At 43.6% G+C, this 72089-nt stretch overlaps 3 protein-coding genes and 2 pseudogenes across 3 annotated transcripts; 3 read left to right on the top strand and 2 right to left on the bottom strand.

Annotated features, from left to right (window-relative positions):
- The first annotated feature begins 14983 nt into the window (after window positions 1-14983).
- LOC120268468 lies at window positions 14984-15670 on the top strand. Its single transcript, XM_039275866.1, has one exon. The coding sequence runs from the start codon at window positions 14984-14986 to the stop codon at window positions 15668-15670; it is 687 nt and encodes a 228-aa protein (XP_039131800.1).
- Window positions 15671-21127: 5457 nt separating this feature from the next.
- On the bottom strand, window positions 21128-22417 carry LOC120268776 (NADH-ubiquinone oxidoreductase chain 1-like). Its single transcript, XM_039276050.1, has one exon. It carries the CDS (start codon window positions 21564-21566, stop codon window positions 21267-21269), a length of 300 nt encoding a protein of 99 aa, XP_039131984.1. The 5' UTR covers window positions 21567-22417; the 3' UTR covers window positions 21128-21266.
- A 7620-nt stretch (window positions 22418-30037) lies between these two features.
- Window positions 30038-33618, top strand: LOC120268467 (annotated as a pseudogene).
- A 2637-nt stretch (window positions 33619-36255) lies between these two features.
- On the top strand, window positions 36256-37344 carry LOC120268466 (annotated as a pseudogene).
- Window positions 37345-43278: 5934 nt separating this feature from the next.
- LOC120268360 (cytochrome c biogenesis CcmF C-terminal-like mitochondrial protein) lies at window positions 43279-47338 on the bottom strand. Its single transcript, XM_039275791.1, is given in 7 exon segments — window positions 43279-44275; window positions 44277-44325; window positions 44494-44544; window positions 44546-44610; window positions 44612-44656; window positions 44738-44882; window positions 44982-47338. Coding segments are annotated over 7 exon segments (1959 nt in total). The 5' UTR covers window positions 45851-47338; the 3' UTR covers window positions 43279-43540.
- Window positions 47339-72089: the final 24751 nt, after the last annotated feature.

The following is a 72089-nucleotide window of genomic DNA, read 5'->3' as shown; positions in this document are numbered from 1 at the left end:
AATAAAGCAAGAAAGGGAAGGGTAAAGAGACTGCCCCATTTGTTTAATGAAGATTGTGCAATGCATGCATGAACAAGGGGTAGAATGAATTCTTGAAGGGTGGTGAGAATGAAGCTCATATCCTGATAGTCCTGCACATGTCAAAAAAAAGAATAGTTCATCTCACCAAGGAATATGTAGGGAGCACACACAAACAAAAACTCTAAAAAGCTATGAAAACAAAAGTCCATGCAAGTTCTTTGTTCAATTAAGATCATGATGTCTAAATCTCTCTAGTGCAAGTGTTTCTAGGGGGTTTCAAGGATGCTACAAGTGTCAAACAAATTCAAGATAAGCAACATTCAAAAGTTACTGTAGCACAGATTGAAATTTGGCAAGAATTTCCCCAGATTTTGAAGCCCAAAAATTTACAAACCATGGATAAAAATTTAAATAAATTAAGGATCAAACAACCATACAACATTCCTCATGGTTTAAAGTAAGATATGCATGCACAATCAAGAAGAAGAGGCAAGGTTGCTCCACAACAAAAACTTGGGCTTCAAAGCTTGAATCGATGAAGATCGGTGAAATAGATGGTAAAACTTCAATTAATCAACAAGATCTAAGTTGGAAGAGGTAGGAGAGGAGTGAAGAGGAAGAAAAATGAAGAAAAATGGTGAAAGAATGAAAGAAAAACGGATGAAAAAGCGAGTGAGAACAAGGGAGAGAAAAGGTGGCTACATAAAGGCTGGAAATTTCAGCCCAGCAAAGCCATACGGGCTCCATGCGGGCGCATGGAGCCCGTGAGGATTTCGTCCTTCTCTAGCCCATGAGGCAGTAAGCCCCTCACAGGGCGCATGGCACCCGTGAGGCCCCTGGGGAGCAGAAAAATGGTCCATACGGGCCGTATACAGCCCGTATGGACCTGTAAAAATAAAATTTTGGCATGACTCCCATGTAACTTAGAACAAAACTAGTTTACAACATCTACAACACGAAAACATGCATTGAAACACAATCAAACAACGCTCATCCACTAGATAAGACTCACAAATATAAGATAAGCACGGACCATTCAAACCAACAAACATACGAACATAACACAACAATAAACACAACTAATTAAACTCAACAAGAAACTAGAATACGAAAAATGGAAAAAACAAAGGATTTGAAACTTGGGTTGCCTCCCAAGAAGCGCTTGTTTAACGTCATTAGCTCGACGTACCTTTTATCTTACCTTAGGGAGGCTTGAAGACGGTGTATTCATCCCGGCTAGAATTGGCATAGGAACTACCAAGAAAAAAATAAATTGTACCTTACGGGATGGTGTCAAGTTGAAGGCCAAGCACAAGTTACCTTTTGGCCTCCAAGGAAAAAAGCTTGGGCCGGAGTTGTGCAATTTAAGCTTAGGGCGGATCCTTAGATGGTTTGAACCTCCTCCCGCTTCTTCTTTGGTCCCGACAAAAAAATTCCTTTTCGAGTATGCCACCACAAAGTTGCTTGGGCTTCCATGGAAAAAGGTTCGGTCGAGAATTGTTCAAGCTTGGCATGGGCGGGTCCTTGGATGGCTTCAACCTCCTACCCGAATTTTCTTCCTCGACCATTGTCAAATTGCCTTGAACTACCCATAACCATTGTTTGGGTCTCCAAGGGAACAAGTTTGGTTGAGAAATTGTCAAGCCTTGCATAGGTGGATTAATTGAGGGCTTCAACATCCTATCCACAATTTTTTTCTCAACCATGGTTTGATAAACTTCAATGGCCCATAAAGTTTGCTTGGGCCGCCAAGGAAAAATCTTTGGTTGGGAATTGTCCAAGCCTGGCATTGGTGGGTTCAACGATGATCTTAGCTTAGTACCCACATCTTCGAATACAATTCCCGGAATTTTGTTTTTGCACTTGACTAAAATTGATGGGTAGATGGAAAAATCAATGTTGAGGCAAGTAGTATCTTCAAATGTGGTCGATGGAGTTTCTTCTACTTCCTCACATGTTTCTATGGCCATGATGTCATCCTCCCCCTTTTCTTCTTCAATTCCCCATTGAGGTGGAACTTCTATCATTTGCTCAAAAGGTATTAATGATACATCATTTGCTTCTTCAACCTCCAACACCTCAATATTGGTTTCCCCCTCAATTTTACTATTATCCTCTTTATTCCTTGTGCCATTCTCAGATAGGGCTTCAATAGATGGTGGCAATTTGCTCAATTCTTTGGAAGACTCTCCTATCTTGTTCACCAAATCTTCAAAAGATAGTCCGACATTAGAAATTGTAGTATTCATGGCTTTAAATTCAGCATCAGTTTGCATCATGAATCTTGCGAACACATCTTGCGTATTGAATCCCCATTCATTAAGTGGCTTAGTATGAACGATCGGAGGATGATAATGCCACGAATCTTGAGGGAGGGTTCTTGTAGCAATCCCCGGTGAGGATACTCCCATTGTTGAGTATGATGATGTGTCGAAGAATGCGGGTGTCCTCCCCAATATGGATTATAAACATCGATTGTACTTGATTGCTATGGCTTGCTCTCTTGGCATCCAATTCTTCCATTTGCTTTTCAAGTGCATACATTTTTAGCGGCCAATAATCTTTCTTGAAAAATCCATGGCCGGATCGCTTGATGTGCTCTCATGGCACTTAATTCTTCCATCTCATTTTCAAGCGCATACATTTTGGCCGCCAATAATTTTTCTTCGAAGTCCATGGCCCTGTGTAATAAAAAGAATAAAACTAACAATAGTAAGCTATCAAAGAAAAGATAAAAGAAACAAAATAAATATTTACAAAGATAGATATTTACAACAACAAAGATAAATGACTAGAGCAATAGACTACAGGTTTTCCTAGTATTCCTTGTGTCCCCGGCAACGGCGCCAAAAACTTGGTGAGAGATCCGCAAGTGCACGGAGTCGTCAAGTAATACCTCTCGTGCGAGCACGAGAGGGTCGTATTCCCTGGGCCCAAGGAGCTACTATTACTTCCCTTTCGTCTATTTCCTAGCCTAACACTCCGAAAGATGAATAGTAATTATAAAAAGAGAAAGAATTAACTACAATGAAATCCGGGGTACTACTACACACAGTACGAACTCAAGGGAGAATCAAAGCAGTTAAGGGAGTGATTTGGACAACGAATCCCCCTAGGGTTGTCATTAGGTCCTGAATTTAGGGATGAAATGCGAGATGGTAGTTGGGCCAAGAGAATCCTAAATTAGCTCAACCCGATGGTCACGGCAATTGAACCCCTAATCCCATACAAGTATTGGGTCAGAATCGCCTCGCCCAAATCCTCGTATGATTGCATTACACTCGGGAAATCTCTAATCGGAGTCGATACTCAAACTAGGTCCAACCCTAATTCTTTGGAGGGGTACAAAATACCCGATGGTCACGGTGTATTTGTACATGGATCCCTTCCAAGCCAAGTGTGTCTAGTACAAGGGCGATGGTCACGCAACCAAGTACAACCTAGAAGTTGAAATCTGAGTTCTCATGCAAATCAACACATCAAAGTACACAAGACTTGAACCACAAACTACAAGTTTCCATAAAAGAAATACAACATCCAACAATACATCAATAAAGATGATCATCCAAATTACAAACAAGTTAGTGCCTCATGAAAGAGGACCACTCATACAAATCCAAGGAACAAATAAAGATGAAAAGAAGTAAGAACTACTCCCTCTAGCTTTAGATCCCCTTAGATGGTGAAGATCTTGAAGATTTGAAGAGATCTCCCCTCAAATGATACTTTTTGATACCTAGGATCTTCTCCCTATCTTCTCCTTCAAAGTTTGTCTCCCTCTTGGTGAAGCCTTGCACGATGATCGCCCGGTGGGAAGAGTGGGGGCGGCCCCTAGAGGCCCAAGAGAAAAACTCCCCCAAAAAGCTCTCCCATTGCCCTAGAAAATCATGTTCTATTTAAATCCCGTCAGTCCATGCGGGCGCATGGAGCCCGTGAAGCTCACAGCCAAATGCCCAGAAAACATGTCGGTGCTACAGTACTCAGCTCATGATTTTTATGCTACGAGTGTTTTTTTGCAGTCCCGAGCCTTGAGAATTTCCGACAGAACCTCACGGGCATCCATGCGGGCGCATGGAGCCCGTGAAACTCCCAGCCAAATGCCGCAGCAAGAACAATGACCTGCTACAGTGTTGCTCATTTAAGAGCCAAGTGCCGGGACCCCAAAAATGCCGTTTTTGATTTCGACTTCATCCGATTTACATTTTTGAGCATCGTTTGACTCATTTAAGACCTGCAACACCGAAATAACCAATTTAGACATAAAACGGGCATCAATTCATTAACATGTTCACAAATAATACACGATTAATACATATAAAATACATACATTTAGGCGTTTATCAACACCCAAACCATCATTCCTTGTTTTCCAAGTTATGATGAAAGACCCGTAGCTTCCAATGTGCAATGGAGTTGTAATACAATTGTTCGAATTTCCATCAAAGGATGAGTCGAAAGTTAAAGTAGCAGCTATAATGGTTGAAAATAGGGGGCTAACCGACGAACCCCTAATCAAGCTTTGTTCCATAAAGCAAACAAATGATTCATTCTGAAAACTTCGAACCATCTCAACCCCTATCGCTGATCAACCGATGATTGATCGGGGGGGTGGTTGGGAAGGGGTGATTAACGGAGATAGGAATCGCTGAGAGATAGATTCTACTCTTTGGTCATGACGAATGAGTGGCTATGAAGCATGCTCTAGAGGAGTTCAAATTGAGCCTTCCCCGAGTTAGTCCAGTCAAAAAGGGGAGAACCCGCAGTCTAGACTGCATCTCGGCAGTTTGAAGACCATGCCATTTCAAAAAAAATACAAGCAGGTATATAACCTTTCTTCCGAAAATCCAATCCCGTTTTGTCTTTTTTGCATCAATTTTCACGAATTTCAACTTTTTTTCATTTTTTCCGACCATTATATTTTTTAAAAGCGCATTGTTTTCATGCAAAAAAGAACCTCTCCAATCGGGGAAGGCATGAGATATTTACCTAAACCAGTAGGTCCTTGAGTAGATCCCACGTTAGCCCCAAGACGTTGGTTTCTAACTAGAAAAGTCAATGCTTGAGCATGAGAAGCGTCTGGCCCAGTGGGCCCATCAAACTCAGCGGTATGATTTAACCAGATGAAACAACAAGCGATGAAACCGAAGACAGATGAAGCACCTAAACTATAAGACAAGTAAGCCTCTCCAGACCATACAAATGCACGGCGAGCCCATGCAAAGGGTTTGGTTAAGATATGCCAAATTCCGCCAAGTATACAAATGGAACCTAACCATACATGCCCTCCAATTAGATATTCTAAATCGTCCACACTAACAATCCAACCTTCTCTCCCAAAAGGGGATTTTAGTAAATAACCAAATATAACGCTTGGGCTAAATGTCAAGTTGAGAATTTCTGAAAAATATCTTCCGTCCTGTCGATCAATCGCTTCCCCTGACTCAACCTTTGGGATGGGGTTGTTGATAGATCCTCTAAGCTAAGGTGACCCAACCTTTGTAGATCGGTAAGCACCAGTGGTTGTTTCAGGCTCACCAAGAAAAAGACGAGTGTGGAACAAGCAAAGAGTGGAAGAATAAATTAAAGAGAATTAGAACTTAAGCTCTTTTCTGCTCTTAGATACAAGCAACTCGAACTGAATCTCCAATGCGGTGGATAAAAAGACAAGTAGTCTGTCTTCGGTCAGCACGCGCATCCTTGCTTGAGCCCACAACTTCATTTTGAGCATGGCTTGGTAGATGAAAGACTTTGAAAATGCATGCTACTGCAGCAGTAGGTAGAGGCATAAAGAAGGGCAAAAAACCCTCCCTAATTACGACTCCCAGTTTACTTCGAGTTTCCTCAGTCCATCTGCTGATTGGATGCTTTTCTGAATGCTCTCCCTTTACAAGTGTATTACTCCTTGAATGAGGAACCACCAAAGGAGGATCCCTCCCAATGGGTTTTGGTGGCCAGTGCTCATAAAATCATAGAAGCAATGTTGCAGAAAAAGAAGATTTGTTGCCATGTACCTCCATAGGAACCAACAATAGAAACACGTGACATATTTACAGAAATAGAGATTTTAGGTGCAATAGAAAGGAATGTTGTCACCGCGGTGGGTGAATCCTCATAGATATCAGGGGCCCACATATATAGAGTCAAAAGAGAGATGGAGTCCGAGGTGAGGGAGAGGACGATTTTCTTCGGGGCTCAAGAGATTGAATAGATAGGGCCCCACAAGTCTTTAATTCACCACTGGGGAATTCACACAAAAGGGAACGAGGAATTCTCAACGAAAAAAGTGCTCTCTGAACCGAACGTGAAAGTTGTTTTCCATCAGACGGCTGTTAACGTAACTCCACTCTCGACTTGGATTATATATCCAAAAGGGTCCGCTCTTGGCCATTCCACACGCTGTCTAGCAGAGGCGTGGTTATCTGAAGTGGATTCTCTCTTTTGTAGTAGATGCCGAACCTGCTGCTCAGTGGGCGGGCGCAGTAGCTACATGGACCCCTTCCCTTATGTTGTTGCCAGCGCTTTCCCGGGTCGAGCCGGAATTCTTTCTTGCATCATAGGGCAGGCAAAGCCCGAAGGAAGGCTGCTATCCCCTCGGCCTTCTTCGTTTTCAATGAAAAAAAGAAATCGACATCTCGATCTCCGAAAGCCTTTTTCCTTACCCCGCCGCATCTCCCTCCCTTCGTAGAGCCTTTCCTTTAGTGGTGGTTTGGGAAGCATTCCCTTATCTGAACGTCGGCAGGCATTCAGGAATTCCCCTTTTTGAGGGTTGTTTTTGGTTTGAACATAGGCTCAAACATGATTGATTGGAAGGGTCCTAGCTACGCCATGCGTTCAATACAAAAAAACCTCTGGGAAGCTGCAGGGATGACAAAAAGAGGGCGCTTTCCTGTGTTGCACTGAAAAAAGGAAGAAACCTTCAGGAAGACGCTCTGAATTAAGTAAGGTTTCTTCCTCCCGCGCCCGCCGCGTTAGAGGGGAAGATTAGCAAAGCGGGAAAAGACAGAGGGAGGGGGAGCAGCATCTTATTCTCTTCGCGAGAACTTCAGGATCGGAGAAGCATTCGGAACGGGCGACGCCTTCATTTCGTTGGCAGAAACAGAAAGGATCCAATCCATTCGGGGAACCAAAGCACTCTTTTTACTTGATTCATAGATAGACAAGAGATAGATGAACTCTTTTTCTGTCTATCTATTATTTGATCATCTCCCGATTTTCTTCTTTTATATATGCTTATGCTCTTTCTCTCTAAATTTGGAGTTTCAATGAAGAGAGAAAGAGAAGAGCAGATGGATCCTATCCCCTATATCGAAGACTCATTCCTCTCTAAGATCTTCGTCAAATACCGGACTTTGCCTTTGTTAGATTTTTTTCTATTTTTTTTTTATAGGAATTCCTCATATCCAAGGCAGCTTCCCACAACCCACCCATACGACTATGGGGGGGCTGTTCGCCTTTGGAATCGACAGTAGTAGGGGCTTAATAGCTACTTTCTTTCATTCTAAAGGAAACCGAATAACCTTTAGTCAGTCAATAGGAGCCCTACTTCCTTCAGTAGTTCTTAGTAAGCGGGCGGAGCGCACCTTTGGTACTTCAGTAGGGCAAGCAGTTTGATAGTGACTTCTTTCTTAGGGTAGGGCGACGAAAGGCTACTTCAATGACGGAAACGTCATAGGGTCGCCTTTGGAAGCTCAAGCGTTAAAGCAGGGGGAAAAAGCTCAAACTTGCCCGAAACAGCCCTTGACCCTAACTCTCGTAAGCGAAGACGCAAAGCGTCATTAATTTAAAAGGAAGGGATTGAATCCATCCATAAACCCGGAAATGAAAGGAAGCCTCTCGTTCCCTTTCGTCAATTGGGTAAGGTAGGTGAACCACTTTATTTGCCTTAGACTGACTGATGAAATCCGCAAGTGCACGGGTCATCAAGTAATACCCTGTGCGTGACACAAGGGTCGTATTCCCTAGGTTCCAAGATCTGCTATTACTCCCTCCTAGATGACACTGTCTAGTCTACCAAATATAGGACTAAAACAAGATAAGGAAAATAACAAAGAGAAAAACTATAAACACAAGGACTAAGGCTCACCACATAAACATACTAAGGAAGAAAGTAACAATGGAAGTCGCGAGGTCCCCAGGGCGAGGATCCCTCGGGACTACTAAAGCTAGATGGATGCTAGAATTACAAAAGGCAACGGTGGTTGGACCAAGAGACATCCAAAAAAATAGATCACCCCGATGGTCACGGGCGGTAATCCCTAATCCAATAAGTGTATTGGCTTGGAATCTCATCCGACCAAATCCTCCTACGATCGCATAACAATTAGGGGGATCTCAAATTAGGGCCAAAACTCAACCTAGGTACAGCCCTAATAGTTGGAGGGGTATGAAATACCCAATGGTCATGGTGTATTCATACATATATCCCTTCCAAGCTTGGTGAGTCTAACACTAGGGCAATGGTCATGCAACCTAGTATTGTCTAAGTACGGATATACAGAGTTCTCATGTATACCCAAGCATTCAAAAGCACCAAACAAGGATCACAAACCACACAAATACCATAAATGTAAATCAAAGCATCTATACAAGCAAGTTCATCCCAAGGTTCACCTGATGCCCGGTGACCATGGGAGTCTAGTTCGTCATCAACAAAGGAGCAAGTGTAGAAGATAAGAGATACAAAGAAAAGCTCATAACAAATTCCCCTAAGATGAAGACTAGAAGGTGGTGATGAGAACTCGTCGGATCCGCGCCGGCAAGCTCCTAGATCGTTTTCCTTGAGTGTCACCTTCTTCTCTCTTTGATTTTCCCCTTAGATCTGCCTTCTCCCGCAGCCTTGAAGTTCTAGAGGATGATGGTGGAGAGTGGTGGCCAAAAGTCCCTTAATTGATGCCCTAACAAGCCTTTTTATATGCCCGGATCCCGAAGCGGTAAACGGAAAGTATACCGGCCGTATGCCGACCCCTCGGGAATTTCAGTTTTCTGCTGAGAAGGCCGCGATCAACTACAGTGAGTGCTGCAATGAAACTACAACAGTAACAAATGCTATAGTGTTGTGCTTTAGTGATCCCGGACCGGAAACGCCGCTTTGTTGCTGAATTCAACTCTAATCTCGTCGCCGAGGCCCCAAGGCTTCAAATGGGCCTGAAATGTAAAAATAACACAATTTAAACCAAAAGGGCATCGATTCAACAAATAAATATAAAGAATCATACAAAACAAATACATGCAGAATACGTACTTTTAGACGTTTATCACTGACGGAACAAAGCTAAGAAGTAGGCTGAATGGAAAAAGGAAAGGACAAGGGTAGTCGTCACTTGGCGCGAAGGCTGCTGGTTCGACGGTAGGGTATGGTACTAAAGGTTCTCGGACTTTCAGACGGTTTTTCTTTTGGGCAGCTGTTACCATTGGATCTCACCAATACATCCTTCTATGGTTTTTGTTGCCGAGATATCTTTTTTTTTTCCCCAGGGATTTTGTGGGTAATCAGCTCCCATGCTCCAAATAGTCACATCTAAACCTTATCGCTCTTCTTTCTTTCCTCGTGGGCAGGAAGCACACCAGCAGCGTGCCTTGTGTGATTCTACTGTGTTTTTTGCACTTGACTGGGTGAACAGTTGACCGGAAGATAATTTCGATTCGCCCTGCCAGCAGGCAGGCGGCGTGCTTATCTTGTGTGACAACACTACAGAGCGAGTAGCTCTTCTATTCAGGCAGCTATGTGACAACACTACAGAGAAAGCGGCGCTTTTGTGTAACATGCTATGACCTCAACGCCCTTACGAAGTAGTGATGAGTTTCATGCGCTCTAAGCCCGCCCTGCGCGTAGTTAGGAGGATTGGCCATAATCTGAGCAGTACCACCGATCCTACCCTACTACCTATAGGGGGTCGTCTGTCCTACAGCCGCCCAAAGAGGAATGACAGTGATCTTGAATAGGGATCCTATAGCGATAGAAAGAATCCCCATCAAAATACTACTAGATCGAGCACCAGTGATTTCATATCCGGTCAAAATCTTGGCTAATTGATCGAAGTGGGTAGCTCCAGTAGACCCATAGATCATGGCACAAATATAATCCCAAAAGCGATGATTCACTTGTCCCCTTGTCCATAGGTGATCGCGGGGGGACGACATCCTCCTATACAACCGCTTCAGGAAAAAAACAACCGCTTCAGGAAAAAAAAGGACCGTCTTTGACCATAAAAAAAAGGAATTCGCTTAACTTAGGCCTTTGGAACAAAGGTTATTCTTTTCATGCTGAACTGTTTGTGACTAGCCTTAGGCTTTCTCAACCAGCTCAGAAATGAGTGTTTAGTCTTTCCCTTCAAATCAAAACACAGCTTTAAAAGAAATTTCTTTTACTGAATCCGAATTCTGCCAAGTCTGAACGGTTTCTCAAGATAGCAGTGTGATGATTTTCTCGCTAAGCAGCTACATCTTTCTCATCAACGTTTTCTTTAGCTAGCTTCAAATTTGGTTCATAAAGGGTTACCAAAGTCTCCGCCAAGTAAAAGGCAAAAGTTTTGAATTCTCAGCCAAGGTGAAGGTCAGCAAGGACTCAACCACGGCCAGTGCCAGCCAATGACCAGACTACGGCAGTGGATGGTTTGAGAATAATGAGCTCATAGAGCGAAGGCAGGTTAGGTTCCGTTCGCTAGCATATTCCTGGACCAGCTAAACTACTTCTCCCTATGTCCGAGGTTTACCGGATGCTAGGGAAGGATCTTTCTTCGAGATTAGACTCTCAGGCTATCTTTCCATGGCTGATCATGGATGACCGGAGATTCCCAAGCCTTGGTCGCCTAGTAGGTCTATTCTTATTCTCGACGGGATGATGACCGGCTGTACGGGTTAACAAAGTTAATGATCGAATGTTGTAATGGACGGGAGGAGAATTGTGCTTGTGAATATGGGTAGTAGCTCTGGTCCCCTCGAACCCTATACCAATACACCACGCACCCGGGACAGAAAAAACAGGTCTTCTAAGAGACTGGGAGGTCCGAGTTGTTGGTTCATTAAACAAAGGAAGTGAATGGGAGACCTTCTTGTTCATTGCTATTGGAGTTGTTCGAGTCCGATCGAAGAATGGAAGATACTGACTGGGAAGGAAAGCTTATACCATTTGAGACGCATGCCGCACGATCATACAACTACTCTAACAGGGCCGAGAGAGAGACGGGAGGAGAAGGAGAGTAAGAAAAGAAAAGTGAATGGAGGTCCAATTTCACATCTCCTCTCGCCCGGGCTGCATTCTTTTTTTCTATTTTTTTGGTTGATCCCCTACTATCGCGAATAGAATGATCGGTCAAATCCGCCGGACATCGGGGATTTGAACCCTGTCCCCGCCAAGGAGAGATAGACCCTGCTGCACTTGCTATTGTTAGTTGGGAAGAATGAATGTGGACATCAAGCAAGACTAAAGGCCGAGCATCAGGCTTTAAGAAAGATTTGGGCTGGAAGGCTAAGAAAATAGGTGAGTAAGAAAGCCCAAGGTCTTGCAGTCAGATTCTTGATTGGCTGGAACATCGCATGTGTTGGGAATTTTGGGGTTGCAGTCCTGTTTAGAAGGAGGGACACAGGGCTTCACCGGGTAACAGTCAATATTTATGGCCCTCATGCCAGTGATTTGAGAAGATAATTTTGGAGAGAAGTTCAGCAGTTAGGTTAACAATGGAGTAATCCTTGGATTATAGGAGGGGACTTCAATGTGACTCTTTGGGGGGACGATAGGCTTGGAGACACTAGTAATTTAAGGGTGCAACATGACTTTGTCGATGCCATCAATTAGTTAGAACTTAGAGAAATCCTTTTCTTTAGATGGGAAGAGGTTTACATGGTCTAACGGGCAGCATACTCATGTCTTCACCATGCTCGATAGGTTTTGACTTTCGCCACAGTGGGAGGAAGATTTCCCATTGAATAGAGCTCTTGCTTTGCCACACTTATCTTCTCTCTGACCATGTCCTGATGGAGTTGATTGTTGAGGAGAAGATTAAGAGGAAGAGGCTCTTCAGGGTTTGAAGCCTCTCGGTTGGAAGAAGATAGATTTGTAGATATGGTAAAGAGCTGGTGGGAATCCTTCAGAGTAGGAGTCTCAATTGGTAACAAACTAGAGCAACTCAGTTACCTTCTAATGGGCTCGAACAAGGAAAAGGTAGGGGACATTGATAAGTGCTTGTGCGATATGAATGCAAAGCGTTCATTCCTTACGTTGAGCATTACTTTTCTCAGGTTTTTTTACATTAATATGTGTTTTTTTATGTTACTTTTTATGCAGGGAAGGGTTGTGAGGCCGAGTATGAAGGAAATAGGCCAATGTGGATCATAATGCACCTATTTTGGAGGAGATCTTGCTAAGGTTCAAACGCGAAGACATAGGACAGGTGTGAGATGCTAGAGTGTGTGCCAACCTCTTTGCATTCGAGTGAGCACATCCATTTGGAGGGGCACAAAGGCAGTCACACTCGAGCATTCCGACTTATGCATATAAATACAAGAGCTCCACCAACATGTATATCATTCAAGAAGCAAGTGATTCACGACATGAACGTTTGCCCGTTTGTGTTACCCCAATGAAAGTATGGAATTGGGAAGTTATTCAGGTCAAAGAATGTAGCAGAAAGCATCGTAGCAAAGTCATCGGAACAACACTATTCACAGCCGACCGAGAAATCAGAGAAACAGAGAATCCACACGGGCATGTGGAAATTATCCACGCCCATGTAGCGTCCACGCCTGTGGAATTGCCCGATTCCAGCCCTATTTAAAGCCGATTCAGCCCCGATTTTGGTATTTTTTCTCCATCTTTTCCCCAACTTGAGAGAGGGCTTCGGCTACAGTTTTGAGGGGTATTGGCTAGGGTTTTGGAGAGGTTCTATGCCTCCGACATCGCGCGTCATTTGGAAGAAGGTTATTGGGAGAGCTTTCGTTGGCATCGATTCGGCGAGGTGTATCCTAGGCCGGACAAAGGATCCCTTGCGACGAGTAGAGGACTCTCCACAAGACCATAAAAATGACCATTGAGGGGGTTTCTTTATGGATTCATTTCTTTTACATTCGATTTCTTTGATTGTACTTAGCTCCATGGAGAGCTAAACCCCTAGTGGGTACTTGGGTGATTGTGAACCCTAGGATGTATTCGTTTCTTTGAACTTCTTTATTATGCTTTCAATAAATTGATGTTTATTTTGAGCTCCAACTTTAAATGCTTGATTGTATGAACATTTCCCCTAGAGTGACACTAGGGTTGAGAGTTCTTGTTGGTAACCTTGTGAGTGAGTGACACACCACGAGCGTTAGACAAAGCTAGGTTGGAGAGGGTTGAGAGGGTGAGTCGAGAGGTACAGGAGCGTCCCCTTTCCCCCCCTGACGTGATAGATTCTACCTCCGTTCCTCGAGTTCTTTGCGGCCATAATAGAGTGAATGGTCTAAGGGATGAATCTCTGCTGGGCTTAGTTGCGTGTGCAACGGAGTGAAGCGTTGAGGGATCTTAGTATCTAGGGCTTAATTGTGGTTAGGGACCTTTCGCCTGGACCAAAAGGTTAGGTCTATAATTAGGAAGAGATTTATCATTTGGAATCCCTAGAGCTCATTGCAACTTTATTCGAGTGCGAGGTTGAGAGATTATTTAATCTCTCCTCTGGGATATGAATAGAGTTAGGCATAGTTGACCATAGATTTGGGACTATGTATGTAAGGATTTCCACGACTCACCATTGCATTGATTAGGAAGCATAATAGAGAGTCCTTGCACTTGAAGCGATTATCCTAGGTGAAGCATCATCCGAGTACCCCATCTTTATCGATTGCCTTACCTCATCCTTACTTTTTCTCTCTTACTTGTTGCTTTTAATTGTTGAGAATTGAATCATTGTCACACTTATCATTGTTGATATTCCACATAGCTAAGAATCGAATTAAGTGTCTTTACTCCGTACTCCCTACGGATTCGATACCCACTCACCCGGGATTATTACTTCGACAAACCATTGCACTTGCGGGATATAAGCAAGGGGATCTTGTCAGACATTTTGGATAGGAAGAAAGAATTATCGGCAGAGATTAATCATTTCAACATCCTTAGTGAGTCACGTCCTTTGTCAAACAGTGAGAGATCTCTCGTGGAAGAGGCTAGCTCTAAACTTCAATGCAAGGGGTTTTGAAGTAAGAAGAAGTCCTTTGGGCTCAGAGAGCAAAGGACAAGTGGGTCAAGGAGGGTGATCGAAACACAAAGTCTTTCCATAAATTAGCAAATGGGAGAAGGAGGATTAATTCGATTTTGGAGCTAAGAGATGGAGCACGTCGCATCACTTGAGGTAACCACATACAAAAATTTGTGAGAGCACACTTTGCTAGAGCCTTCGCTGGTGACAGTCATCACTGCAGATTGGTCAGCTATTTCTCAGGGGTCTTATTCGGTCCCTAATCCAGCCGTACTAGAAGCTCCCTTCACTGCAAGCGAGATCAAGCAAGCTTTCTTCGAGCTGGAGGCATTGAAGGCGCGTTTCTCTGCTGTTTTTTTTCCATAGGTTCTGGAACGTGATTGAGCCCGATGTGGTGGCCTTCTTTCAAAGCATCTATAACGGGACTGGAGACCTTAGCGAGGTGAATCATGCATTCATCACACTTATTCCTAAGGAGCAGAGGAGATCTCGGAGTTCAGGGCGATAACATTACTCAATGTTATCTTCAAGGCATTCTCAAAAAGTTCTAGCAAACAGGATGAAGCCGCTGATGGGAGAGCTCATTCACCCCTGCTCAGAGCGCATTTATCCAGGGGAGATGGACTGCGTAGCCATTGCACAGGAGATTGTGCATACCTGCAAATCAGAGAGTAGGGAGTCGTTCATCCTCAAGCTAGATTTTTCTGAAGGCATATGATAACATCAGGTGGGAGACTCTCTTTCAAATCCTACAGGCGAGGGGGTTCGGTCATAGGTGGATTCAATGGATCAGGATGGTGGTGGCCTCTGGTAGTTCGAGAGTACTAGTGAATGGGATCCCAACTCGTAGATTCTCAAGAGGCAAAAGATTGATGCAGGGAGATCCTTTGGCGACATTCTTCTTCATTCTGGTAGCTGACTCATTGACTCGATTTCTGCATAGAGCCAGGCAGGCAGGGCGGTTCCGCATCAAACATAATCAGAGTACCGAGATCCTCATTTCTCAGTTTGCGGATGACACACTAATTTTCGGCAATTGTGTGAAGGACCAGGTGCTTGCTTTCAAATGCATCCTCTTGGGGTTCGAAGCAGTGTCTGGATTGTCAATCAATTTCAGTAAAAGCTCAGTATTCTATCTCGGTGGGCGACGGGAAGCTGAAGCTGAACTTTCTATTTGGCTGAACTGCAAGGTTGGTGTGTTCCCATTTAAATACTTGGGAATCCCAATTAGCCCAAACAGGCTTACAAGAAGGGAGTGGATGTATGTTAAAGAGAAGTTTGATCAGAGGCTGGCTTGTTGGAAAGGTTCATGTCTCTCTCTTCGAGGAAGACTGGTACTCACTAATTCAGTGCTCTCATCCCTAGCTATTCATTTCATGGCTTTCTTCAAACTTCCAAAGTGGTTGGTTCAAGACTTGGACAGAGTAAGGAGCAGATTTATCTGGAGATGTAAGCGGGTTGAATCCTATGAATTGGGGTAGGGTGTGTAGGCCGAAACAATTTAAAGGTCTAGGGGTTATTAACATGGAGGTGTTCAACATTAGTCTGCTAAGCAAATGGTGGGAAAGACTTTGCTCCAAGCCCCAGCTGCCTTGTATGAGTGTCCTCACTACTAAATACTACTCTAGATGGCCTTTCTGGGATACCTCAAGGGCTGATCCGAAAAGGTGTTCACAGTTTTGGAGAGGCTGCGAAGGAGGTCTTTTTCAGGAACACTTGGATCAAAGTAGGCAATGGGAGAGTTTGTTCTTACTGGTATGATTGTTGGGCGTCTATGTCCCCGTTGGCGATGGAATTTCCGCAGGCGTTTAACTCGTGTATCAATAAACATCGACGAGTCTCAGACCATAGATTAGCTATCTACAGAAGGGACGACCGATCAGACATGCTTGTTTAGTGCTATTTGTTATTAGCTAAAGTTATCGCACCATGCCAAATCTCCCTACTATTTCCTTCTCTTCCACTTTGGCCAATATGAGTTCACCTGGTACTAGCAACTTTATCGGGGATTTTCCAATCTTAGTAGGAGCTTTCCAAAGAAATATCTAAGTAGCCACATTAGCAGCGCTTGGGATGATTTTAGGCGCATCCTATTCCCTTTGGCTATATAATCATGCGGTTTCTGGAAATTTAAAACCCGATTTCCTCCATAAATTCTCCGATCCAAATGGCAGAGAAGTTTCCATATTTCTACCTTTTCTTGTTGGGGGGCCGACCATCCATTGAACTACCATAAAAGGGTTAACCAATGTGATCATGACATTGTAGGTGCTTGTGATGGGACGGATGCTACTTCCCTCATAAGTCATGTGTGGCATAGCCCGCAGTAGAAGTCCCCTTTTTTTCCATTTCTTTATTACTCCAGAGGGGACCGGGTGGGACTAAGAGAAAGAAAGGACAGGGGGCGACAATGCATGGCACTTCTCGACCATATCTCCGAGGGATAATTGAACGAACGACTCATGAATGTTGTCGGGTCGGATGAGCCAATAACTCGAACTCATTCGGTCAGTTTATTGAGCAAAAATTACAACGTTACCTTACCTTCACCATGATACGGACTCCAAGTTCTTATGGCAGAACCCTACGAGTTTCCTTCAATATAATATGATGATGGGAATGGAAACCAGAAGCACGACCGGGGCCTTCGTGGTCCGAGATAAATGCATAGTCACAACCAAATGGAAACAACCACTAACAATGGCTCTTTTCCCAGACAACGTCCTAGCCGTAGAAGAGATCAAAGCAATAGGGAAGGCCTAGATGACGACGCCTGTCTTGGGCTGCAGTAAGTAGATCGAGAGGTTATTCCGCCCCTTGACCCCAAAAATGGGTAATATGTTCTGATACAATGAATTTTGCTCCAACTTTCTTCTAGAGGGCCCAGCTGGCAAGCTATCCCAGTCTGAGGCAGAGAATAAGATAACAGGCGAGTATACCTTTGTTCGCTTCTTCTCCACCAAGCACGGAAGTTTAAGGATAACTGTAGGTCCGTGGCTACCTAAGGAAACTCCGATTCGGTCCGCCCCCCGGCTGGGAGGCATCTTCCTCATCCCGATCACAAGGAGAGGTTCACCATGAGGGAGGGGTAAGGTACTTTCATTCAATCCATTCTAGAAAGATTGAAATGCACAGGGGACCATCCATTATTTTGCGGCATGCTCCTTAGATTTACATATTCGCAGGGGGTTGTTCGACCTACTTAGTTGACTGACAAGGAGAAAGGCTTGTGAAGCAAAGTAGCACCTTTTATATTGAATCTTTAGTAATCTATCAGTGGTGCAAAGCGACTTTTCCCAAGGGACCGAAAGGTTATACCTTAGTAAATTAAGCGAACTGTGATTCTTCTATGTAGTGTCCCCCCCTTTTACTAAAGGAAATTAAGGTTGAGCTAAGTGACTTTGGGTAGCATAGTAGAATAAAGGCTACGCATCGACGCTCTCTTATCTATAAGCCTAAGCATCTTCGCTAACTCGCTCGCCTACTATTTCTTTCTTTTTTGTAGGCGAGGCTAGGCTAACTCGACCACTGACTCGATCAGATCTTGTAGTGCGCTTTCGTTGCTGATAAGTGTCTAAATGTACGTATTTTAGTATATGTATTTGTTATCTCTAGCATGTATTTTCATTAGAATTGATGCCCATTTTGTGCTTAATCGTGTGTTATTTGCTTTTCAGGGCATGGGAATGCCATGCAAGACACGAAGATATGATTCGGGCGAAAAAGAGAAGAAAAACCATATCGTAGCTGTAGGGTATTCCCTGTAGCAAAGGTCAGAGTCGAGTCATCTGTAGTGCTTGTGGCGTGGCCCGACAATCGTAGGGAAAAACACCTGTAGTTTCCAACGTAGCACCCGGGGAGTTTTCGAGTCGGGGAATCTAATCATGGCATACTGGCCTCAATGGTGCCCCGTGATGGAACCCGGGATGGTCGATGTAGGTATAATAGAAGATATTACTTGATGGAGTTTGCCTACCCCAAATAGTGTCAATGTTGAGCTCCATAGCGAGTGGTATGGCACTCGGGATGGAGGCCATTTGGAGGGTATATTAGGGATCTTGGAAGACTTTTGGCTAGACTTCTTCTTGGCCTCTTGGGCCGCCGCCACCACATACTCTTGAGGCCTTCCGGCCATCTTCCGGCTACGATCCTTGTGAGAAACGAGCACACATCATCACCAAGAGGGAGAGGAGCATAGGAGAAGAAGTTGGAGTGAAGATCTAAGCCACCATTGCATCACCATTCAAGGCTTCATCCATTCAAGGGGATCTAGACCATAAAGGGGGTTTTCTTGCTTCTTTATTGTCTTTCTTTTCCTTGTATGTTATTTAAGTGTCCCTTGTCATGAGGGATTAACTTATTGTTGTGTTTGGATTTGGATGAACCCTAGGGCTAATCTTGTGTATGAACTTGGAATATTGTTCTTCATTGATTTTTGATGGTTGTTTGAGATTCAATCTTTCATGCTTTCATGTCTAGAATTACATGTATGGAGAGATCCCTAATTCTACTATGAGTTGTATGCGTAGATGTGACCTACTCACCTGTACTAGATCTAGGAGAGACTGAAAGGGGATGCTTGTGCCTACACGCCGAGAGATCTGGTGTTGGTAGCCCTCCATTGCTAGGTTTAAGCCGAAGGATAGTAAGTTTACTCCTATTAGAGAACTCTAATAACATAATGTGATCATAGGTGTGTGACAAGTGCTTGTGCCATATGAATGCGAAGTATTATTTCCTTATGTTGAGCATTACTTTTCTCGGGTTTTTACACTAATATGTGTGTTTTTAAGTTACTTTCGTGCATGTAGGGTTGTGAAACTAATTATGAAGGAAAGAAGCCAATGTGGATCACAATGCACCGATTTTGGACGAAATCTTGTTAAAGTTCAAATGCGAAGATATAAGTCGGGTGCGAGATGCTAGAGTGTGTGCCAACCTCCCCGTATTTGAGTTTACACAACCATTTGGAGGGGCACAAGGGAAGTCACACTCAAGCATTCCGACCTATGCACATAGAACAAGATCTCCATTATCTTATCCGTCATTGAAGAAGCAAAGCGATCCACAGCATAAACGTGTGCCCGTTTATGTTACCTTGATGGAAAGCAGATTCGGGAGTAGTTCTGGCATAGTACTGTAGCAGGTTACTGTTGCAAATCATGATTCCATAAGGAAGAAGGTTGGTAGGGGAGCTTCGATCGAGGCGTATCCTATACCGGACGAAGGACTCCTTGGACGACGAGTAGAGGACTTTCCACAAGACCATCGACACGACCATCGAGTGGGTTTCTTTATGGATTCATTGCTTTTACATTCGATTTCTTTGATTGTACTTAGCTCCATGGAGAGCTAAACCCCTAGTGGGTACTTGGGTGATTGTGAACCCTAGGATGTATTCGTTTCATTGAACTTCTTTATTATGCTTTCAATAAATTGATGCTTATTGTGAGTTCCAACCTTGAATACTTGATTGTATGAACATTTCCCCTAGAGTGACACTAGGTTTGAGAGTTCTTGTTGGTAACCTTGTGAGTGAGTGACACACTATGAGCGTTAGACAAAGCTAGGTTGGAGAGGGTTGAGAGGGTGAGTCGAGAGGTACAGGAGCGTCCCCTTTCCCCTCTGACGTGATAGATTCTACCTCCGTTCCTTGAGTTCTTTGCGGCCATAATAGAGTGAATAGTCTAAGGGATGAAACTTCGCTGGGGCCTAGTTGCTCGTGCAATGGAGTGAAGCGTTGAGGTGATCTTAGTATCTAGGGCTTAATTGTGGCTAGGGACCTTCCGCCTGGACCAAAGGGTTAGGTCTAAATCTAGGGAAGAGATTTATCACTTGGAATCCCTAGAGCTTATTGCAACTCTATGCGAGTGCGAGGTGTAGAGATTGTTCGATTTCTCCTCCGGGACATGTATAGAGTTAGACATAGTTGACCTTAGATTTGGGACTATGTATGTAAGGATTTCCACGACTCACCATTGCATTGATTAGGAAGCATAATAGAGTTCTTGCACTTGAAGCGATTATCCTAGGTGAAGCATCATCCGAGTACACCATCTTTATCGATTGCCTTACCTTCTCCTTACTTTTGCTCTCTTACTTGTTGATTTTAATTTCTGAGAATTGAATCATTACCACACTTATCATTGTTGATACTTAACATAGCTAAGAATCGAATTAAGTGTCTTTACTCCCTACTCCCCGTGGATTCGACCCGCTCACCCGGGATTATTACTTCGACAAACCCGTCCACTTGCGGGATAATAGCAAGGGGAACTTGTCAGTGTGTTAATCCGAAAGAGATTCCGATTGACATTCGTATGGGATCAGGGGTTAGTCACCGAGAGATTGGGGCTAATCTACTCACGAGGTCTCTTGGTCTCAATTATCATCAATGCATCTTTAACTCATCCTAGTTCGGGACTTAATGACAACCCTAGGTGGATTCCTTGTCCAAACACTACCTTCTCATGCTTGATACTTCCTTGTTTATTTACATCTGTGTGCTAGTTACCAGGTCATAGTTTAGTTAGTTTATTTTATTTTATTTCATTTGTTCATCATACCAAGAATTGTAGACTAGATAATAGATGAAGGGTGAGTAATAATACTTCCTTGGCCCCATGGAATACTACGACCCCTGTGTCACTCACAGGGTATTACTTGACGATCCCGTACACTTGCGGGCGATCAATCAGTCGCCTTTTCCTTTTTTTATTACCCTTTCTTATGTTCTTTTATTCATCAAGCAGGCGAACCTAGGGGTCCTTAGTAGCGTTGACAAAGAAGAACAGCCGGTTAAAAGACAACTATAATATTGAAGATATAGGCCAGCTTGACAAGCTACCTTTCCTCTTGATCTGAGGTGCGAAGAGAAAGATCTCTTTTTTATGACTTCCACTTCTCGATCCCGGCCCAGAAAAGTAACCGACCAGGGCCCTCTTGATGAAAGAAAGGGTTTATGAGCCCTAGCCCTGTAAGCCCACACCTGTGTAGAGTAGATCGTTCAACACCTGCGGCACAAACCTTTTTTGACCAATTGGTCCGTCTATCATAGGCGACCGAACGGCCGCCCCCCTAATTACTAGACCAACCCGCTATAATAATTCCATAAACACCTAGCGAAGATATGGCAAACAAATAAAGTAGCCCTATGTTCGGATCTGACAATACCATACAATAATCAAATGGTACAACGGCCCAAGCGACCAGACTTAACATAAATGTAGCCACAGGAGCCATTCTAAAAAGGGATAAATTAGCACTACTTGGTGAAATAGGTTCTTTTAGAATCAATTTCGAACCATCTGCTAGAGGTTGTAACAATCCGAACGATCCCACTACATCAGGACCCTTTCGACGTTGCACAAAAGCCATTACTTTACGTTCAGCTAGCACTAAAAAGGCTACTCCTAGTAGAAGTGGTAGAATTAAACCAAGTATTTCCGCTGGAACAGCAATGTACGTTTTAGATTTTCTATTCACTCATGATCGGGCCTGACCTGGTCGACCCGATCATGATATTTCACTTATGATCTGGCCTGGTCGACCCAATCATGATATTGACGGATGGGACCTTTTCTCGAAAACTCCGGATCCCGCTTTTTTTTGAAGATGGTGCATTAACGAATCCTGTTATGTTACTTCGAATGGAATCTCCACCCGCCTCACTTGACTGAGCTTATGCTCAGTCAAGGGATTTCCTTCTAACTAGTGGCTGAGAGTAAGCAATCCCCCTTCATTCAACAGATTTGTGGTTGAGTCATTAGGGTCGGGAATCTTTGTTCTTCTCTTTTGCATTTCCGCTGCCTGCGTTTTTCTTCGTGTCCGTCCGTATCGAAAAGCTGGTCAACACCAGCTGTAATGGTTGAAAATAGGGGGCTAACCGACGACCCCCTAATCAAGCTTTGTTCGATAAAGCAAACAAACGATTCGTTCCGACAACTTCGAACCATCTCAACCCCTATCGCCGATCAACCGACGATCGATCGGGGGGGCTGGTTGGGAAGGGGTGATTAGCGGAGAAAGGAATCGCTGAGAGATAGATTCTACTCTTTGGTCAGGACGAATGAGTGGCTGTGAAGCATGCTCCGGAGGAGGTCAAATTGAGCCTTCCCCGAGTCAGTCCAGTCAGAAAGGGGAGAGCCCGCAGTCTAGACTGCATCTCGGGAGTTTGAAGACCATCCCATTTCAAAAAAAAATACAAGCAGGTATCTAACCTTTCTTCCGGAAATCAATCCCGTTTTGTCTTTTTTGCATCAATTTTCACGAATTTCAACCTTTTTTTCATTTTTTCTGACGATTATATTTTTTAAAAGCGCATTTTTTGATGCAAAAAAGAACCTCTCCAGACTAGGAAGGCATGAGATATTTACCTAAACCAGTAGGTCCTTGAGCAGATCCCACGTTAGCCCCAAGACGTTGGTCTCTAACTAGAAAAGTCATTGCTTGAGCTTGAGAAGCTTCTGGCCTGGTGGGCCCTTCAAACTCAGTGGTATTATTTAACCAGATGAAACAATAAGCAATGAAACCAAAGACAGATAAAGTGCCTAACCTATAAGACAAGTAAGCCTCTCTAGACCATACAAATGCACGCTGACCCCATACAAAGGGTTTGGTTAAGATATGCCAAATTCCGCCAAGTATACAAATGGAACCTAACCATACATGCCCTCCAATTAGATCTTCTAAATTGTCCACACTAACAATCCAACCTTCTCCCCCGAAAGGGGATTTTTTTCTTGTCCCGTCCCTTTTTTCAACCCATTCATAGGTTGCGAGCTTCAAATCTGTAGGATAGAGAAGGAGTTTCCACCACTCATCCTTTTTAAAGGCAGACCTCACGCATAGAGATTCCCCACTCCTTTCTCCCTGTGCCTCTTCCAATAGAGTTGGCTCCTACACTCTTTCAGTACGCTCTAGAGGTATGAGGTCTTGGAAAGGGTTCCCTTTTCCCAATTGGGGTGAGCTTCAGCTATTGCTTTCATATCCCTGACTTGCCTGATTGGACCGCTCTGCCCACTGGGCCTGGCTACCCCGCAACTTATCGCTTCAAAGCTGTATCCTTGGCTACCGCTTGCTTGCTCATTGCCCTTGCTGCTGCTAGCTTTCTAGCTACTGGACTACTTGCTTGCAGCTGAAGCTTGATTGTCTATACCACTATTTTTGCTATCGGCAAGAAGGACTCCATGCGCATTTCATGCAGTGGCTTGGAAAAACAATAAAAGCAGGCGTGCTCTTATTTATTACATGTTATACAATACCACTATCGGGATTCAACGATGCCAACTAGAGCTACTGACTAACAAGCACCAAGCTAGCGTAGGCAATAGAGGCCAGATACACCACAGTGCTAATAGCTCTAGTTTTAGATTTGTAAGGCTAGCCAGCCGACTTATATACTAATACTAATACTAATAGGTCGAAATAAATCCTTTTCCGAACAAGAGAAGAGACTAATGGAATGGACTCTGGAAGTACTGTAAGGCTAGCAAGATAATCAGATAGGACGAGGAAGATGAAGGGGAAGCTTGACTAAGCTTTGGTAAGAAAGCAAGCGATAGTAGAAGGCTAATGGAACACTTACTTGGTCAACTTCGAACTGACTTTCTTTTCTATATCAAAGATAGAACAAAGTATGCCTCAGCTAGCCTATCTAATCTACTAAGCGGTTAAAGCAAGTGGAAAGAAAGGACTGAAAGCAGAGACTGAAGGGAGTGGATCTTTTGAAACTCCTACTTTCTCTTAGAGATTTGGCACAATAGGGGGTGCTTCATCTGTCACGACAATCTTCCCTTCTTGAATCAGTTCTTGAATCTTGTTTTGCACATAACTTCCTTATAGTCTGTTTGTTCTCTCTTTTGGTCTGGGTTAGAAATCTCAGCTACTATTCTCTAAGCCCTTTCTATCCTGGTGAAGTAAACGTGTAAGGCCAGTCTTCTTCATTCAACTATTCCACCTGCTAAGAAGAATGATAGGCGGGTGCCGCGAGGAAGGAGATCTTCATCCTAGATCCGGACTTTGACCTTGAATTGCTAACCCGAGCTGACTGACGAATGGAAAGATCCTTGACGGTGCAAGGCTTAGCCCTTGTTGTGTGGGACAATTCCTTGCACTGCTCTTTCTATCTTTCGTAGTGCACACGGAGATCTTTATTGGATTTCTTGCTGTTAGCACAGAAGGGTAAGGACTGACCCCTTTTCATGCACTGACTCTCACGGGGAAAGCCTGACCTATTTCGTGGTGTAGTGGAGTCATCTACATAACTAGTTGTACAAGCCGAGGCAAAGCCAACTTCCTAGCCGACAAAAGAAGGGGGCAGAGACTCCATTTTAGTAGTCTTAGGGTTCAAAACCAGAGATCAAAGACTCTATCCTCACTTCTTGATTGATTTCATATTGAGGGATTAGTCTTCCATCAGTGCCAGCTGTCTTGACTGGGGAATCAGGCTGAATGGATGCCTTCCCACAAAAGTCAACATGACATAGACTTCATGCCTAACAGAGACATTAGATTCGCCTTGGTTCCGTCTATCGCTCCATAGGGAAAACCAATGATCGGTCTTCGATCGGAGTGTTCAAAGCCTACCTTTAGCGTGATCAGATTCCAAGACAAGAGGGACTGCTCGCACCGTCACCCTCATCCGAAGGGCTTTCTTTTCCGGGCGGTCAATCGAGTAGTCCCGTCGGCGGTCAATGTAGGAGCTATTGGACCAAAAGACCGCTTTTCATGGGTCAATCGGAGGCGAGGGACTGCCCACAATCATGACAACCAGCGAGGGTGGTCATGTAGACAAAAAAAGAAAAAGAAGGGCTCTCCGAGATCAAGTACACTTTGAAGCCTTTTTCCAAGGTTGTATGTCAAAACAAAACAAAGCGGGGTTTGGGGACTCGAACCTACACCCACTACAAGATTGCCATTTTGTGAAGGCGAGGGAAGAGAAGCTTAGCGAGCTTCTTTTTTACATTCTTTTTTTGTCTTCTTAGAAGACCTGAAATCTCAGTCCAGCAATGTAATATGCGGTTGATTGATGTAGATCTTCCCTTTCTTAGTTTTCGGTCGAGGTGGCTAAGCTATAAAAGGGTATTCTAACAAGATATGCTACTTTAACTTTCGACTCATCCTTTGATGGAAAGTCGGACAATTGTATTGAAACTCCATTGCACATTGGAAGCTACAAGTCTTAAGTTTTTTTCTTCCAATAAGTAGGAATCTACGAGATCCTCCTTTTCTATCTCCCTCTTAAGATCCTATCCTTTTTCACGTCGAAAAAAATGAAACAAGGCACATTTTTTTAAGCTATTTTTACCGAAGATTATTGAGAGGATCGGGACTCGGATTGTAAATAAAAGATTAAGCAGTACAATGCTTTTAGAGAATAATAAACTATACATCAAGCCGGGAAGAGGTCTAGTACCGCCACAGTAGTCCTCGGAGTTTGGTACATACGAATCATGGATTCTTGGTTTGCGCATCAAAGATGATTCTCATCATCAAGAAGTTCTCCTGTCTGCATAAGAAAGACTTGGTGAGTGATTTGTCATCTTTTACTATGAAAGGAAATCAAGATCAAGCTTCCTTCAATTTATCCTCTTATGTCTCTGTAGGCATTGAAGGGGAGTGTACTTTTTGACCAACCAGAAGAAAAGTGGAGTCAATGATCCTATGAGTCTCCCTTAGAAGAGGAGAGGAATAGATCCAAGGATCCCATGACGTGAAACTTGTCGCGGAAGTTATGCATAAAAACTCTTCCTATTCCTAATGATCAGATGTGTTTCTTGGATATTCAGAATTGGAGCACGGATCTTCAAACTGAGAGCCCGATTGGTCTGCAGTCTGAATTGGTGGCTGTACTTTTCTCTATCTAGTGTAGACTTCAAGTGGTTTGCTCTCAGTTGATCTTTTTGGAGAATTACCATTTAATTTAAAGGAAGAAGAAGAGGAATAGGTACTTGCCCCTTTTCACTCACCCCTGGCGGAGGAGATGTACTCTCTCTATTCTCAACAACATTCTCCTACTAAGTGACATGACAGAAGGAAAATCAACATTCAATGCTTTTCCTTCATCCGAAAAAAACGGAGTGTTTTCCAAGAAGTCAGATCAAGAGATATGAACTTCTTGCGGGTAGAACATCGATACTCTTTCTGAGTCCGAGAAGTATCCAAGAAAGACGCACTTAATTGCATTACGCGGGGATATAATTTGTTACCACTAGGACCCAGAAAGAATACGAACGAAGCAGACACACCCGGGTCATAAAATCAAGGATCAGAAGGAGGAATGTGGGGATTTACCAATCAACATAGTAGAAGGCATTCTATTAATTAATCAATTAGCATACCGTCAACACAACATCACCCCAAGAAAGATTAGGAACATGCATATATAAAAATGAAGACCGGGCTACCTCAAGAAGATGCCTATTCATCCTTTAAGTGACTCCATTCGGTTTTTTTGTATGGAGACAAGAGGATTGGCGAAGTCTTCCATGCTCTACAAGGTCTTCCTTCAACTAACTTTGAAAATACTCCTTTGCATTATCTGTCCTAAGAATACACACATTCAAACAAACAAAATTATTCATTTCTTATAAAACCATGGGCAAGGGAAGGCAAGGAAAGTGGCGAGGGAAGGGACCTTTACCATTTCGCTTCTTCCACTTTTGGGGATTCCACTAACAAATAGAACAGAACCCGAGGAGATTGAAAGTCTCTTCTCTAGGTACCATCGGTATCTTAAAGGAAGTGAGCGGGGCACGAACGGTCTAAGAAGAAGTGACGGTGGATGTATCGAATGCCCTCTGCAGATGAATCGATTGAATAAAAAATCTAACACTTATAGTAGATAGAATCGAAATAAGCGGGATTAGGCTGGAAAGCACTGTATAAGGAGATGGCATCGAATGCACTGCTGGAAGGGCTTGTGCCGGAAAAAGGTCTCAGATGGGACTAGGAGTCATAGCAGTATCATTCGTAGTAGCAGGAGTAGGAATAAATGCAGTCGTCAGGCAGCATAGGGCATAGTCTAAGATAAGAGCCAAGGTTTAGGGTTACCCTCGTTACTGCTGCCATTTATTTCCCTAGAAGGCAATGAATATTGTTTAAGCCAAAAGAAAGGGAAGCTAAGTAGAGATGGCAGTGGTGCCTCCTTCCTTGATAAGGTAAGTGACTATGACTGGGAATTTTGATTAGGCCCTTTCAGACACTACGAACAAGATTAGTACATAGCATAAACTATAGTATATATATATAGTAAACAGGCAAGAGCAGGATAGACTGTGATCAAGAGACCAAGTATAGCCTGTTGCCTGCTTTCTAGGAGTGACTGAGCCTGAAAGACATTATCGGAGCCCTGTAGTGATTCAAGATCGACTGAACTAACCTCCCCAAAGATCCCGACGTTATTAGGCGGGGACACAATTCGAACTCGCAGTCTTTCAGGTCATGAGCCCGATGAGTCGACCAATTCCTCTACCCCACTTCTTCCCTTGATCTTTCTTTCCCTCTTCCCAATGGGTTCCCCGGCTTTTCTTGGCCGGGATAGAACCAGTGATTAGGTTGCGGTTAGGCACGGAGGTTGGAGCTCCGCTCTTCCCCTCTCCTGCGTCTTCTTGCATGAGCAAAGCCGCCCACTTCGAGGTCGCCTGGAAAAAAAATGCAAGGTAGAGTTCAACATTCTCATAGGCTCAAGGTCAAATTAGGAAAAAAAAGAAAAAGGGTTTAGTTGGAGTTCTATTGAATTAATCCTCTTATCCAATCAGACTCGAAATTCTTAAAGTCAAGTTTAGACTCCTCTTTTACTCTTTGGTTGGAGCTCTCGGATTTTCTTGCCCTTCCAAGCTTTAAGCTGAAACCTAGATTTGAGAGACAAGAATTTTTAGCGGCACTAGCACAAGCAAAAATGGTTGAAAAGTCTCTTGTTTGAAAAAGAGTAAAATGACCCGAAATCCAAGAGCTAATCCAAAAATCACCTACTCGATTGACAGTGCATAGCTTTTGTAGTCGCTTTATCCGCCTCAAGTCGTGTGAACCAGAAATAAATTAACAAATATGAAGCAAGACCTACTCCCTCCCATCCCAGGAATAATTTAAGAGAGTTATCTCTAGTCACCAACATTGGCATAAAAAAAGTAGGAATGGATAAATAACACATAAATCGATGGCTATGGGGATCCTCGGACATATATGAAATGGAATAAAGATGGACCAAGCTACTTATGGATGTAACCACAATTAACATCACTACGGTCGGGCTATCGAACACGGGGTCGAAGTGAATTATGAGTCGGACCAATCATGGAATTGAGTGAGCTCCCCTTGCAATGATGTGGTGGTGAACCTCTCATTCATCTTCAGTGCTCTCCGAACCATGCGGGAGGGTTTCCCATCACACGGCTCACCAACTTGATCTTCTGCGGGAACCGTATATCCGAACAGGCCTAGAAAAGAGGTACAGTCTGGCTTTTCTTTTCCACTGAAGTATACAACATCTGCCGTGCTTAGGTCCCTTCTTCCCTTTCCTAATCAAACAAAGAGTCCACCGCCTGCCTAACATAGTATGGGTATAGGTATGGTGTGCAGGCCAGCCCCCTTTGATTTTAGGTGATTCACTAACGAAGCGAGGAAAAGGCTAGATCAAGAAAGTGGGGGTTACTACGAGCCCTCTGCCCCATGCATCTAACCAGCTTGCGTGCTTCACCTATTCCACCGACGTCACCCTTAGATAGACTGATTCAGTCGATACAGAGGTGCGCTTTAAGTGGGGGTGTGCTGTCCCTATTGGGCAGGGCCCTTCCACATAAGGCCCCACCATCGGGGCATAAGCACCCTCTTGCTACCTATATGCAAGGCACCGTCTTAGCCTTCCCTAACCAAGATCGCTCCCACAACTATAGCATTCGTGATCGGCCTCCTCAACTATGTATCGATCGAAAGGCAGGGCGATACAAGCCCCAACTGACGGGAGTTGTTACGTCCAGTATGTCCCCCTCGATTCCCGACATGCTATGAGACCCTGGGGAGCAACTGCAGTGTCCGGATCAGATCTATCTACTCGGCAATTCATTCAGTTACTTCAAAGTCACCAAAGAAGCCCCAAGAAGCATCAAACATTTCTGATGAGATCCATGGAGCTATTCTGAGATAGTAAGCACTAGCTCCCGATGCTACTTCATAAAATGCAAGAAAAGATAAGATTAAAGAAAATGAAATGCACATGGTGGTCATTATAGCAGTTCCTTCTGATCCTAGAAAACGTCCGAAAAAATCGGCTACAGAACTACAGAGCATAGGCAAAAAGACAATAAGTAGATAAATAAGATATATCGAGTGTCTTCATAGTTTTTGGAATCGAGTCACAATGCGCCAAAAAAAAGAATAACCAAACAAACACTTTAACCATGATGGAACTTTTCAAAATACTGATAAGCAATAAACCAGTCCTCTATTGTATTGGTGTAATTCTTTTAACATTGGCGCTAAGCGAGTCAATATCGATAGAAAGTATAACATAAGACTTATGTAAATACTGAGGAAGTAATTTCTCTCTTTATCAAGTTCCAAGTAGGTTATTTCTTTGGGAATTCAGTTTCATTTGCATTTTTTATTGCCGTCAATGAGGAAATGAAAACCCATGATTGATTTAGCTCTTTTTTTCCCCACGTAGTTCGTGGGTCAAACCAACGATTCTCTTGTCAAAAAAGTCAGAAAGAGAGTCTTTCTTTTTCTAGTATCACTTCTATCAATGCAATGAAAGAACCATCCCTTCTTATTTGTTTGTCCTGTCAGATAGAAATAAAATGAGACCAAAAAGAGCCCCCTTCTTTACCACTTTAGGGGATGGGGTGAAGGGGGGTTTACATACAACCGGGGCAAAGTGGTTTATGATTGAATCTCAGAGGCATTCTTATCATTTGGTAGATCCAAGTCCATGGCCTATTTCGGGTTCACTCAGAACTTTGGCAACCACCGTAGGAGGTGTAATGTACATGCTCTCATTTCAAGGGGGTGCAACACTTCTCAGTTTGGGCCTAATATTTATCCTATATACCATGTTCGTATGGTGGCACGATGTTCTACGTGAATCCACATTAGATGGACATCATACAAAAGCTGTACAATTAGGACATCGATATGGTTCTATTCTGTTCATATTCTAGGAGGTTATGTTCCTTTTTGCTTTTTTTTTGGGCTTCTTCTCATTCTTCTTTGGCACCTATTTAAGAGATCGGAGGTATTTGGCCACCAAAAGGGATTGGGGTTTTAGATCCTTGGGAAATCCCTTTTCTTAATACCCCTATTCTCCCTTCATCCGGAGCTGCCGTAACTTGGGCTCATCATGCTACACTCACGGGGAGGGAAAAATGAGCAGTTTACGCTTTAGTATCTACCGTTTCATTGGCACTAGTATCCACTGGCTTTCAAGGAATGAAATATTACCAAGCACCTTCCACTATTTCAGATAGTATTTATGGTTCTACCTTTTTCTTAGCAACTGGCTTTCATGGTTATCGGTACTCTTTTCTTGACTTTACCAGTCGCGGGAATAAGTAATATTTTACTAGAGCCGGGTAGCCAAGCATTGAAAGTACTTCCTCTCATATTTATCCTGTTGGAACGGCTAACTCCTCATAAACTCACCTATACGGTGAAAGTGCTTTGAATAGCCGCTATTTTGTGAAGTCAGACAGGAAGTCAACCTTTGCCATCAACCTAAACGAACAAACCTTGATTTAAATGCCATGATAGATGGTAACCCTTGTCGTTATCATCAAAATAGGAATTATAAAACTTGAAACTCACTCAACGCTCGCCTCACAATGCCCTTCAAACGCACCACCCCTTTTTTATAGGTCACATCCTGAAAGTCTTTATTCTTATTCCATCATTTATTATAGTGAATCCTCATTTCTAACCACTCTAACTCTCAGGAGCGAGCCTAGCTCCTGGATTCTTTTGATTTAATGGACGACTTTGAATTAGTCTACCTACATGAGAACGGGCGTGATTTATCCTCCCTTTCGTGATGGAAGGCGATTGAAGTTAGGGCTCTGTTTGATGTTGTGCCCACCCGGAGTGGAGGTAAATTTAGTGTCCCTAACGTCAGAACTGAGAGATCATGTCAGTGAAAGGAGACAAGCTAGAAGAAAGAATGAACAACCATAATAAGAAAAAAAAGTGGATTAACTAAACTAAGTTTTTTGGGTCATGAATCTTCCAAGGCCCCACTCAAGGAATAAGGTAGTATACTACTTTTGGTTGCTCCAAAGGTCTTCCACTCATGAAACCTAGATAAAAAAAGGAAATTACCCGGTCCTATATCGACTACTATCTTTTTGACTTATGAGCGCAATCAACCTCGCTCTAACGACGTGTGTGCGTCACCACGAGTCATAACTCTAATTACAGAGACGCTGCCAATGAAAGCCATATGCGCTGAATGAATGTATGTGGATTGGATGGCAGATCAGGGAAAGTTAAAGTTAAAGACTCTGTGAAAGTGGAACTAGTACAAAGACCCATAAGAGGGCTTGAACTAGAGAAATAGTCTATAAAATTGGCAATTGAATTAATAAGGTTTTCAGCAGTTTACCGGGAAGCGCTGAAGGACAGATTCCGTTAACAATTATTAAAATCCTCAAAAAGAGGACAAGACAAAGACTTGTTCACTAACCCTGGGATTGCCAAATTGAAAATATCCTTAAACTAAAAAGAGAAAGAAAGAGTGGGGGGAAAAATGTCTACTCGTCAAATCTGTCTTTCCACTTATGAAAAGGTTATAGGAGGATCAAAAAACCATGGAAGAGACAGGAGGTAATGGCGGGGAATCTTCACCGCGACACTTTGGACTAAAGCCCAAATCACTCGGACTTCCCTTCTTTGATGAGAACCAACCTTAGCTCGCTCACTCACTTCACTGGTCGAGAGAAGCCCTTTTTTCTTTCCCGGAGGAAGCTGAATGAAGATCACTCAAAAAGGGATTGACAGAGGGCTCATCAAGGAAAGCTAGATTCTGGCGAGGGCGAGCTTTACCTCTCTTTTTAAACAAGGGCCGAGTCTGATTTCTCTATGGGAGAAAGATGTTCACTGGGGGGCTTTTCCACACAAAAGCTTATGCCATCCCTTTTAGGTTAGGAGAAGATCAGGTTATAACTATGCAACTAGGTATGCCACTAGTGCAAGTTCCAAATTTACTTATGCATAACTAACTAGCTCAACAGGATATACCGCTACTTTTTTAGGTGGTGTTGATGGATGAATCGAAACACAGTGGGTCATGTCGAAATCCTTACATTCTTTTGTAATACCATTTATTTTCTTTTATTTGTTGGATGTTACGGATTAAAACCGATGAATCAAACCTTAGACCGGCTTCATCGAGGGTATTTACCGGGTTAGAAGGAGTCACACTTTATGGAGCATGAGTTGGGATGGGATTCCGCATAATGTTGGCGGCAAGAGTCATTCCCTGAGTGTCTTGCACTATCACTATCACTTTCCCTTTCTCAATCAGATCTTGAATGGTATGCCTAAATGGCCAGTACCTATCTATCCAATGACCATTGTCTGCTAGTACCGACCTCTCTTACATACACGATCGGGGTACTCTCGTATTATCTCTCCCTTTTATAGAAAGGTTATCTATGTAAGGTATGACTGATCAGACATGCTTGTCTATATTTACTTGTCCTTATTCTCATTATTAAAAAAAATCTTATTTATTGGTCAAGAAGGTCAATGCAAGTACGTTAAAGTCTATAATCTCACTGTCGGACAATATGGATATAGTTCATGCGTTTGTAGCCAAGGTTGAGCCATTTCAGGCTCGCCTATTCAAACATTACGTCCCTAGTATCGCTACTATTCCACAGAAAAATGTGGGAACCAATGTGGAAGGCGCTGCTACTCACCCTCTCACTAACAATTTGATAGCAGTGAGGGAAACCCCAAACGAGGTTTGCATGTACAACCATTTTTTTCTGTGCATACCTTACTGAACCTACTCAATCTTTTACACCGATGTATCATACTCTAAAGATCATAAGAAAATACTGCTAAATCTTTCCAAAGTGAGAGAAGGAGGGAAGGCGCTCTAGCGCGCTACAACTAACTCAGCCTGCTAAAAAAAGCAAGTTTAGCGCTAAGAAGCAACCCTAGTTTAAGTACTATACTAGTGTCCTACCCCAACGTTGTTATACTTTACTTGACTCTACCTAGCTTGCTGCTCGTCTCAGCCAGACGTGGCTTATTATGTTGTCGGCATTCCTACGTGCTCCGACTTCAAGGCCTTCCACTGGAGAGGAGATCAGGAGTCACTTTTCCCTTGGAAACTGTCATGATGCGTAGGTTTATGGATGGATTCCGTGGTAGTCTCTGCCTCCTCCAACTCAATCAATATCAACAAGATATTGGTTTGTTCCGGCTTGGTTGACTTTATCAAAAAATAGAGTAGGTTGAGGGGCTTCATTGATTAGTAAACCTATGGTGCTGGTAAGGTCGAGACCGTGGTCATCCATCTCTGGTTTGCCGGCCGATAAGATCACTGAGATTGACCTTCCAGCTGGGTTAGTTTGACTATTCCTTTCTATTAAAAAGGAATCAGCTATCTGCGCGAGTCACCTTCCTTCTTCTAGGCTCCGAGTCACCTTCTTCCAAGCTCTACTAGACGACATGACATTCTCCTTCTATAGGCCGGCCTTACTTCTGATGGTTCCCCAGAATCCAATAAACCCACTTAGATCTACATTGCCATGATATTATTGTTCTATGGAAGCGGGCGGGCAGCTTTTTAGAAGGTCGGCCCTTTTTCTTTTTGACTAAAAAAGGGAGGGAGGAATTAACTTTTCTAACGCATATTCTGTCGTACCGGCATGGTGCCACTAATTTGTTTTCGATCGGAGCATCAAGTAGCTCAACCAAGTTCTACTTGACTAAGCTCCATGCTCGTCCAAGGAGGGAGTTTGCTTTAACCAACTCTCCTTTTTTATAAGAAGGCAGAAAGCCCCGACCTGACATTCATGAGTTTCAAATAAAGAATGAAGAGTGCCCTGCCACTTTTTTTTCTTCCCTAAAACCTTGGATTTTTAAGTTGGTAAAGGACCCACCACTTGTTTAAGTCAGAATAAGTCCCCGGGACCCCGGGACATTAGCTTCCACCAACAGTAAACTATTTATGATCACATCCCGCGCATATTCTACATTATATCCTGCAACTGATTCAGCTTCCTCTTCTGGGAGATCAGACGGAGCTCGATTAGTTTCTACTAGACGAAGAATAAGGAACATAACCAATATGGGGAACAAAGGAATACCGGACCATATTTGCTTTTGTGCCATGACAATCTCACTCGAATTACAGGGACCTACACATATTAGTACAGTATACCGGGGTCCCCGGCCAGAACCACACGTGCAAGTTTCCCTGCATGTGGCTTGTTCGCACTTCTTTCCGTGGCACTGCCTCTGACTGCACATGGAGAAGGGGGCTGAACTACAAACTTTCGTGTTCAGAGCATTACATTGTCTGAGGGAGTAGAGTGAGTAAGCAGCGCCTACCAAGCTAAGCTTTCGTCGAAAAGGCTAGACTACTTCCTTTTCGGCGCGCGCCCTTTATTTAGATGTTGGGGTAAGGCAAGCCCAAGGAAAGTATAGGTTGGTTCGCAGCTCCATCTTGGGTGGCATCCTGCTCTCGAGAGGGTGTGGTCCTTGAGAGAACTACTCATGTGCTGTGTTCTCCCAACCCAAGGGCATTTGGTGAGGAGCTAGGGTCCGGTGGTTGACAAGTTACTGATCGAAGGTGAATGGACTTGAGTGCTTTCATCAAATGATGCATGTGCTCTGAGCCATTCCCATCCCAAGTTGTGGCCCGATTCGTCCTGGCCTGGTCAGGAAGAGAATATGCGGACCGAGAATAGATATCTATGTTAGCTAGAGGGGGCGGGCTTTCCTCTGGTAGTCCCGCTGCGACCTCTGACAGTCCATCCCGTCTCATCTTTCTTTGGCTATACTTGTAGCAAGCCATGTTAGCTCCACATTCAAGCCCTTTTTTCCCTATTTCTGACTAAAAAGGCACTCATCAGTAAGCTCAGCCCCCTTTCCTATTCTGCTTTACTTGGCGCCTATTAAGAGAATAGGTCTCGGTTCAAGCCCAGCGGCCTGCCTTTCTTTCATCATCTATACCAGCTGTCATGCACGACCCCATAGGAACGATTTCAGCGTCCTAAGAAGCAGAATGCGCCATCACCTACAGGCCTTTCCTCTGTCGGGGACTTCCACGAAATGAAAACGGGCAGCATCATCGTATACTCGACATTAGTTGCCCTGGTGTATATCCTGGATTACTCCTATAGCCGATCTAACACCCATACATTCTGGGCTTGGCCCCGTCCCATGTCGAGAATGCCCCTTTACGGCACGACTTAGTCAGTTATTATTGCTGTTTAGAGTGGATTCGAACCGCCACTTCTCTGAAAGCATGGTTCTCTCCTCCCTCCTTAGAGCTCGTCCATTCGTTGGGTGATCCCTTGCTCTCACATTCGAGTGTTTGCTCATCGTTTAGGCTGGTGAGTGACATTTTTGCTCACTGCACTGCCCGCCCTATGACTTAAAATTAAATGAGCCTTGGGATGAGATGCAGACATTCCTCATGCTGTGATTCCCTCGAGTCTGTTCTCGGGTTGTGTTAGGGGAACATCTGAGCGATTTCCTTCGCGGATCCAAACGTGCTCACAAGGCGCACAATAAGAATAAGACCAATAGAGACTTAATAAGAGACCATTTGAGCTGCAGATTGTAATACTCCTAGAAAGGCATATTTCGCATATAGATGACTTCAAGCTCCCAGCAATCCACGAGAATATCATACCCCACTATGAACCATTCAAGCACGTCCTATGTCACCTCAATTCTATACTACCAAAGGCCCTCGTCCCGTTTCTCGTAGGCATGGCTTTCTAAACAATCAATGACCAAAAAATGAGATGATAAAGGACCAACGACGATCTTTGAGGATAAGGAGGAGGAGCTTTCATTGAAGTAGGGGCAGAATCGAATGATGAAGAGAGAGAGAATGAGACAAAGTGTAAAGGGGAGAGCACTTAGACATTTCACTTTGAGTACGAGGAAGTCCGCAGGGAGGAATTCCTCCGGGTGTATTATTATTTTTCACCGAGGGGGTGGATCGAAGCGATTGCAGTGAAAAATAGACCTGAAACGAAGTACTTCATCCTTTAGCATTGTAGAAAGGACCAAATATGACCCCTAATCGATCTTCTCGGATCGCTCTAGTACGATAGATCGAGGAAATACTGCTACGCCGCTAGACGAAATGCAACACGATAGAAGAGTTCGCTCCACCGTGTAAGATCCTCGAATCTACCACAGCCACCATCTTTTGCCATTTTTCGTTCTCTTCCCTGCCCAGGAAAGTGGATCAAAGAAAGGCAGCTTGCTTCTAAGCCAAGTGCTTGCTTATGCTTTATGAAGTGGTCGGCCTTCCTACCAGAATGCCTCCTTGGTAGAAGAGCCAAGCTTGGGCAGGAAGCAAACAAACTTGCGTGAAGGACATTTTCTTCTCTGCCCTGTCCTGTCCCTTGGCCAAGGGAGAGACTGCATCCCTTTCCTTCGGTAGCTCTTTGGGTTTCCCAAGGATAACAGTAGCTAGGGAAAAGCCCGCTTTCTTCACTCCGCGAATGAGAGAGACTCATCGGAAAAAGACATTTTCTCTTTGTGAGATCTGAAAGTGGAGAATGCATTACGTTCTCTTGGCACATAGGATCAAACGTAAAGCAATGCTTTCTTGGCAGAATTTGAGGCTTTAAGGCTTGTAGGAGCTGTTGAGCATAACGAATCAAGGCTGAAGGCGGATCAAGGTAGTTTCCCTACCAAGCCTATAGGTGAAGAGCCGAAGAATAGAGCGTGCAAAGTAAATCGTGTACCCGTTGGTCCTAAGCAATGTCTTTCACAAAGCGACCCACCTAGAAACAGTTCCCCTTTGAGGGAGGCAAAAAAATGGAACTTCGATCTGATGCTGGTATCCAATCCCACCATTGAGATATCCAGCGGATTCCGGGTCCTTGATGAATCGCCAGCCACCATTGTTTTTAGAAGAGCAAAAAGCCCGGTGCATAGCAGGACGAACCAATGTGAATATTTGTAAGCTTCGTTGCCCGAACACGATTGGTACTGACCACACTAGGTGCTACCGTGGTAGCAAAAGAAGCCAGGCGGTGACAATTGAGAGGTTATCACTGAGCATTCAGTCTCACGCGGGAATTGAGGTCAAATGGCAAGGCAAAAGGCCATACACCCGTGTGGCTCCTCGCGGAGTATAGCTCACATCCAAAATCTAATTGGGGAAAGGGGCAACACCCATGAAGCTCCAGCGGAAAGGAAAGGCCTGCCATGCCATATGCCCATGGGTACAGGAATCTTCGAAAAAGCCCGGGCTGACTCAGAGACCTGGGACCTTGGCTTAGCAACGAATGAAGGGAAGCTCTTCGAGCTTTCTCCGCCAGCAGCTTATTACGTGGTCGGCCTCGCTAAACTTCGCTTTTCCCCCTTATGAAACTTTATGAAGTAGTCGGCATTCTATAAGTGACTTGTCGAGTTTACAAAGCCTTGCTTCTTGTAGTCGGCCCTCCATGCCTCCTTTATTTGCATCCCTCCTTCCAGCCCAAAATGCCTACTAACGTTAAGCTAACCGCTAGAAGCTCATCCTTCGGGTCTCGCTGGAAGTGCAGGAGGCCAAGCACTGTGAGACGTCCCGGCATTGGATCCCCGTTCGCCTTTACATTTACATTAGTCTTTCATTTTTCTTTATTAAATATTAAAAAAAAGAAATATATATAAGTCACTAAGTTTCAAAAGCAAAGGTGGACAACCCCCTGTTATTGTAGTCAAGGGCTCATAAGGAAGGAGGCATTCTGGTGGGAAGGCCGACCACTACACTACACGGGGAGATCTCTATACCAAGTAATGAGCGATAGCGAAGCGAAGCCGGCTGCCTATAGGCGAAGGGACGAAAGCCCGACAAAGGTTAGACCTGATGGGAAAAAGTATGAAAACAAAAGTACGTTAAGGTTACGAAGTCAAGGTTGGGAGGCCTGGTCCAATGCAATCACAGCCTGGATCATCCATCCAAAGAGGAGGACAATGAAGAATCATCTCGGAATCAAGCTGGATGATCATACATATAAGGTAAAGAGAATCTCTTCCATGCATGCACTGACATAAGTAGAGGGAAAGATCAATCCTAGAGGGTCCTTCTCCTTCTACAGGAACCCTTCCTAATTTGATTTAGGACGGGACAGACAGTTGGGCAAAACAGACATCCCTTCCCCTTTGCTAGATCAGTGGCATCGTGACTCAGCTTGCTTACCGAAGCGAGCATTCAACCATCTTTCAATGAAATAAATGGCAGTCAAAGAAAGAGTGTTGTTAGCAGCCTTATGAGAATCATGTGCGTGCATCGAGGAGATTAGCAGGATCTCAGTCCACAGCGCCATTAATCAGTTAGAGATAAAAAAATGCAAAGAATGAAAGAGTAGGGCAAAGAAGGCTAGAGCAGGCTGAGCAAGGTTGTTCCAAAGTTTCTATCACCAAGGGGCCCTTATAATAAGAAAATAAAGGGGCTCGAAAAACAAACATTGCTCTTAACTCAGAATTCATCAACTCATTGGACTCTAAGTCCTTTGGTGGAAACTTGGGAATCAAAGTGGATATCCTTTGACTCTTTGAAATGGGAATTTTTATTCAAGGTGCTGTCTCGAATAGACTTTAGCCATTTTTGGCTAAATTGGATCTCGGTGCTTGTTAATGGTGGCCTGGTCCAGCATTTTAGCTGTTCTAGGGACTGCGCCAAGATGATCCATTATCACCACTGCTATTCAGTATTCTCGAGGATACGCTGTCCAAGTCAATTATGCTGCTAGAAATAGAAGGAAAGATCAAACCAATGGCAAGTCCAAGGAGCTGCAAGGCCCTCACTCATCTTTTGTTTGTAGATGACATCTTTGTCTTTGTGGATGGACAGAAAAAATGGGTAACAAACTTGCACAATCTTATAATGAAATATCAAGAGGAAGCGAGTCAGAAAAAAAACTGGGAAAAAAGTCGAATGTGGAAAGATGTCGAGGTAAAGGAGTTCCTTAATTAGAAAGATTATGGGGATTCAGGAGGGTAAGCTTCACATCACTTTTTTTGGTCGGAGGATCATCTAAAGCTGTGACTGTTAAGAAATGTTCGTAGTCTGAAGAATGAAGAAAGAATAATAGAGAAGTGTTCATTCAGAAAGAAAATAGCGCAGTGCTTTAAGAATATGAGAATCCATACTCAATTTGACAAGTGATTAAGCCCTTGTCCACATCCCAATGGTAAAACTTCTTCCAAACTTGACTTGAGGAGTTATCTTCAGCCAAACCCTGTCACCAACCTTGAACTCCAAGGGCCTCCTCCCTTGGTTAGCATACTTCTTCATTTCATCTTGCGAGAAGCTTTAGAAAGCACCTCTTCATTTCATCCTATGAGAACTGGGCCACATCAAGTTAACTTAACCAGTTTCTCTGTGAAGCAGACATATAGTGACAGAGATACTCCTACAGCAAACCATTGATCCTCTCAGTCTGCCTGCCGGGATTGCTAAGGCCTTTCCGAGATAGGCAAAGGCTGAAGAAGACCAGCTTCGCGTCTTCTCTCAGACTTGTCTTGCTGGCAAAACTTCATATAAGCTTCAATGTCCTCGCCCATATCCGGCCCATAATTATGCCAAGATAACAATGCCTTTATTCTTAAGGCACTTTGCTTGCTACCGCCTAGGCCTGCCGAGTTCATTGGCCTGCCGAGTTCTCCACCAAAGCTTGGCTTGCCGAGTTCAATACCTTCAGAAACTTATCCCACAAGCCAAAGGTAGTCCGACCAGTCTGACCAGCCCGACCATCATTGGCCTGCCGAGTTCTCCACCAAAGCTTGGTATCACTAATAAAGTACATCCTCGCCAAGGGTACTTACTCGACTTAAGCTTTTTTTCTTCGGGTCTCATGACCTTTGCTGTAACTACTTCTTTGGAAAGGCTGTCCTTGTTCTTCTTCTCCTTGCTTTTCTTTGTTTTTCATTCGAAAGTTCAAGCAAAAGGTTCAAAGCTCAAAAATAGTACTCTATAGAGAATGAATGCGAGTCAAGCAAAGCCTTGGAATTCTTCGGACTAAGGAAAGAAGATGTAAACTAACTATCAGAAGCTAAGAGCACTTGTCTCAAGAGTAGAAGAACTAGCAACTTGAAGAGCTTTCCTCAATAACCCAGGAGTCCCACATTATCCGGACAATTGACTGAGCCACATTCTCGCCTTTAGCACTTCAGTCCCTACAAACTGAGTTAATCCACTTCAGTATGATAGCTCTTCCCTTTTCTTGTAGGATTCATCCATTAGACCTTATACCCGATCCACTTAGCAGAACTAGAGAAGAACAAAAGAAGGCAAGAACTTCAGAAGCCCATTTTGAAGCGAAGAAATATAGTACTTTGCTGAGAACACTAGACCTTTTGTCTTTCTGGATTGATTCCCACTCACTGCCTGATAGCTGGCTTGGCCCATGAGACCTATTGTCTTATTGTCCTGGTAAGGGCTGAGACTGAGATGCTTGGGCTTGCGGGTGCGGGCAATTTCAAATCCATGAACTTCGAACAGAGCATCTCGGAGGAAGATGCACAATGTTCACGAAAAAAGAACACTAATTTTGTCCATGTCTTACTGATAAAAAATAAGACCTTTGTGACCGTGATAGATCCTAGGGGGAATAAGAAGACTGGGGCCTCCGTAGGTTGTTTGGAGGAAAGAAAAGGGCGGTCTCATCTTTCTCGGTATGCTGCTGAAGTAACTACCAAACATGTCGGGCGATCCGCAAGAAAGATGGGTTTGAAGTCAGTTATCCTGAAAGTGAAAGGATGTACTTATTTCAGGAAAAAGAATAAAGTGATCTTGGGCTGGAGAGAAGGTTTTTGAGGTGAAGGAGTAGGAGATCAATCTCAAATTATGTACATCCACGATGTGACCCAACTTCCACATAATGGATGCCGACTCCCCAAAAAATGTCATGTTCAAATAAAAGAGTTCCAACCATTTTTTAAATCTCCATTTTAACTTGCCAAGAAAGAATTACGAAAAAAATCTGACTCGGAAGGGAGGCTAGACTAATTGAATGAGCGAGACTCCATCGAAGTATTCTGCATCCATAACTCAAAGCCGCATGAGTGAAGTAACCTAAACTTTGTAGTCAAGGTGAAGCTCCATTGTGGATGTGAGGATCCCGTTCTATTGAGCCTTCCCGCTTTTCCTACATACAACTCAGTCAGATTAGGCAGGCTAAGCCTCAAGCTATCACCTCGATGTTTTGAGCTAGCCTATTTAATCTAGTTTTTATTGCTGCGTCTTCTTACGCTCTAGTTGTCAGGAGGCTAGTTGCCTTGCTGCTTTCTTTCTTTTCTCGGAAATCAAAGGCGAATAAAATACAATATGACCCGGAAAAAAAGGGACTAACAGCTGCTGAGGTTAGATTTTTGGATCGAGCCATCATGGACGAAAAAATGCAATGATAGAATGAAATTACTAGGAAGACGCCATCTCGACATCTCTTTGTCTGCGGTAAGGGTAATGCCCTAAACCATAAGTTGTAGTATGTCCTCTCGGACAACCGACGGTTCTTCGAGTTCATCCTAAAGTCTATCTTTCATACTTAGTGCTTTTAATTTGTCAAGACAATTTTTCACCAAACATAGAGGCAAACTCATCCCATAAGGCCTAACAATGCAGTCCATCAATGTCCCATATGATATTTATCTGTAGGAGGGGATACGCTTGAAGAGCTTAGGAGACGTTAGAAGTTTGGAGGCAGCATACTTATCCCCACATTCTGCAAGGTTTGGGGGTAGCAGAGGATCATTCGAAATACTTCAAGGAAGCGAAGAAAACGGACTCCGCCTCCATTTGCTTCAAAGATTTCTAGCAATTATGCTACGCTATAAGTCCTCGGTCATTTTCACTGGTAATCTTCCCAATGAGTTCCCGCTAGAACGGTCGAACCACCACTTCATCCTGTACCTCAGGTAATGCTTGCATGGGCTGTCCAGGTATCTTTTCTTCTCCCCTATCTTCATGAATTATAACCTAATTATTATCATCTTTGTTGAAACTTTGTCTGATTTGTTAGTTATTAGCCTCTCTTCCTTCGACAGTTCGATCTAAGATACATGTACCTGCAGCAGATCAGATAACTGAAGCAACCATGACTGAGCTGTTGTGTCATAGCTAATGAGGTTGTATGCTATTTCATTCCTATACTCATCTTTTGTAGTCTACTTTTTTTCTTTTTGGCTAAGGGAGACAATGTGATGTGTGTGTCTTTATAAATATAGAAAGATAGATATATATAAACTGCCTGCTTTGAAGTAGAAGTTGTGAAACAGCCTGTTTCCCTCGTGGGCTGTCCATTAGGCTTCTCTTAACATGCGTTGCCTCACCTTGACCTTTTTTCTTTTCTTATCCTGTCTCTATCTCTTTATCTGTGTTAACCTTACCTTACCAAAAAAAAAAGGTATCATCAACATAGCAAAAGAAAAAATTTTCCATTTTTCATGGGGTCCAACTGTCTATATCTAGAGAAAGAAAGGGAAGAAGAATAGCAAATGCCTCTAAAATCTAAAAATCTGAAGAAGTAGAGCTATATTCTATCTATTGAGGCAAGGTGCTTTGAAGCCCTCTATATAGTTGACTTGAGGTCAGGTTCCTGTTCCAGTGAAATTGAAAGTTTTAGTTGAGAGACTTAGAGGATAAGCGAGGACCTATCATCTAGTACCGGATCAGAAAGGATATGCATTTAAAAGGGCCTGTTGGCCACTGCTTGCGAAGACGGAGCTTGCACTGAAGTGGACCTATGGCATGACCTCAGCTACACAACGAATAAGAATCATTACCCTCTCCTATTCTCTCTATGTTGATCACCACTCTGCTACCGCTACTTTTATATATTAGAAGTCATCAAAACGGTTGATGATTCTGATTTTTTATAAAAAAGAGTTCCCGTTTCAAAGAAAGATGGACGCGTGAGAGTCTGCATCGACTTTCGCAACCTCAACAAAGCGTGTCCAAAGGATGACTTCCCTCTCCTTAGTCCGATCTTGACACCTTACTAGTGCTCGGAACCATGTGTCTTATGGAAGCAAAAGAAGCCTTTCTTATTCAAAGAAAGGGTCGTCTCGTTCTGCTTTTAGGGCTTTCCCCCCAGGTATAATTCAGTACTTAGGATATGGCCTTCCTTAAAGAAAGGATTGACTCCTTTTATGCAATTATTAACTATACTATACTATACAGAACTTTCTCGATTCCAATGCAACTTATCCTTTTGGAGCTGACGTAACAAACTACGCGAGCCTCCCGATGAAGCCAACAGAAATCCTATCCGAATACTAAAAAGAAAAGGCAGTTTTATTATTGTGGTATACCAGCCGCCAGTTCTGGAACTTCCAGTTCCAATCGGAGCATATAGATCCGTAAATAGATTTGTATGTATAGCCACTTCAGTCGTGCTCGTCGTTTCTTGAATAGAAAAAAAGTATCTTTTTTCTGGGAACATGGTAACCCAGAAATTCTTATGTTCGTGATTCTTCATCCACCGATGCAGAAAATGTTCCAGTTTTCCATTCTCATATGAGGCAGGAAAGTTTATTGGCAACAGGTCGGCACGAAGTGATTCATCATGCTCAAACATGAACCGATCGCTCGTTGGGGACGGTTTAGAAAGAAAGAAATTCCCCAAAATTGAATGAGAAGTGGGTCCATGTAAATGATCGAGACCTCGCAAACAACAACGCTCCTTCCCCATATGGAGTTCGGAACCCAAAGGCAATCGTTGAGTGAACTGTATCTTATTCGTATTAGTTGACCTAAGCCGCATCATTCTTGCTGGGGTGGGGCTCGGCCTCCGAACCGTACATGGGACGAGTTTCTGCCTCATACAGCTCGGACCGAAGACCGGGGGAAGTTGAGGAGAGATGGGGAGACCCAGCTGCTGCCGGTCGGGACGGACAGGAAAGGGGGCGGGGAAAAGCTTGTGAAGAAGCAAGCTTCTTCCCCCACCCCCCAAAGACCCTATAGCACTTCACGTTCTTTCTATTCCATCCCTCCGGGATAGGCGGCTAATACTAATCTAATAAGTGCAGCAGTCGTCGTCGTCTGACCAATCGGCTCGGACACCAGACCGCTCGTGCCCGCCCATTCTGTCTCGCCCTAAATAGAATGGCTCTCTTAGTTAGTTACGAAAACCCTGAACCCGAGTCCCCACGTCCGCTTTTATCCGCCCGCAACCCGCTTTCTTTGCCAACACAACATTAGGGCCGTCCCCTTTTTCATTCTATGCTGACCCCGGCCGGGGCTGGGCTGGCTTTTTGGGAAGCCCGTTCCCACCGCGCTCACGGCCCGGCTAGCCTGCCAGCGGTAGTGGGAATTCCCCCGTTCCCTGGTAAAAAAAAAAAGGGTTGGTTGGATGCGGGATCTACTCCACGAGGAGCGGCACGGACGTAGATGATATCATCACGACCTCTCTTTGCGTACCGCTAGGGATGCTTAACGCCACTTCGCCAACTGGCATTACCCGCGCTTTAGTGTCTCTCAGTGTGGTCAGCACTGGGTGTTTCCGAGCAGCGAGGCTGACACCCATTCGCATTAGTTCATCCAAAGTTCCTTACCCTTACGCACGAATTTTGGAATAAGCCATCTTCCTATCAAGGTTAAGGAGTCAACTGAGCATCTCAGCGGCGGGATTGAATACCCGGATCGAATCAGAGTTCACGCCGCCCGCCCGGAACAAATAGGAGGCGTGGGCCACAGGTCGCACATAAGCCACCGGGTCGCACGACAGAAGAACACCCAACATAAATATGCACACTCCTCCATGTGAAATAGGAAGATGAATCTTCACTTTATTGTAGTAGTCGTGACCAACAGCCATCAGCAGTCGGCTCGTTGGTAAGGCGAGAGCTTCAAGCCCGATTTCTGGTGGCACACCCCCCAAACAAGCACCACTCGACGAAGGGGGGACGGGGAAAGCTACAGGCCCAAAACCTTCGACCCTTCTTTCTATATGGGGGTGCCCGGGGCACCTCATCTTGTCATTTCGTCGTTGCTCATTCCCGTTAGGCCGAAGTCTTTGGCGTTTCCTTTTCCGCGCCCGCTCACGCTTCGCTGACCTATCGCGTGGTAAAGAGAAGAGAGTACGAAAGAATTGTAAACAGAGCAGACCACAGAAAAATTCGAAATATGACAAGTCCCCCATGGATTCTAAAAGAAGGAAATGAAGAACGGGAATGAAACGAAATACAGCATTTCTAGCGGATGAGCTTCTCCCAATTATGTGTGGTAATAATAGAGTAGGGCGGCTTGCTCTGACCAACACTCCACTTTTTGCTCTGTCCATGGAGCGTATGAATTTTTTGGAATGTAGATAGACCAAAAAAGGGAATTCAGGGATAGGAATAGGAATTATAGTTCCATTGGAAGAAGGGGCACCAGTGGGAACATCTCTACTGACGAACCATTTCAATAGTACGGGTGCTGCCGTGCCACAAGGCACGACCATGGAAGTAATGAAAAATAAGAAGTTTTGTAGTTGGACCATCTGCTCTATCCGTTCGATTTGAGCTTCTCCAAAGAAGATGAGAGGTTAAAAATGAAAGTGTTCGCAACGCATACCGAAAAAGGGACCCATGTTGCCGACCATTAATGACTAGTTCGAAGACCGGGAGCAGGGTTGAAACCAAGAAAAATTTATGACTTTCCCTATGTTTCCTAACGTTTTCAATAAAACCTTCTCGTCAAAGTCTTAATGCTTTCAGTGATATTAGTAGATGCTATTTGAACCCTTCCTTTTTTTATCCATGTCAGCATTTCTTATATAAGTTCTTATATCGGCAATAGTATCCCTACCCATGACGAACTAGAATTATGGGTGTCTCCTAATTTTTATATAATAAACATGTTTTTCTCCTTTAAGAATTTTTTTTTTTGGGGGGGGGTTAGCGGCCCATGGAATTAAAGAAAACTGCTCTGCTATCCAGTCAGAGGCCATGAGCCATCCCGGCGTACTTATTTGTTTGATTTGATTTGACGAGGAGCAATCCGGAGGGCTACACGAGGACTAGGCAATCAAGCTTTTCCAAACACAATAGTCTCCTCAGTTTGGTATTGCAAAGATTCCATCCTCGGTGTGACCATAAAAAAATCAAAAAGGAAGTACGTCGATTCTGTTTGAAACAAAGACAGCAGGCAGGCACTCGTGATTCCGGGGAAGGGAAGAAGCCACCCGGATGCATGCTCCTTACCTGTATAGGCTTAGGGCTACCTTGCCTTCCGACTAGGAAGGAGAACAAGGTGTGGGGAGACACGAGTCAAAGCAATCGGTCCTAATTGATTGAGGTGGAGGGGCTCTATGAGCGTAAAGGGAAAGTCAAATGTAGGCGCCCTACTTTACTTAACTTAACTTAGGGGTCCATTACTCTTCTACTTTTTATTTAAGAGTAGCATGATACCGAGGTTCCCCCTAATAGGGCGAGTGTCATCCTCTGGAATCGAGGATCTTCAATGCTTATGAACAGACTTGTTGAATAAATCGGGGCCCTTACTACTGAAAAGACACTTTACTGTAGAGGCGGGACTCCCACACTTTCCGGAGAGCAGGCCATAGTTTCACACTCGTGCCCTTGCGGAAGAAGCTCCTCCAAGGGTACGAGAAGCACTTAGGGATACGGCTACAATGTGGTCGTTAACCCCCCTTTTCTCGGCTGATTCAGTCACTGTGCAGTTGACAAGAAAGGGCCCTCTATATCCATCCCATCCCACAGCAAGGCCTGTCTGAATAGGCAGTCTTTTATATTAAAGAATAAGATGGCTGCCTTTCAAGTAAAGGCCCCAGAGAAAGCTGTGCAGCTAGGGTTTTCAACCAGCCGTCGAAATGCTTGTTTAGAATTGGTATAGCTTGCAGCAATCCTCCAAACAAGTTAGTACCATACATAATGAAATATCTCTGAGGTGAACTCATAATTAATGGAAAAGCTGCATCTAACTGTGCAACAAGAGGTTGACTCTGTAACTTCTGTGGTGGGTCAAGTGTAGGGGGGGACCTCACCAACCTGTATATACAATTTGAGGTCTGGACCTGATCTATCCTGAGAGATATATCGATTCTTCTAGATGAAAAGATTTTTTTTCCAAGCAAAAAAACCAGCCGCCAAGGAAGAAATCGAGGGAGGGGTTGACAGTACTCCTTGCTTGAAACACGTTCCATCAGAGCCCCTGTTGAGATTATCCCTATTTTCAACGAGGGAGTGTGAAATGCTGGATGATTGGATTGATTCGCAACTCACCCGGAGGATCGCCCTAACTTTTGGTGTGTAGTTCTCGATTCCTTCTTTGGTTGGATGACCAACCTCTTGGATCCCCACTCCAGAAAAGAAAAGCGACAGACACCTCCGGGAAAGAAAAAGAAAGCGCTTGATTCCTAAACAGGCCTAACTGAAAGAGCGGAGTTCATTCCCCAAACAAAAACTGGCAACCACGGAAAAAGAGCACCCCTGAAATATTCACTTGAATACACGGAGCTTGACCCTAGGAAGTGCAGGAGCACACTACTGAGAAATTCACTCGACTAGACTGAGGCTCTCCTCTTGGATTGACCCTTTCCTTACTTGCCGAGAGAGCTTCCCTCCCAACAACCCAGATAGCGTAGACCTGAGCTTTCACCAAGAGAGAAAGGATAAACCGGAGAATCCATCAGTACGAGCTGAACGAAGAGCCTGATCTCTCTGAGAATTCAGAACAAGCACTACCACCGAGACTTTTCACTTGACTAGTTCGCTCGGGCTGCTATTCGGCTCTCCCCTGTATGTAGTATACGGAATACACTCTTTCTGGGCTCGTGTAGTTTCTAACTCGCTTGTTCTTAAACTTCACTCTTCGTTTAGTATGAATATAAATATATATATTTATATTCATATATTTAAAGCAAAGACAAAGACAGAGTTGGCTATTATTGCCTTTTTTTGTCGTGGACTGAGTAGTCCACTTCAATAATCCAACAAACAGTCCCTTACAGGTCCGATAGCAAGGGGACGAGCTTGAGGACACTACTGCCTTTCTCGGGCGTAGTCTTGATAGCTCCCCATGAATGTTATGTATAGATCAATCGGCCGAGACCACACGAACGAAGCAGTTTCTCTCACAGAGATAAATATATAGAATCAAATTGGGAACCGGGATGAAGACCTCATCAACCCGAAACCAAAAAGGGAGACGAGTCTCACATCGAAAGAGGATTCCGTAAAAAAACCCTGTAGACAGACACTCTTCTCTTGTTGATAGGCGAGGGGACTTCGTCGGATTGCCTCCTTGGATTTCCATCCACAAACTATCTTGTCTTGCGGTCGGCCCTCTCTCTCTCGCAACAAGGCTAAGGCTTCGAGGCCTGATTTGGCATCGCGTTCTCCCCTTCGCTTCTCGGCTGACTTGAAACCGGACAAATGGAGCAATCTCTTTTGCAGCAGTTGAGTCATGCCTTAGTGAACAAACCTTTCCTAACTTTAACAAACCGATCCAAAACCAACAACATGTCTGGGAACGAGCATTCATAGGCACTGTGCCTGGGAGCAGAGAAAGTCTTTTATGAACCGGAATTCTATCCCTTGAACCTCAAAGGTAGAGTTCCCTTCAAGTGAAAGAGGTCTCGCTTGACTCGACCAGTCCTTTTTTGGGGAGCTAGGAGTCGCAGTTGAGGATGTAGGGGTTAACAGATAGTAGAGGTCAAAATCAATGGTTCAGGATAAGTCAATAATCAGAATAAAAGGGACATAGGGTTGAAGGCTTCCCTTTTGTACTACGTTGAACCTTGCTTCTGTCATCGTCTAGACCATCCATACCATTTTTGCATTTTCAGTGAGCGATGCATAATTTAAAGCAAGATAACCAGTGCTTTGACACAGAGGCTTAGAAGATGGAGTACGTCCGAAGGAAGTCGTTGGCTGCCTTTTTCTAGTGTGCAAGTACCACCGAATTCTTAAACAAATTTCCCATTTCTTGGACTAAAGGCATGAAAGACAAGCTTTAGTTATCGGCTTAAGATGCTAATGTGATAATATCAGATAATGGGCTTCTCAACTCAAATGGAAAAAATTTTTTGAAATGAATCCCCTACCTAACAGACTTTTTACAAGCTCGCATGTCAGGATTGCGTAGTGAACTTGATTGAGCGGTGCCCTCAAACTCTCTTTTTCTAGAAGCTTCCCCCCAATCCTAATGAGCCAGCTCCAGAAGAAAGGGCAGTCCTAATATCAGCAGTTGTAGCCCTAAAAGTTTCCATGATTGTTTTCTTTGCTATGGAATGGTTTTCTTGCTTCTACCTTTTGCCTTGTATGGTAAGGTCCTCCCCTCCAAAACCCAACTCGTCATTCTAGTTGACTCAAAGGTGGAAAGGGATGGAACATCACTCTCGGGCATAGAGACTCCACCCAATGGCGTCTGGCAATACACTTTCTTTTTAAAAGAATTTATTTCCAATAATGGCGGAATGAAAATGATAACGATTGCCGAGAGCATATCTTTTACCTTTGACCTATTTCTATCCCTAGCTTGTAGTTTTTCAAAACTGGATTGCTTATTAGGGTTAAATAACTAGATTGACTCATCTAACTTTCTTGCCCTTAGGACAACAACTCCAACCTTAGGTATTGGATAAAGTGAAAATCCTGGTATTGGAAAGGAAAAGGTTCCAATACTTCCACTAGCCCTAGTACTAGGACTGCTTGTTTTCAATCAATTGAAAGAAGATGCTGATGGAAAAGCTTTCTCACATTCACAGGAAAAAAAGGACACGGGGAACTATAATTCTCTTATCTTAGCACTCCAAATGCAGGAGGAGTAGTTTCACGGTGAAACTAGATCTTTCAGAGCATAAGGAACTAAGCTTTTTTCTTTCATAAGGGAATTGGAAGTCGATAAAGAAAAATCTTGAGTTAGTACTAAAAAAAGTCTTTGGCTAGAGGAGCGGCACGCAAAGCAAGAATGAGGTAAGGGGATTCATTCCGAGTTATATCTCCGCTTGATCCTCTCTTTCCGAGTGAATATGTGGCATATCCTAAAGTGCCAAAGGTCTTTTCAATACCCACGAGAAAGGTAAAATGGGAGTTTCCCTCTCAGATAGTCTAGTGCCAGTCATAAAAGAAAAGCTTCCCTTGCGAATGCCTTACCGGCAATAGTTTTCGTAAGTTAGGGCCTAAATAAGGAAGATCCAGCTGTGGTGTAATCAATGGTTTATGAGCTCCGGTCCGTTTGAGTTGTAGTTTCTTTCCATCGAGTTTGATAGGATTGAAAAGGTGAAATCTCATTTTCATTCGTTAGCAGTCACCATATGCTTCACAAATGGTGGGAGAAGGTTCTAACTCGACTGGAGGGTTCCCCATTAGAATTCTTCCTTTTTTGACTAGCAAGAAGTCCCTTATGGATTTATTTTCTTGTAGGCTAGACTATTCGTTCGTTCTCTTGATTTTGAATGAAAAGAGAGATAGGAATGAATGAATACTATAATAAGTAGAATTTCTTCTTCCTCTATATACCTATACGGAAGGAATACCTTTAATTTTTAGAGTATGAGATTGGGCCCATTGAAAGTGACTCTCTTCTTTCCAGTGCTTTGCCAGACATATAAAGTGACATTCCAGTCTAGTTCGAGTAGCCTTTCAATATCAAACTAAGCGAGAGGTTAGAGCGAGTGATCAAGTGGTAGGATAGCAGGTTATGTTCTAATTCTAAGGCAATCCTTACTTCTCTTTTCTTCTTTTGCTCGAGACTCGATGGAGAGGGACAAGATCCCAGTCCTAGGGCCTTGAAAGAGGGAACTAGTGTCGAGGACCTTGTTTCCATCCTCTGAAGAATGCCTGTACCTAGACCGGAGATAGAGACAGAGGACGAAAGCTACAGTCTGCTTTTCATTTCTTATAGATGAAGAAAAGAACCCGGGAGGGGACATGGAAGGTGAGAATGAGTCTCTTTTCCACCGCCGTCTGGTAACCCCAAGACCCTATCCAAACCGCGTACAGAAGATCGCTTTTCATAGAAGAAGAGACTTTGGTATTGACCCTAGAAGAACCCTCGCCTAGGATAAGATTTCCTGCGGGAGGACAGAAAGGGAAAGTAGCCCCCTCTCCTCGGTTGGCCTAGCCTAAGTTGTTTTGTTCTTGTGGAAACCGCAAGATAGAGGGTTGCCCATTCAAAACCAACTGGAGCACAAGTTCAATAGAGTGTTGGTCCGCATTATGCATTTCTTCCAAATCATGCATCAAAGGAGCCTGCCGATGGAAGTTACAGTCTGAATGCGGAAAGTCTGGCACTCGTTCGTGACCTATCCCTTAGAACCGTGAGTCCATTCTATTTTGACTGAATCTGAGGGAAGAGTCAAGTTGGGAAGGCGGGCTTTAATGGATCAGTTGGATGCGCTTGTGATCCTAGTGAGTAGGGATTCCTCGCCCCAAAGGAATTCGACCTATCCTTGGTTCTCATCCTTGATGCGGACTGTGCACTCTCGAGAGTAGCTCAAGACCCAATAGAAGAAGCACAAGCAGTGTTCAACTGAGAGGGCTTCATTCAGGGGCTCGAGAGTTGGGCTGTGCTGAAAAACTCTCCCTTTCTCCGATCCCACCTCTAATAAATGAATTATGGGTCGGCTTTTAAAGCTAGTAGCTTTTGAGTGTGGGAGAAACAAACTTCGAAAGGAGATATCTACCTCTAGAGGAGATATCCTTAATGCAAACTTGGGATTCTTGCCTATGCTCTTTCCTGCCTTGCCCACATTGCTTGCCCTACTATTCTGGTTGAACTAAGGCTTTGGCTGAACTACCACCTAATACCAGTATTCTTAGCTTACTATCTGATTGGTGCTGACTGCCTTGTCTCGGGCCTGTACTTCTGGCTTACCGGCTTGCTTGACTAACTGACTATCTGACTACTAGGACTATTCTGCTTGGCTATCAAACTACTAAACATCGAGATTCTTATCTCTGCTAGCCCTTTCGGCCTCATCAGACTCCTTACCCTTCAGAAAAGTTCAAACAAGTATTCTTGTTCTCTTATTACCAGACACTGACCTTACAGCGGAAACCTCTATTCTTAAAACATATGCTGCTTACTCCCAGTCTTCTTACCTTAAAGCTTCATAGCTCTCTCATTCAGCTTACAGCCTACCACTTGCTACCCTTACAGCTCTGATAGCTCAGCCTATTACTAACTACTGCTTCAATCAAGGTTACAGTATACAGTGCAACTGGTCTCCGCTCTAATTGAATGCCGGTCTTATTGACAGTTGCTTACCTGACAGCAAACAAAGCTAAGAAAAAAAAAAGCAAAGCTAACTCTCACTAGGTGTAGAATGATATGATCTTCCAACCGGGAGAAAAAGAAAAAAAAAATCTCTTTTTTCTTAAATGAATAGAACTGGATGGATGACTTTCTTTCCATCCAAGCAGACACCCACTACACGAGATGAAATTTCACTGTGGACCCTCACTTCACTTTTCTCGTATCGAAAGTATGCGTCTTTCTTTCAAGCCCAGTAGCTCCTTCGATCCAAGACGAAATGAAATAACTCAAATTGGGTACTTCCCCTTTTATGCAGGCTATTGCAGGCTACTCTGGTATGTGGGCACCCGTCTTTCTATGGTCCACTAGTTTGGGACTGGGCTTCTTACAGGGAAGGAGGCTACTAGTCTGATGGGGCACCTGCAAGATTCTATTTTCTGCCTCCGCTTGCTCTTTTCACACCTTAATAAACAAAGAAGACTTATTCATATTCGAGGAGAAGCTTCTCACTCCTGTGAAAAGCTTCCATGTTTACGTACCTCCTACTTGAGCTGCACCAAAGAGGGCAAGGGGGATCAATGTTGCCGTAGCTACTAGTCCGAGCTACTATACTAACCCGGAAGCTGGTTCGACTACAGTAGCAAAAGTTGGCTTCCAAGACGGGCTTATTTGTCTCCTGACGGGTGCAATAAGAAGTCAAGGTCTTAACCAGAGAGGAGGGATAACATGGCCCATAATGTAGCCGGTCAGCTTACGGTTGGGGTTAGCACAATAATGGCTGGTGCTTTCCTTGACTTCCGCTTCTGGCTTCTACATTCGCTTCAGTGCTTGGGCCATTCTTTAGTTATTCCCATTGGGGCTTAGGGTTAGGGGGGAGGGGCTCGGAGCTAAGTCGTGCATATCTACTACCTTGCCGAGAAATAAAGTCCACTAATTAGAATGGAGAGAAGGTTACCTCACCCGAAGCTTCTTTGATGATTTTTTTTCTTTGAGATAGAAAGTATGAAGTAAGACTCCAATTGAGTTCCGCACAAGGACCCAAACCATACCTCAATGATAAATTGAAGGAGGGGGAATCAATTATTTAGAGACATGGCACCCATTCTTTCAACACAAGGCAATTGGATTAATTTATTTTTTTATAGGAAAAAAAAGAAATTTCTCATGCTGACTGTCTAGTTGAACTACAGTTTTCATCATTTCTCGGTATATGAGTATTCAAGTTCCACAATAAAGGAGGATGTCTCTAGCGAAACATTTTAAATGCGCGTATATTATAAATAATCCAACTGGAAATGGGATGTTCAGATGTAGGCAAAAGAACAGAACAATAGATATTTATTTATGAGAATTTTGAAAGAGGATCCGATTTTATAGTCGAGGTTAAAGAGTCAAGATGCAGAGGAACCACCACCCCAAGTGCCCTATAGACAGAAGAAGAATTTTTGCTAATTCGATTTATATATATAAGGCCGGTCTTTGGTGGCTAATGGTTTTACTTTTTTGGACCAAAGAAAATGAAACTGAGCCGTTCCTACATGGAGATTGGATTGATATGAAGTCTTTATTACAGTAGTAAATTCTTTCCTTTTTTTTCTACTCTCCCGTTTTGCGCTCGCGAGGGAAGGGTTGGTCAGAAAGACGGAGGTCAGGTCTGACTAGGTAAAGGGGAAACTAGTAACCTGTGACAGTTGGTATCAGATCGAGCTTGTCAGAGTAATTGGCTTATGAAGCACACAATGTCGACCTCGGAGATTCTCATGACCGACAGACATGGCTAACTATGTACTGTTTATTTAAAATAAAATTTCTTTTAACCAAGCCAATAAAGAAATTTTTCAGTCTTGTCCGAAGTTGTTACTAAGAACGCAGGGTCGGGGTTGAGTTGAGAATTCGGGAGGAGCATGTGGACCACTTGCTTCGCCAAGAACAACCATTGGTTGTAGCAATTTTTATTAATAGGAAGAGGAGAAGTTCGTTAGGAAATTTTTACATGCCACGACGATCCATAGAGGAGAAGTTCGTTAGGAAATTTTTACATGCCACAACGATCCATATACATATAGAATTGAAGTTTTGTTGATGGATTCCTATTTAGAATGACAAAGATGACCTTATAGAATCTTTTGCACAGGTCCAGATCTATCATCACTCTCCCCCCAAAACAAAGGGGAATTTTTCTTTCAGTTCGGTCTTTCTTTTGCCAACTCGTACTCTTTCTTTGATGCATGACTTACTTGACTTTGTATTCCTTCTATTCATATCATCATTATCGCAAAGTGCAATGATGAAGAGGATCTGCATCAAACAATGGAGGGATTGGCCCCCATTTTTTATTTGTCTCCTCCAGCAACTCAGGAGCCTGTTCCCCCTTTGTTGGAAATCCCCGCAGCTGTGGTCAATCAGGAAGACCTCTGGAGGAGCAGCAGGAGGAGACTGCTCCGGCTCATCCGCATCCTAATGCGGATCAGATCTGGATCCCCATCCCGAGCTACCTGGGAATAGCATGGAGTTTCTTCCAAGGCAGCGACAATCCTACTCCGAAAGAGTTTAGGCGATCTATAATCGCCTCATCTTATATCATAGGGATGTGAGTACTCTTCCTGAGCCTGAATGACTGTTGAAGGAGGCTCAACAAATCTCTCAGATCAAGGGGGAAATCCTCCATAAATAGGAAGATATGGATAGAGGAGGAGGTTTACTTTTCAATAGAGCCCAATGCCTAAGGGGCCGATTTTTTTAAAGAAAGGCTCTGAAAGATCCTGAAGGATGGAGGGTGCAAATAGCACTATTCTCATTCCTTCCACAAAGCTAAAAGAAGGGATTGGTAAACCATATTATTTACGCCGCGTTGGTAGGGGGGAAGGAAGGCGTAGGGCTCACACAAGTAAGTGAAGGACCCCCTACGGGCCTTTCTGAAGTGTGGCAAGGCTAGGGAGGTATGGGAGGGCCATTGTGAACTCTAGAGAGGCGGAAGTGGCAAATTGCTTCTAACAAGTTCCCCAACACTTAGCTTAGTAGCTTAACTCTTCTAGCATGGCGCTGCTAGATGCTTCTGATCAATAGGAATAGGAGGAAAAATAAAAGCTTATGATGAGCATTTATTGGAGTCGATCATTTCCAAGATCTAATTCCAGTTTCTTATTATGTAGTGGAAACGCCTCACAATCTTCAGTTTTACGCTTAGGCTTAAGGGAAGAAATTTTCTTGGTGGATGCAGGACTTGGTACCCCCAAAATTTGTATGCAAGATGAGCTTACAGGAGTGCAAATCAATGGAGCCACCAGGTTTGAGAATAAGGTGGCATCCCTGAATGTAGTGGCTGGTGAATCACTGAAAAAAATGAATTTTTGAGAGATTCTTTATCGATCTAATGGCCAGTGAATCATTGATCAAAGAGCGAGCAACCACCAGGTTTAATTATTTTGTGGGATCTTTGGATGTAGTGGCTGGTGAACCGCTTCTTCTTCTTCCATGAAGATTCAGACAAAAGCGAGCTTGGATGGAACAGAAGAAGATTTGGCAAATGAATAAAAAGGTCAATGGGTTTATTATTGACAAAGTAAAAGGAGGTTATTCAGTAGCCATCGCAGGTTTCATTACTTTTCTTCCATTATGTCCTTCATAACTCAAAGGATAGCGAATAATAGATTCACCATTGAGAGCATTAACCCCAAAATGATGAATATTGTGGTGTTATAAGAACGGCAGATCAAACTAGAAAAGCACTTTTTGAAAAAAAAAAATTCTATGTTCCTCCGATCGGGCGGGTAGAGGGATAGAACGATGAAGCAGATACTTGGGCGCTAGTGATAGTCCTGGCAGGATGAGTCAGCAGAAGCGATTGATCGATGGGACGGAGGATATTTTTGAGAAATTCAAGGAGTCAATCCTTTCTTTAAGGAAGACCATATCCTAAGTACTAAATTATACCTGGGGGGAAGCCCTAAAAGAAGAACGAGATGACCCTTTCTTTGAATAAGAAAGGCTTCTTTGGCTTCCATAAGACACATGGTTAGGAGCACTATTAAGGTGTCAAGATCGGACAAAGGAGAGGGAAGTCATCCTTTGGACACGCTTTGTTGAGGTTGCAAAAGTCGATGCTGACTCTCACACGTCCATCTTTCTTTGAAACGGGAACTCTTTTTTTTTTAAAAAAATAAGAATCATCCACCATTTTGATGAAGCTTGCTTGTGATATTTATAACTTCTTCTTTTACTTTTCTGCTGTATGTCGGGAGGCATCTTTCTCAACTTCTGCTTTACTATTACTATTACTATATAGTTATAGTATAGTAAAGCGTCAGCACCTTCCTTGAGAATTAGTCGGTGCTGGACTAGAGATGGATCTTCTTTCTCTTGTGGAGACTGATCTTCGTAATCTTCAGATTGTCCAGCATTCCAAAATTGATATCTTCGATGATCGCTTTCAGTGGATGGATGGGGTTCTCAATTAGACTTCTTCTCATGCTGCTTGGCCCTCCTTCTTTCATTCAAGGAGGTCGCCTTTGGAGGATACTTCTCAGTAGATAGAGAAAACATAGGAGGTTCGGTGGCAGAAAAGGAGGCTTCAGAAAAAAAGCATTTGAATGAAAAAAGACAAGAGAATGAATTCAACCAATGATGTTTTAGTACGACTATAGAGTAAAAAAGCCTTCCTAAGTACCTCGGTTGTAACCAGGGGTTCCTGTTATGTAAAAATTGTTTGGACAGGTCCTACCTTCTGAGACGTCTTTTTGCTCCAGCGCATGTTCCCATTAAGTGACTTCGAATGGGGGCTTGTCTCACTTGATTGAGATAAGTGCATGTTCCGTAAGCCTTTCTTTGAAGGCGACGGGGGTAGGCCATAACAAGGCAATGTTAATTCTTTCCTAGAATTCCAAGGGTGTTTCACTTCCAACATGGTGTACTTTTCTTATGAAGCCGGCTTTCGATTCGATACTTCCTTCGACTCGAGGCAATGAAATGTCTTATTATTCTATTTATTATTATATTTCTATAATAATTTCAGCCAATGCCTTTTTCTTTTTGTTGTGCCAATGCGTGGAAAGAGCTAGCTCATTCAGAAAGGTGCATAAACCCCCCCGAAGTCAAATTCAAGATTTCCATTCTACCAAGGGATGGAGTGAAAGCCTAGGGAGGTCCTCGCTTTGACTAGGGAATCTCTTGATCCTTATTTTCGTCCATCCAAGGACTCTATACCGAGAGCTCTTGTTTGGATGAGGCTTCCAGAGCTTCCAATCGAGTATTGGACTTCGCGCTTAGGATTGTGGCGGCGGCTGGGCGTCCGATCGAAATCGATACATACACAAGAGATTTATGCAAAGGTAGTTTTGCAAGAGCTTGTCTCGAGGTAGATCTCACAAAGCCACTCGTCGGCAATCAAGATAGGAACCATCGGAGAGGAAGGAAAGCGCTGGTCTTTGAGATTCGAAAAAAAGTCTTCGGGAATCTTTGTTCTTCTCTTTTGCATTTCCGCTGCCTGCGTTTTTCTTCGTGTCCGTCCCCAGATTCACACTTGGTTCATTGAAACATATGAACTCAAGAGAGAGGCTCGCTCCCAACTATATAACTTAATAATAGTAGTAGTCTGTGATATATCCTTATTAAACCCACATCAAAGGTAGACAAAGACGAATGAATAATATATAAAGGAATTTCACTTTTATTATTACTGATAGAAGGAAAAGAAGTTCGACAATGTTTGGACAGTTGAAAAATTGGAAACTTCAAGTATATATGATTAGAAGAACTAAAACAAAGTAGGAATCAAGGAACGAAGTATAGGCAGGGACGGATGTCCAAGCCGGGCGTGCCAGAGAGACACTCGTTCTTTATTAGAATCCGCACTGGGCTGTAGTGACATCCACATCGGAGCAAAGGAAGTAAAGTCCATTAGCCTCACGACCTCCACCAATCCGACTCCTTTTCAGGTCCAGAAAAAGAGAATTCGTGGGAAAGACTGTAAAAAACCAAGTAAAGATTCTTAGTTAGGCAACTAAGAGATAAGAGACAGGTAGGAAAAGACTGAACAAAAATTGAAATACAGACGATAGGTATAGAGAAGGAGAGACTTTGACAGTTCCTACCCCCGGGCCCGGGTAAGAAGACCCATCTGAAAGTCTAACTTTCTCAAAGACAGAAGATTTTGTAAAGGAAGAGAACACTGTGGACTTACCGGTCATGTGATCAGTAGCCCCTGAATCAACAATCCAAGACGTAGATGGGGACAAAGAGTCCTGGAAAGCAGACCTTGTAATACTTAGAGAATGGGTTCAGGCCCCTTAGAAGGAGTGGTACTCTCAATAAGATTCACCCTCTGCACGAGCTTGTGGAATTGATCCAAGGGAACTTAACTTGTACCACATCCGTTGGAGGAAGACGCCGTGTTAGCTCCAGCGGTGACACCTAGCATCTTTAGCTAGTAACGGCCTAGACGTCTGCCCTTACTCATCCAAACATAGCGGGTATTCCGGACTCGCCCTACTCGTTCAATGATGAGGTAGGTAGCGGTGGCAACACCGACATAGGGAGCCTCTCTCTCTCTCTCCATTCGTGTGGCCTCGAATATAAACCGAGAAATCCGGCCCCATATTAGATTTGATTTAAATTTATGTTTTATATGGGATCCCAACTCCATTTGAGGCACAGCTTCCCGGGTAGTCACGCAGCTCAGTGCCCTACTTAAAAAAAAAAGGGAGGCTAGCTCTCGGCTTACGGAGGAGCAGCGGGCAGCAAGTTCGTCGGGAGTAGGGGAGGGAGCAGCAATTCTACCCTCTCTACGGCTCAGCGAGTCAGCCCGGCAGGTCGATACCTTAGAAAGCAAGGAAAGACAGCACAGCACACACACAAGAAGGAAGTCAAGCTCATGTCATTACACTATAAAACGGGATGGCATTACTAGGAAAAGAAAACAAAAGCTAGCGAAGAAACCATTCATTCACTACCCAACTCCTTTGTTAACGGACTCAGTAGCTACTGCTACCTCAAAGACTGACTGGACTGCTAACAACACGGCATATCAACACGGCTAGCTACAAAGCTAAAATCGTAAAACGCGGCATATCAACGGCACGGCACACGAAAGAAAGATCACATTCCCCTGCCTTGCTGCAACGAAAGATCTCAACTTGACTCACCATACTTTGTTTTTCAACGGAAACGAAGAATCGCTTCACTCAATCGCCGCGGAAGCCTCTCCATATCGTTCCGGACCCCTAACTTCAATCACCAACCACAGGTCTTCAATCGCCTACTTGCCTTTCACCCACTAGTAGCTATACTCATCGAATAGAATGAATGTGTTCCCCGGACCCCCATCTCAGGTAAGACAGATCTGGCCCCTCAAGCCAAGGAGTAACAGTCGCTACTGGCCATATATATACCCAAAAACATATCGTGTAGAAAAGAAAGAGAATTTCGCTAAGACTACGAGACCTACTAAAAAAGAAGGTAGTATATACTACATATTAAATATGTAATAATCATCTGTCTCTAACATATGAGTGAGAAAGCGCTTCCCTCAGAGCAAACGATTTCATGGGATTTCTGCTATCAATCTTTCAGCTGGATAGGCAGACTTGATAGCATTAGTATGTCGTCCGCGTATAACGCGTCCACGCTTGAATTGTTGCGCCGAGATGGTCTCCGTCTTCTCCGCGCCCGCGTTGACCGCTGGGAAATTTCATTTTTACCTGGATGCATAGTGTCAAAAAAGAATGGGAAGGGCCCGTGCTGCATTCAGAAACTCCATCCCGAGAATGACCTGGAAGTCATCCAGGTGCACCACCATGAAGCTGGTAGGTTTATATCTCGTCTATAATAATGTCCGCTTTTCTGTTTAAATGCATCCAAAGCAACTCGCTTTCGATATGATCCCTCTAGAAGAGTGGGATTCTACCCAACCTGTCTACTTACTTCGTTCCCTATTTCTACTTACCGAATCTTGAGGCAATGAAATTGTTTACGCCGAGCTATAATAGAAGACCAGCGAAAGTTACTCTTTCTTTTGTTACAGCTAATATGAGTATCCCTGCTGGAGTTGTTTTAGACTAAAAAACTGACTCTGTTTATCACCCCAACACTGAAAACTGCTCATAATCGCCCGGAATCCTCAATCAAGTCCTGTGGAAGGCCTCCAGTCTATATCTCTATCTTAAAAAGTCCCCACTTTGGATATGTGTAGAAGTGTTGTAGAGTGGCAAATTTCATTTCCAAATCATCCATTCACTTCCAACAGGCCTCCAAATACGGGGAAAGTGCCATCATGTAGGACAGTTAGTCCTCCGAAAGTGGTACAATGCTTCCAAATAAATAAAGTCCAATTGGCTAAAAAAAAAATCCTGTCTTTCTCCTATGATTGAACCTCTCTCATCCTCTTCAAAAAAACCTACCTTAGGTTCTTCCTCTTGGTAGTTCGATCATCCCTTTACCGGTGTTGGTGGCCCGTCATCAAACAAGATTCTTCATAGAATTTTCCTTGCTTTCTCACCATCTTTAGTTAGCGCTCTTCTCATTTGTTCTTCAATTTAGCATTCATCATCATCCTTCCCCCTATTGGATTCTTGCGTGCAATCTGGCATAATAATGGACCTGCGAGCTTTTCCCCTTCTTACACACGGGCCGCTGTGGCCGAAGGCGTAGAGTTCGCTTTCGAAAGATGTTTTTAGGGTTGTCTTCTCTTCTTCTTCTGCGCAACATAAACAAGTGTAAGGTACCCTAGATATTATAATCACTTGATTGAAAAAAAAAAATGACAAGCACAAAGGAGACATTCTAGAGTAAGCTATGCTAACCTACTCTTTGCTTTTAAAAACTAGATGAAAAGATGAATGTGATGTAAATATCATATGATGATTTCATTTGAATCCCTTTAGCTTTAGATTGAATATGCTAATTTGTTTATATGAAAACATTAGTCTAAGTGAAGTGGGCATGTAAGGGAGTGATCTTTTGGCATGATTGAAGTGACAATAAAAAGAAGATTTGAGGAAGGGAAAGGGACAGGCAGAGAAAGTCAGGAATAAGAAGAAGCGCTAAAGGCTGCTAGAAAGCAAAGCAACTCTATCTATATAAGATAAGGGAGAGAGGAAGGAGAGATGTCCCTAAGCTTTCCGGCTCACTAGTAGGTGATGAAGGGATTTAAAAAAAGGGTCATTTCCATCTTTCTATGCATTCGTTCTAATGCATTCTTCCTTCATAACCTTTTTAACCTACAAAATTTTCCTCTTCCTGGTAATGAATTGAGCGGCAGCGAGGAGGTCTAGTTCAATAGTGATTTCGTCTGCTTTTGGAACTTCGATTCCTGGGGACAAAGAAAGTGATTGCGCAGTGTTGAATTAAAATTACCTATTTCTTTGATTTTATTGGTCTCATAGGCATCTCTCTTCGAGAGCCTGTGCAAGCTCGGATGGTGTAAGCACTGGCATAATGTCCTGGATTAGTTTGTACTGGTATAGGTCTCTAAGTGGTGACTTGTCCACCTTGATGTTTTGGCATTGGATTAGTATAGATCCCAATATTAGTAGCTTCGGTGACATTGGCGGCTTAATGCCTTGCTTGCACGCTACGGTGTGCTCTTGCTTGCTGAGTTCTTTTTAGCGTCACTCTATTCGAAATGCTTGCATACCGCTCTTTCATTCGCTCCTTCAATAGTAGATCTCGTCGTTATCGTCCTTCCTTCCAAGCCCACTGCCCTTGTTTCAAAGCTAGCTTCAAGTTCTAGGGACGGATTCGAAGAAAAAAATCCTCGGGAGGTCAACACTCGTGATTTTGCATTGTCGATCTTATGGTAGCCATACTAACAAGGTCTCGTGAAGAGCCAGATCCGTAAGACTCACGATACATGGCTCAATTAACACTAACTACTGAAAAGGAATTCACTCCAAAGAAAAGACACTCTGCAGGGATGATCTGGTTGAGATGTGGTGTCAAATCACTTCGATGAGGGATCACTATACCACCTGTCCTTATACTTGGCATACTCCGTTGCTAAGCTCACGATGAGGTCGAGAGGCACGGGACCTTCCTTTCATGGAAATAGGCTTGCCCGACCTTGTTCTTCATTATCGCTTCTTCTTTCTCTTTAGATTTGGAATCAATCTCTCTAGACCCAGCTTGAAGATCTAAGTTTTTTTTTCTAGTCTATTAAATTCTTTCTATCTAATAAGGATAAACCGATGGAACAAGGTTTCTATGCCTGTGACATAAATTGCTCGCTCAATGTACGTTAGATGCTCCTAAATCGCACTTCCTTCGATAATATAACATTTTCTTGTTTTTCGAACAGCAGGAGATCGAAAGCACGAGTTCGACCTCGTTGTAGTTAGTTCTGAGATGGGTAGGTAATTGAATAGTACATTCCTACTCACTTTCTTTCCATTGGCAACTCAGAGCAGAGGAAGAGGGTAGAAGGTGACCTAGAATAGGGCTTATCCAGGTAGCGCAGCATCCTTTTATGCTCAGTGTTTGGTAGGAGCTGAGCATACGCTAGAATCACGCGCAACAAAGCAGTGGAGGGGCAGGGAGAGAGCCGCTAGGGATGTTTAATTATAGAGTTTCGCATATGGGCCTTTCTACATATAGTTTAGTTTACGCTATTCTCTTAACGCTTTTCTAAAGCTATTTCTGTAGCTATGTCCTTCTTCCTTCCCCACCCGAACAAACCCACCTTCATCAAAGATTGAAGTTTCCCAGCATTGATTTCTTTGCATTCTCAGAACCAACACTAGACACTTAACACCAACCCAAGTGAGATGAATGACTGGTTTACTATGAGACCCACCACCCTTGATAGAGAAGAAAACCGAGTAGGAAGAAATTCTCTGGGACAAGAGTTCCTCCAACCTTTCTTTCAAGTAGACTAGGCCAGATGATAAGTGCTTGTGCGATATGAATGCGAAGCATTCTTTCCTTATTTTAAGCATTACCTCTCTTGGGTTTTTACACTAATATGTGTGTTTTTATGTTACTTTTATGCAAGTAGAGTTGTGAGGCCGATTATGAAGGAAAGAAGCCAATGTGGATCATAATGCACTGATTTTGGAAGAAATCTTGCTACGGTTCAAACGCGAAGACATAGGTCATGTGTGAGATGCTAGAGTGTGTGCCAACCTCCTCGTATTTGTGTTAGCGCAACAATTTCGAGGAGTACAAGGGCAGTCATACTCAAGCATTCTGACTTATGCATATAGAACAAGATCTCCACAAACTTTTCCATTATTGAAGAAGCAAAGCGATCCACGAAGTGAACCTGTGCCCGTTTGCATTACCTCGATGAAAGTATGGATTCGGGAAGTATTTCGGTCGGATCTCTGTAGCGAGCACCTGTAGTAACACTGTGGCAAAGTATTGCAGTACCACTGTTCACAGCCGGCCTAGGAAACTGCAGAATAAAGAATCCACATGGGCATGTGGAAAATCCATAGGGGCGTGTAGAAAATCCATAGGGGCATCCACAGGGGCGTGTGGATCCCCGATTCCAGCGCTATTTAAAGCAGATTCAGCCCCCATTTCAGGATTCTTTTCTTGATCTTTTTCCCAACTTGAGAGAGGGTTTCGGCTAGGGTTTTGAGATGTATTATCTAGGGTTTTGAAGAGGTTCTACGGCTCTGACATCATTATCTCTTTGGAAGAAGGTTGGTAAGGGAGCTTTCGTCGAGGCATATCCTATACCAAACAAGGGAATCTTTGGATGACGAGTCGAGGACTTTCCACAAGACCATCAACACGACTATCGAGGGGGTTTTCTATGGATTCATTGCTTTTACATTCTATTTCTTTGATTGTACTTAGCTCCATGCAAAGCTAAAGCCCTAGTGGGTACTTGGGTATTTGTGAACCCTATGATGTATTCATTTCTTTGAACCTCTTTATTATGCTTTTCAATTAATTGATGTTTATTGTGAGTTCCAACCTTGAATGCTTGATTGTGTGAATACTCCCCTAGAGTCACACTAGGATTGAGAGTTCTTGTTGGTAACCTTGTGAGTGAGTGACACACCACGAGTGTTAGACAAAGCTAGGTTGGAGAAGGTTGAGAGGGTGAGTCGAGAGGTACCGGAGCGTTCCTTTTCCCCTCTGATATGTTAGATTCTACCTCCATTCCTCGAGTTCTTTGTGGCCACAATAGAGTGAATGGTCTAAGAGATGACCTTCCGCTAGGGCTTAGTTGCGGGTGCAACGGAGTGAAGCGCAGAAGTGATCTTAGTATCTTGGGCTTAATTGTGGTTAGGGACCTTCCACCTGGACCAAAGGGTTAGGTCTACAATTAGGAAGAGATTTATCCCTTGGAATCCCTAGAACTTATTGCAATTCTATGCAAGTGCGAGGTTGAGAGGTTATTCAATCTCTCCTCCGGGACATGTATAGAGTTAGGCATAGTTGACCTTAGATTTAGGACTATGTAATTAAGGATTTCCATGACTCACTTGTATTGATTAGGAAGCATAATAGAGGGTTTTTGCACTTGAAATGATTATCCTAGGTGAAGCAATATCCGGGTACCCTATCTTTATCGATTGCCTTACCTTCTCCTTTACTTGTGCTCTCTTACTTGTTGTTTTTACTTTTGAGAATTGAATCATTGTCACACATATCGCTATTCATCTTTTTACATAGCTAAGAAGCTGAATTAAGTGTTTTTTTATTCTCTACTCCTTGTGGATACGATACCCGCTCAAAGATACGTCGATGAAGAAAAATTTTATAGCCTACCACATGGACGTGTGCCCAAACATGTGGCCTCAAGAGAAGAGTATTTGGATCGTGTATTGTGAAAAGCACTGTAGCAATTTTAATGTAGCGGTACTTTAGCAAAATTACTGTTCACGAGGCCGCGTGGAAATTCCGCTCGCCTGCGTGGAAATTCTTGCAGCCCACGAGGACGCGTGGAAAATCCACACGGGCGCGTGAGGGCACGTGACAGACCCAATCCTAGGCCTATAAATAGCCATTTTGCTCTATTCTTTCTCATCTTTTGTGCGGCTCTTGAGGGGTGAGATGGCTAGGGTTTGGAGAGGAGGCCTTTGCGGCTTTGGAGGCGCTTCGTCACCAACTTTGATCGATTCCTTCTCCGTCATAGCATCAAGGGAGTCACCGGTGAACCTAGCTTCGGAGTGGGTCCTTCAAGACGTCGAAGCTCTCCATCAAGGCCATCAGTTCATATATAAAGGGGTTTATTTCTATGGTTTTTAATGTACTTTCATTCATTGATGGTGTGTTTTGTATGTTGCTCCATGGAGAGCTAAAACCCTAGAGGGTATTTGGGCTTGTGAACCCTAGGATTCTCATCTTTTTGTGGATTTGCTTAGTGTTTCTATTTAATCCGAGTTTGATTAAGTTTTTAATCTTGTATTCTCATTGCTTGCTTGTTTAATTAATCCTTGTGGTTGATTGGATTTGCATGATTTGTTACTTTGATGTGAGAGAGGTCTCCATTAGAGTTAGAACTTCAAGGTTAAAGAGGGTTGAGAAGGTGAGTAATGAGATAGTGGAGTGTCCCCTCTCCCTTCCGATTGAGTGTATTCTATCTCCGTTCCTTAAGCTCTATGCAACCATATTTGGTGTGAGTTATGAGATTGATAGATTTCTCCACCGGGACCTTGTAGGGGGTTAGGATCCTTCACGGGAATTAGGGTTGGATCAATCTTTAGGAATCGGATACACCTCTTGGAATCCCTAGAGTGCTTTTGCGAGTCATATGTGGTGTGAGGTGTTGAGATTGAGCGATTTGCACGGGACCTTGTAAGGGACTAGTATCGGTGATCGGGAGGCCGGATCCGATTATATTTGGATTTCCATGACTTAACTTACTCATCATAGAAACGCTTTGCTTATTCCGTACATAATACCGAATCCTAGGGGAGCATTGCCCAAATACTCCCACTTTTATCGATTGAGATCTCCATCCATTTAACCCTTGCATATTCGTCTCCGGTATTCATTTCTTCGCACATTAAATCACCACACCTTTCCTTTTATCATTAGGTTAGAAAGCAGAGAAGAAGTTAGTACTAGTAGCCCTATTCCCTGTGGATTCGACTACCCACTCACCGGGGTAATTATTACTTTGACACCCATGCACTTGCAGTTTACACGCATATTCCGACGTGTCAGCGTTGTTGCAAAGGAACATGCCAAATAAGAAGAAAGACCAGGGAAGCTTTATCATTCCGTGTAGCATTGGCAATATGGTTGAAGAAATGGCATTGGCGGACTCAGGGGCAAGCATCAACGGTGAGACATGGTTGAAGAAATGGCATTGGCGGACTCAGGGGTAATCAATAAAGATGGGGTACCCGGATAATGCTCCACCTAGGATAATTGTTTCAAGTGCAAGAACCCTCTATTATGCTTCCTAATCAATGCAATAGTGAGTCGTGGAAATCCTTAATTACATAATCCCAAATCTAAGGTCAACTATGCCTAACTCTATACATGTCCCGGAGGAGAAATCGAACAATCTCAACACCTCGCACTCGTATAGAGTTGCAATGACCTCAAGGGATTCCAAGTAATAAATCTCTTCCTAATTATAGACCTAACCCTCTGGTCCAGGTGGAAGGTCCCTAACCACAATTGAGCCCTAGATACTAAGATCACCTCAACGCTTCACTCCGTTGCACGCGCAACTAAGCCCCAGCGGAAGTTCGTCCCTTAGACCATTCACTCTATTATGACCGCAAAGAACTCGAGGAACGGAGGTAGAATCTATCATGTCGGAGGGGAAAGGGGACGCTCTCGTACCTCTCTACTCACCCTCTCAACCCTCTCCAACATAGCTTTATCTAACGCTCGTGGTGTGTCAGTCACTCATAAGGTTACCAACAAGATCTCTCAACCCCTAGTGTCACTCTAGGGGAAATGTTCATACAATCAAGTATTCAAGGTTGGCACTCACAATAAACATCAATCTATTGAAAGCATAATAAAGAGATTCAAAGAAACGAATACATCCTAGGGTTCACAAATACCCGAGTATCCACTGGGTGTTTAGCTCTCAATGGAGCTAAGTAAAATCAAAGAAATAGAATGTAAAAGCACTGAATCCATAAAGAAACCCCCTCGATAGTGGTGTCGATGGTCTTGTGGAAAGTCCTCTACTAGATCGTCCAAGGATTCCCTCGTCCGGTATAGGATACGCCTCGACGGAAGCTCTCCTACCAACCTTCTTCCTAAGGAATAACAATGTCAGAGCCATAGAACCTCTCCAAAACCTTGGCCAATACCCCTCAAAACCCTAGTCGAAGCCCTCTCAGGTCGGGGAAAAGATGGAGAAAAAGAATACTAAAATCGAGGGCTGATTCGGCTTTAAATAGGGTTGGAATCTGGCGACTACACGGGCGTGGAAGCCTCACGCGCCTGTGTGGAATTTCGTCACGGGCGTGGATAATTTCCACACGCCCGTGTGGATCCTCTGAACTCCTGCTTTCTCGGCCAGTGTGAGCAGTCTTTGCTGCGATGCTACGCCATGTTGCGACGTTTCTACGCTACGATATCCGCTACGAATAGCTTCCCGAATCTATACTTTCATCGAGATAGCATAAGCGGGCACACGTTCAAGTCGTGGATCACTTGCATCTTCAATGATAGGCACGTTGGTGAAGTTCTTGTTCTATGTGCGTAAGTCACAATGCTCGAGTGTGATGACACGTCCGAATATGCGTGTGTGTACCGCAAGTGCAGGGTGTCGAACTAATAAATACCCGGTGAGTCGGGGTGAGTCGAATCCACGAGGGAACAGGACTACTAGTACTAACTTCTTCTCTGCCATCTAGCCTAAAGATAATGGGATAGTGTGTTGATCTAATGTGCGAAGAGATGAACACCGGAGACGAATATGCAAGGGTAAAATGGAAGAAGAATCTCAATCGATAAAAAGTGGGGTATTCGGGCAATGCTCCCCTAGGATTCAGGTATTAGGTACGGATAAGCAAAGTGTTTCTATGATGAGTAAGTTAAGTTGTGGAAATCCAAACATAATCGGGTCTATCTCTAGATCACCGATACTAATCCCCTACGAGGTCCCGGTGGAGAAATCGCTCAATCTCAACACCTCACACCACATGTGACCCATAAAAGCACTCTAGGGGATTCCAAACTGTGTATCCAATTCCTAAAGATTGATCCAACCCTAATTCCCGGTGAAGGATCCTAACCCCCTACAAGGTCCCGGGCGGAGAAATCGAGCAATCTCACGCCTCCCACCAAATATGGTTGCATAGAGCTTAGGGAATGGAGATAGAATACACCAATCGGAGGAAAGGGGACACTTCACTATCTCATGACTCACCCTCTCAACCCTCTTCAATCTTGAGGTTCTAACCCTAATGGAGATCTCTCTCCCACCAAGGCAACAAATCATGCAAACCAAATAACCATAAGATCAATAAGGCAAGCAAGCATTAAACAATCAAGAATGAAACTTAATCAAACTCGGATTAAATAGAAACACAAAAGCAAATCCACAAAAGATGAGAATCCTAGGGTTCACAAGCCCAAATACCCTCTAGGGTTTTAGCCCTCCATGGAGAAACATACAAAAACACACCATCAATGAATGAAAGTACATTAAAACCATAGAAATAAACCCCTTATATATGAGCCGATGGCCTTGATGGAGAGCTTCAACGTCTTGAAGGACCCACTCCGAAGCTAGGTTCACCGGTGGCTTCCTTGATGCTATGACGGAGGAGGAATCGATCAAAGTTGGTGACGAAGCGCCTCCAAAGCCACAAAGACCTCCTCTCCAAATGATAGCCGTCTCACCCCTCAAAAACCGCACAAAAGATGAGAAAGAATAGGGCAAAACGGCTATTTATAGGCCTTAGATCGCGTCTGTCACGTGCCCTCACGCGCCCGTGTGGATTTCCACGCGCCCGCGTGGGCTGGAAGAATTTCCAAGCGGGCGCACGGAATTTCCACGTGCCCGGCGTGAGCGATGATTTTGCTCATCGTCTCTGCTACATTGAAATTGCTACAGTACTTTTCACAAAACGCGATTCGAACACTCTTCTCTTAAGGCCACATGTCCGGGCACTGCGTCCCATGTGGTAGGCAATAAAACTTTTTCTTCATCGGCGTATCTTTGAGAGGTCTTGCAATCTTCACAAAGAGAAGGAATATGAAGATGTGGCTGCCTTTGTGCCCTTCCAAATAGTGAATTGACTTGAATCTTCTTAGAAGTTGGCACACATCTCACGTTTATGAACTGCTCTCGTGTCTTGATCCTTGAATTGAACAAGAACTCCCAACATTGTGTCTTTATAGCCTATCTTTGCTTCCTTTTTACTCTTTAAAGCATTCACAACCTATATGCATAAAAGAACACAAAATACACAATATGAGACATAAACCACAGTAAAAATGATGCTCAATGCATGTAAAACATATATAAAAATATGTCTACTCAAGCACTTATCATGTGACTGCCTTTGTGCCCCTCCAAATGGATGTGCCAACTCAAATATGAGGAGATTGGCACACACTCTAGCATCTCACATCGACCTATGTCTTTGCGTTTGAACCTTAGCAAGATTTCCTCCAAAATCGGTGCATTGTAATCCACATTGGCTTCTTTCCTTCATACTTAGACTCACAACCCTACCTGCGCGAAAGTAACATAAAAACACACATATTAGTGTAAAAACCTGAGAAAATAATGTTCAACATAAGGATTGAACGCTTCGCATTCATATCGCACAAGCACTTATCAAACTCCCCTACACTTAAGCTTTTGCTTGTCCTTAAGCAAAAAATTAAAACGTTTTGTGCATTCATGAAGAAAATATTGAAAGTGCTTCGCCTTAGGTTCACCAAAATATACAAAGAGAGTATTCTACAATTGAGGAAAATTTCAACACTAAATACGAAAAAATCAATGCTCTAGCTAAAACTTGAATCAAAAAGGAAACAAAAACCCAAAAGTCGGGTATGCGTGTGAACTCACTCAAGTCAACCCAATGTATACTCCCTCAAAGTTCTAAGTACAAGGGACTTATTTATCTACAAAAAGTGACAACAATTTCAAAGATGGTAGTAGCTTCACACATCCTCTAAGGTAGCCCTTTCCAAAGAGACCGCTAAGGTGGCTTTCACACTTTCGAGGTGGTAGCTCTTTTACCGAGGTGGTAGCTCTTTCTACCGGAGTAGTAGCTTTCACTCATCCAATGAGATAGTTCTTTCTCTCATTAGGGCATAACTAGTATCCGACTTATGAGAGTAGCTTCATATTTCATAGGTGGTAGCTCTTTCCACACAACAAGCACAAATAAACAATAAAACTATAATTTAAAAACAAGAAAAACTATAACTAGACCCTTTAACATCGAACTTGAGTTTCCAAAAAGAGTTTAAAGAATGAGTAGTGCACTAAGTGTAAATCGGGCAAAAATTCCTAGAAATTCAAGCAAGAACTAGAGCATGAAAACATTCAATGTTAGAAATTCTCCTAAACTCAAGAATACATTCCTTGTAACTAAGGTGAACCGCCATTGGCTATGTGAGAATATAACAATCAAGAACAATAGAAAAGATGAGTGCACTATGAAACTCCCCCCCATACTCAAGTTGTACATTATCCCAAATGTACACATGCAAGCTCACTCAAAATATATTTCATTCAAAAAGCAAATGTGGGAGAAGCAATCAAAAACAATACTCCCCGACTCCTAGTGTTGCGTTTGATGAAGCTAATCCCATGGGAGTAGTATTCACGACGGGTTGTGAAGCTCACACGGCTAGCGCCTCGAGACCTTGGGCGTGCCCATGACTAAGTCTCAATTCCCAAGAAGTCAAGACCATATGCACCCATACACGAGGGGATTCAGTAAAGCTCCATAAAAACAAACATATCTTGAGTGTATATAAAAGATAGAAAATGAATACAACTCGAGATACAAAATGAAAAGAAACTTAGAAGGAGAATCCTTTATGAGTGAACAAGTCTAAAATAAAAATGCAACATAAAGAAAATGCGGGACAAAACAAAGTCAAATGTTAGTGTCGCGCTCGTGCTCTGGTGTTGCTAATGCGGCTGGTGAAGATGCACATGGTGGGTCCACCGGTGCCGGGGTAGGGGATGAGGGTGCCTGAGGAGTCCTCGGCCGTAAGACAAATGATGAGGCGACGTCTCGCTCTAAGATATGCTATAATATGTCAAAGCGTGCCATGAACTCTGTGTACTAAGTGGCTTGCGTTGCCCTGATCTCGGAAACCTCTGCCCGCACCACTCCTAAAGCATTCTCGAGCCTCTCAAAATGATCATGGGTTTGAGATGGTGTAACTAAACGTAGGGAGGGGGGGTATGTTCTCCGCCGCTAGAGGCGCCTCAGTCTCCATTGGTGCTAACTGAGGCTCATCACCGTTATCCTCGAATGGTATATTCAGCACATAAACACCATTTGGATATTTACGTATCAAACCCATGAGCCTCATTGTCTCCAACCCCAGTGGTGCTGGTATAATTGTCTTCACGGCTCTGCTGATTGTGTCTCATAGACCCATCCCCAAAATGAGTC

Source organism: Dioscorea cayenensis, chromosome 9 (genome assembly GCF_009730915.1).
Source record: "Dioscorea cayenensis subsp. rotundata cultivar TDr96_F1 chromosome 9, TDr96_F1_v2_PseudoChromosome.rev07_lg8_w22 25.fasta, whole genome shotgun sequence".
Taxonomy (NCBI): domain Eukaryota; kingdom Viridiplantae; phylum Streptophyta; class Magnoliopsida; order Dioscoreales; family Dioscoreaceae; genus Dioscorea; species Dioscorea cayenensis.
Note: the sequence above shows the minus strand (reverse complement) of the source record. Positions and strands in the feature narration are given on the sequence as shown.

Coding starts and splice junctions, on each gene's coding strand:
- LOC120268468 (XM_039275866.1), top strand. CDS start 14,984: ATGGTGGTGGCCTCTGGTAGTTCGAGAGTACTAGTGAATGGGATCCCA.
- LOC120268776 (XM_039276050.1), bottom strand. CDS start 21,566: ATGGCTTTTGTGCAACGTCGAAAGGGTCCTGATGTAGTGGGATCGTTC.